General features: G+C 37.9%; 3 protein-coding genes across 4 annotated transcripts in view; 2 read left to right on the plus strand and 1 right to left on the minus strand.

Annotated features, from left to right (window-relative positions):
• Positions 1-4653: 4653 nt before the first annotated feature.
• Positions 4654-26575, minus strand: LOC149068868 (E3 ubiquitin-protein ligase AMFR-like). Of its 2 annotated transcripts, none has more exons than XM_089251375.1 (16): positions 26285-26575; positions 22897-23195; positions 22010-22102; positions 20349-20513; positions 19141-19293; positions 18185-18225; positions 17596-17728; positions 17136-17269; positions 16936-17046; positions 16577-16761; positions 14625-14734; positions 14336-14461; positions 12366-12422; positions 10868-11055; positions 10526-10642; positions 4654-9680 (listed from the first exon to the last, which is right to left on the minus strand). In XM_089251375.1, the coding sequence occupies exons 2-16, from the start codon at positions 23170-23172 to the stop codon at positions 9566-9568; spliced, it is 2004 nt and encodes a 667-aa protein (XP_089107501.1). In that variant the 5' UTR covers positions 23173-23195; positions 26285-26575; the 3' UTR covers positions 4654-9565. The 2 variants fall into 2 exon arrangements, with proteins under 2 accessions (XP_089107501.1, XP_089107502.1); XM_089251376.1 differs by having other exon boundaries at positions 10868-11037; positions 26285-26536.
• Positions 26576-27464: 889 nt separating this feature from the next.
• Psf3 (DNA replication complex GINS protein Psf3) lies at positions 27465-33572 on the plus strand. Its single transcript, XM_089251208.1, has 3 exons — positions 27465-27746; positions 30154-30422; positions 32548-33572. Exons 1-3 carry the CDS (start codon positions 27626-27628, stop codon positions 32815-32817), a joined length of 660 nt encoding a protein of 219 aa, XP_089107334.1. The 5' UTR covers positions 27465-27625; the 3' UTR covers positions 32818-33572.
• A 29568-nt stretch (positions 33573-63140) lies between these two features.
• Positions 63141-72089, plus strand: part of LOC149068870 (uncharacterized) — a 9927-nt gene continuing 978 nt past the window's right edge. The window contains exons 1-2 of the mRNA XM_089250903.1: positions 63141-63250; positions 72032-72089. The exon at positions 72032-72089 is cut by the window's right edge and continues 978 nt beyond it. Coding sequence (XP_089107029.1) covers positions 63236-63250; positions 72032-72089 — 73 coding nt within the window. The 5' untranslated portion in view covers positions 63141-63235. The remainder of the gene's footprint in view (positions 63251-72031) is intronic.

Genomic DNA, 72089 nt, shown 5'->3' on the forward strand with positions numbered 1-72089 from the left:
CATACAATACAGCGCCGTAGGTCACATATGTGATCTGAAAAACGTTCCGCGAGCCATTTGAGTGATGTGGAACTGCACCACTGGTCGCTTAAGTGCTCTGGTACTGTGCCGCAGATCAATTAAGTAATCTGTAAATGTGTGGCTTGCTGCTTGAGTGATCTGAGACAGTGCGGGGAGTCATTAAAGTGATCTGAGACAGTGCGGGGAGTCATTAAAGTGATCTGAGACAGTGCGGTGAGTCATTAAAGTGATCTGTAAGAGTGCCACTGATCACTTGAGGGTCCCACGGCGTAAATACGGATCACTTGAGTTACCTGCGATGCAGTTGCACATTATTCAATTGTTTTGTAAATAAGCCGCGGGTCACTTAAGTGATCTGGGATTATGCCGTGGATCACTCAAGTAGTCTGGTAAGTGCCACGGATCCCTTGAATGATCTGCGATTATGCCGTGGATTACTCAAGTGGTCTATGAATGTATCGCGAGTGCTTCAAGTGATCTGGAACTATGCCGCGGGTCAGTCATTCAAATTTACTGTAGATGTACCGCAGGTCACTTAAGTGACCTAGAAATGTGCCACGGACCCACTTACGTGAGGTGCAACTGCACCGCGGGTCCCTTAAGCGATCTGGGAATTAGCTGTTGGTCACTCATGTGATCTATAAATTTGCCGCTTAGTTCATTTTTACAAAATTAGGTTTGAGGTCACGGGCCACATCAGATGATTCCGAGGGCCACATTTGACCCGCGGGCCATTAGTTGAGCATGTGTGGGTGCACAACAATAAATATCGCATGAGATATAGCGTACTTACTTGGGACATGTACGATGTCCTTCGTACCCGACGCACGAGGACTGAGACTGCCATTGACGTTGTCGGGTACGTTCGGTAATTTGTCGGGGAATCGGACCTCACCCTCGTTGGCCCCGTCGGGAAATCTCGTGGCGACTTTGGGGGACTTCACGGCGTTGTCTTCTTCCAAGCACATTGTATTTTGAAGAGGGGATTCCCGAAATCTCATACGAAAAACGAGGTGCTCTGTCGGTGATGACGATGGCGGCGATGCGGGTGATGAATCGTTGTTTCCATCACGAAGCGTTCAAAAGGACGCGTTACGACAACCTGTTACGCCGCTGATTCTCTTCTTTTTACTGCGCGTATCCAATGGCTACGAAAGCAAGGTCAGTCGTTAAAGTTCGTCCGTAAATGCAATCGATAATTGCTTTTATCTATCCGGGGGGGGGGGAGGGAAGACCCATTAGATGACGTTATCTGAGTCTGGTGAGGGAAAAAAATACAAGGGTGGCCCTTACCAGACGCGGGGCCCGGTGTGCAAGTAATAAAATAATAGCGGGGCCAGAGGCATCTGAATACGTGATTTTGGACCCACCCTCGGCCTGATTCCATATATTCTGTGGGAGAAGGGAATCGGACATCAGAAAAATACTCTCTGGGCCCGTCACCCTTTCAGATTCAAAATCGAATTTCAAGTATTAGGCATTATTTTGTTCTGCATATGTCTCCTTAACGCTAGAACCCTCAAGCACCTGCACTATCCAGTACGCCCATGCATTCAGACGGCCCTGCTTTCTGGAGCCTCCTCGGAAAGACTTTTTATGGCGGATACGAATTCCAAGACTTTTATCGGGGCCCTTAAATTGGTATGGGCAGAACAAAAACTATATTGTATTGGAAAACTAAATTATATTGAGGCCAACTCCTTATTAGATCTCTCTCGTAATATTGGAGAGGTCGCTGTAAAACTTTTCTCGCACCAGGCTGTTAAATGGAAAAGCCCGGCCGTTGAATCCAAACAGAAACAAAGTCACGGATACTTCTTTTACCTTGTAACCACGACAATTCGCCGAACAATCACTTCATCGTCCCGTGTATATAAGTAAGGCCAGAGATCGATAGACAGAACAGTTCGTTCGAATCACGCAGTCGCGGTAGACGGTTCATTCTAAAAATTAAGAAACAGCCATCCGATGGAATCCCAACCGAGTCCGATGATGAACCACAAAAGCCTTCCTGGCGAGACACAACTGAACCAGCACAACAGCACCGAACTTCCGCCGATACCGATGAACCGCGACAAGATTTGCCAGCACAAATTCTGTGAGGCCTACAGGGAAAAAGCTGGACTCGGAGCATCCTGTTACATATACGGGACTTTTTACCTGGATCCAGCCGTACTATCGAAGATCGGGGTCTCAGAATTGACCGCCTACCTGGATGGCCACGAGCATCCATTCTGCGGCCGCAAGAAGAAGGAAAACATCGTCCAAACCATAATGCGGTGCGCAAACTTCGAACAATGGATTCGCCAGCGGGAGGGCTACCGTAACTTGGACACTCTGATGAAAGACTACAGAAAGACCCGCAGAGGAGTCTCGAAAATTGGAGTCATCATCCTGAAGGCCATCGCCGAGAAATACGACTTGAACATATCGGACTGCACAGAGAGGAAAGATTTAGTCCAGAAAGTGGAGACAGCCCTGCACAAGAACTCACCGAAGTTCTTTCGCGCCGACGCATCGGATTCCGACGACGACGACATCGACGACAGAGAGGTCTGCAAGATCTGCTTCGACAGGATCATCGACTGCGTCCTGCTGCAGTGTGGACACCTCGTCACGTGTCTGTCGTGCGTCGGCTTCTTGCAAAACTGTCCGATTTGCACCGGGAAAATATCCCGTTTTGTGCGCGTGTACCAGTCGTGAACTTGTCATCTTCGCGGCCATCATCGACTTCGTGCACCAATCTTACCCGCCCCCCCCCCTACAATTTGAATAGGTTCGCCCACCATTGAACATATTTTACAGATGTTTGTTTCTCACAGCAACAAAATTAAATTTTTTTTCAAATTTACGTCAATATGTCTTTATATTCCTCTAGCTATTGAATATATGGGTACGTTGTGCACTGGGTAGGGCTCAACTGGGGGGGGGGGACAGGCGGATCTTGTGCCTCGGGTGCCGGATCAGAGTGGGGGTGGTTGCATATTTCACCCTTTAACATTACAACGAACGCCAATTAGCCAATATGCGTGCTTGCTTCTGCTGATCAAGCATCAAGTTTCGGCCCTAGCACTGGGAAACGAGCGCCATGGCTAAGTTCCAATGCCGTCCATTCTGGAACCGGGCAACTAGGTGCAGTTGACCCATTGATGTGTTTTATGTGAGGGGGTGGGATAGAAACTTATGACCTTTGTCTATTAGTGTGTCCTGAGGGTGCCTCAAGTGCAAAGAGATCGTCGTGATGATATGATTCCCCGACAGTAAGCATGAATTGTTGGGAGCTTTCAATTCTAGATTTGGGCTTCAGAACATAATTTTGCCTAGGGGTCAGCCTCAATGGAGGGTTTTTGAGACGGATCTGATATATATCACGCTCTCTTTCTTTCATTGGCAGGGCCCCATCTAGGAAGAAACGGGGAGGGGGGAAGGTTGGTGTTCGGATGCTGGACTAGAAGGGTCACCGAATTCATCCTTTAATTGCTCCTTTTACATTACACCGACAGAGCAGACACGACCCAGGCTCCGTCCCTCCCGGGATATAAGCAATTTACCCGTGCGGGTTGGGTTTTACATTTCACCGGGGGCACAAAAATAGAGCTTTATCGGCAGAGAAAGTATTCAGTTACAGCCCTACTCAAAGGAGTCCCCCCCCCCCACCTCTTCTTCTGCTGCACAAGGTGCCCGTAAAATGGCAGTGACCGGGGTGCGAATCCACTATGTGTGTATAACTGACATGTATACGATGCTCGTTCCGAGTTTCGTACGTTTTCCCCACCGCCGCCACAGTGATGGTCGGCTGAAGTTGGTTTTCTGTGGTTCCCAACTTCGAGGCGCAAATGCGAGCCGATCTCGCCCAAATCGGGCTACGCCACTAGTTGTGACTCAGCAGTATATCCAAACGTATTTTGGAGGCTTTCTTACCTATAAGGGGTGTTGACCAGGCTCGCCTGTTCCAGGATAATATGGAAAAGACAGTCTCTGAAAAACAGCTCTGGAAGAAGGAAGCATCGACATACATTTTAAGAGTACTATTGTTTGCTCACCAACATCTAATGCTGTGTACTCAATGGGGACGGGAGGTTTACTTCTTCCAATCAGAAACAAAGAAAATAGGATGCGAACAAAATTTAAAATACTGATTCTTAAAGGTGCCTTTTCTCAGTTTTCGAATCTCATAACCCTATTTTAGGTGCCTCGACTATTTGCTCTGGTGCGTATATAGTATTGTGTGAAGTTAGAGAGTGCTGCCATCTGTATTTCAAATTGTGAGAAAAGTATAATGCTTAAAACTTGTATTGTTGTGAGGCAGGGGTTCTTATCATTTTCAGCAGTGACCTAAAATCAAGAAGATCACAACCCATGTGACTATGTTTTTCGAAATTGGTGAAACCATTGAAGCAATACGAGCATTTATGTGACTAGACAGTTTCTGTGAATCAAATTTGGGTCGCGATTCATAGTTCACAAATTTCTGGCTGTAAGTGGATTTGTACAACCCTTTCGGATGTTTTAAAGATGACACTGGCAGCACCTCTGTCATACATTTCGGGTCATGAGACACATCAATAACATGATTCAGGGAATGAATAATATTCAAAAATACACATAATAATATAAAACCATTAACGTGTATAAATTAAATGGCATTTCTAGATTTTTAGTTTTATTCATCGCAAAGTTCACATAAAATACATTATTTACACAAAACCCATATATTCATGTACGTATATATGGTATATATATCTCAATGTTTTACATTATTCAAAACATTAATTGAAATAATTCCGAAGCATAAATTTGACACCAATTTGATTTCTACTAATGACAAATCAAAAATACTCAAACTCAATTTACAAAACTCGGTTTGGCAATAAATGAGCATTTCACTGATTAAACTATACAAAATAAAACTATATGTAACACACAATAAGTAATTTGCCTTGAAACGTAATATTTTGTAATTTTTCAAAACAATCTTCAAGAAACGAAAAATTTTATACTCGTGGTAATGCATTGATCACAGGGCATGTAATCAATTGAAAACATTAAAATTGAAGGCGTTTTTTTTTATAAACATAAATTGGCAAGAGAAACAGTCAGACTGGATTATAGTACACTGAAATGCTTTCGAATATCTCAAATAGATCATGGAGCAAAATATTGATGTACGGAATGGAATTGAAAGTGTGTATTTCTGAAAAGAACATGTGCCGCATGTCATACACATGAGCACAGCCGCCCTCGGGGGGGGGTGTTAGACAGGTGTAGTTGCGCCAGGGCTCCACACTTAAGATAACAATCATTTCTTTCACAAATTCTGGAATTTTCCTCAATTCTGAAATTACTTCCTTCATTCATTTTGAATTTTCATGATTTTTAATTTCTGAATTTCCGATTCCCCTCTCCCACAGAATATATAAAATCGGTGCAAAGAATCACGAAAATTAAGACGCCTCTGGCCCCTGCTATTATTTTCGAACTGGGCCCCGCGTACATAAGGGCCATCTGATTTTTTTTTAAGAAGAAAATATATATATTTTTTAAAATTCTATTCTTTGCGAACTTAAAATGAAAAATCCTAATTCCAGTACTCATTATATGGGTTTCCTACAGATATGAGATGCGATAAGATGGTCTGGGTTCTTTGGGAAATTCCGCTTGATTATGGAAAATAGTCACATTTTTTCCCATCACATTTCACTTAAAAGCTTCATTTCTTTGTCAGAATTTTTTTTTTTTACCACAGCTCTCTGCAGGAGAACCTCATTAACCACATGTCACGTCCTCCCTTGTGCTCGATTTTTACCTGTTGCCCCCTTAAAATATCCCATGACCACAGGAGGAGAAAGGGAGTACACACACTTATGCACCATGAGAAACCCAACGTTACTTTCCTTATAGGACGCACATCAGTGTGACACTGTGAAGTAGATTTTCCTTTCCAAGTTCACATCGTCATAATATCCAGAAAAAGTCTCCTTCGTTGATACATTGGGCTGAAAGAGAAATCGTCTATCACACCATCTCATTCTTACAACTGTCACCATCTGCCGAAATGGAGAATTTCTGAAGTTAATGGGGTGATGTGATGCTACAGTGTTTTATATATAATAGCTGCCAGCTTTGGAAAGTGAGAATTAGGGAGGTTTTCGTGCGGATTCAAATTCTGTATAAAAATAAATATAGAAGATATTTTTGAAAAACAATGTAGGTAGGGGATTTTTTCCTTTGCAAAAATATAACATCTTGCAAGACATCGACGATTACAGCCAAGTCGCCACTTATTGCCAACCAGTAGGTAAAACTACCTGTCATTACTACTTTCAAAGCAAATCATGCTAACACAAAAAATCACCATCGACCCGAAATGAAACATACAGACCCTTCGCTTACAAGCTATCAGTAAGAAATTCCGATGATCTCTATTTGACAAATCAGCAATAAACATGGTAACCTTGTTCTAACCTAACTGCACGTTAGAAAAAAGGAAAAGAAAGAGAAGGAAAAAAAACAAATGAAAGAAAAACAGTATAATAAATAAGTATAGCTGAGAGAGAGGATAGAGATAAGAGAATAGGTATATACGAAGTAGATTTCTCTTTCCCTCGTCCCCCCCCCCACCTGTTCTCTTCCGCTCCCATATATATATATAAGGTGAATGTGACATGCATGCTCTAATTCTGGAAGTAATTTTAGTGAGTCGATCACTTCCCCAATCGTTCAGCACTTGAAGCTCACCATTAAATACAGATATCCAGTAGATAATCACCATAGGATTTTTTCCTGCAAAATCAAATTGTCACTAAAATCTGTAACAGCCAAATCCCAATTTTCGTCCAATGCCTACTTCGACAAATGCTGATTTCAGTGATGTATTGTGAAAAGGCTGAATTTCTCCCAAAACAGAACACCGATATGGTTTATTTTAGGCTCTTTCGAAAGCTGACACAATGGACAAGTTTTTGGTAAATTTGACCGATTATAGAGCCAAGGGTGTTTGCAAAATTGGAGATTAAAAATTTTGGTGACAACACTTGTAGCTTGATGTTAAATCCAGATATTTCGATGAAATTAGTGTCACATTATAGGATTTCTCTGTTCTTTGCAAATATGTGCTTAGTTTGCATGTAGGTCTTTCAGAAAGTACACAAATTTGAGTTTTTTCAGACTTCACATTTTTTTCCCCATAACACGAAAACGGTCTGAGATAAGACAATGTGTCAGTAGAGTGTTTCATGTTCCACTTGGGCTTGTCTATCACCCCCTTTGGTTTGGCAGAACATGTCACATTCACCCTGTATAGTAGAAGGGTACATCATATGTAGGAAAAAATCACTAATAGAAATAACCGGAAGGTGAAAAGAAAAACTTCATAGGGTTACACAACAAAGCCTCCCAATGATGAGGAAAGGGGAAAAACAGAAAGATTGAATTTATTCCACTGGCATTTGGATGCAATATTATGTCCTTGATCATAAAGTGGTTAACAGAACACCTCACCAATTTTGGATGTCGAAAGGCTGAACTAACTGTTAGGTGAATATTTTGTCTTTTTTCTTCGGAATGAAACTTTTTTTTTGCGATTTAATGCAATGGCAACAACTTGCATTATACTTGTGACATCAAGGGGATTAAAAAGGATGGCAACTGTCTTTTTTCCTCGTAAATCCTTAGGGAGTAATTTTTTCACCAAAAATAGGGATTTTTTACAATCACTGTTAAAATTCGGGAGATGAAGTAGAAATTTGGGAACCCCTTAACAGTTATGTTATAAGGAAAGCAAAGTGGTGTCTCTCCTGGTGTATATAAATAGTGTGCTTGCCCGGATTGCAAGAGGACCAGGAATTGGATTGCCGGCAGAGACCAATAGACCTACCTTTCCTGGTTCACTCCTGCATAATATCTAGAAAAAGTCTCTTTCCTTACTGATGTATGTTGAATAAAAGGACAAATAAATCACCAAAAATTAAATTTCTTTAAATTTAGTAAGGAAAGAAAGAAATCTATGATTGCAAATGTTATGACACAATATTAGTTGGAGGAAAGGAATAATATGTGTTGAAATCACCATGATCAAATCATATAAAATTCATAGACTAGAATAGATTTTATAATACACTTTTGCAGGTTTGTACAATAACTATGCTTTCAATAATGTCAAACTTTAGACACTGCATAAACGATTGAAAAAAGCAGTCTCTTACCAGCAAGACCATATAAGCTCTAGACTTCGGCTTTAAAACAAAACTTGCTAAATATTTCAATGAATTCCCACGAACTCACATTAAATTCACCCAAACCCATGCAAGAACAGCAAAAACATTCACAATAAAAAGTCATCAAATGGTAACATACTTATTTCATTAAATATAGTAAAAAGAAGCTCACTCATTAATTTAAAAAAATAACAATTCAAAATATAGAACAGTCCCCCATATCCATAGCTGCATCCTTAACGTATGCATTTTAGCAAATTCTTTATTGCAAGCATTCGGATTACATGAATCTTCCAGCAGTGCTCTTTAACTTTTGGTTCGCATACCAGAAATTCGAACAATTCATATAGTCTTTACATAATTTCAGCATATTATATCGTCTTTACATAATTTCAGCATATTATATCGTCTTTATATTGGTTTTTAGCTCTGTTTTGGCCATCTCAGCAGGTCTACAAATTAATTTCCCAATCCGTATGTAATTTTTCCAACTTATTTATTTTTTGCTGGTCAGTAAATTATTTCCCCCATTTATTTATGTTAAATTATTTCTCTTATTATTTTTTGCCAGTCTGTGAAAGATTTCTGGTATTTAATTACTTCTTGATCTTCCTTAAATTATTTCTCACAATTATTTATTACTTTATAGTCTGCAAATTATATCTCCCATTCATTTATTTTTTTGCCAGTCAACCAATTATTTTTCCTATTTATTTTTGCCAACCTATAAATTATTTCTCGTTGGTACTCTAATCATTTCTCACAATTATTTATTACTTGAAAGGTTCATAAGTTATTTCTCCCATTCATTTACTTTTTGCCAGATTATTTCTCCCATTCATTATTTGTCAGTCTGGAAATTATTTCTACCATCTCTTTATTTTTCACAGGTGCACAGTTATAAAAAAGGTTGAAGAACACTGTTCTGAAAGATATATGAAAAAAATCATAAATTACACTTTTCATCAGAAAATTAAACTGAAATCCATCAAAAAAAATCATCCTCCATCAAAATAAAACGTAAGAACACTCTGAAAAAAATCATTTTATGGGCAGCTCAAAAACTCACATCAATTGTGTGAGAGTTTAATGCGGCAAAGATTGAGAATTAAAAAACTAACGGTGTATCTATTAATAATACTCAGTTCTAACTGTCTCTAAACTAGATACACATTGAATTTACAAATAAACAGTCCGCAAGAACCTCATTCACATCACTCATGGAGTGAAAACTTGATTACAAGCTTATTTATATATTTATGATGCCTGAACGTCACAAGGGCTAAAACATAACTTCTTAAAATCCATTACAATAAAGGCTGGTGTATCTATTCTGAAGAGCTGGAAGATGGAGAACTCGAACGGAAAGACGACCTTACGCTGAAAGAATGCGTGCTACTTTGACCAGAATTTGACGGACCAAGAACTTTCGAAATGTACTTCCTGAAAATGAAAGTTAGATCCATAACTACTAAAACTTACTTTTGCCTTAACAGTACCCAGATTTTCGATACTCTACTGTAATAATGTGCCAAATACTTCTCGGAAAAAGCTCTGCAGTGAGCAAAAAAACATTAAAATGTATTTGTAAGCTCCATGCATCAGTGTATCCACCATATTTGGTCAGGATGAAAATTATTTTTCATTCAAACACTGTTTACTCACATTCTACAAACAAATCTCTCTTTAAAAAAATGGTTGCTAAATATGGGAACCAATTCTGGATACAATCTTTTTTTAAAACAAAAATTAACATAGATGCTACTACTAATTAACCATGCATGCACCTTGTAAATATTACTCTGGAAAATTTCAAATGAATTGAAACATGTAAGTTCATGTGTTTTGAGTGTATGTGTGACATTAACATATTTAGGTTATCAGAGTTGCACTTGCTTTGTTTTTTCTGGTGATTTCATCTGTCTCCCTTATCTTAAAGTGAAGATGGTAAATGCTTGAATTTCCCATGTTTTGCAAGTATCATTTTGAAGGTCTTGCTCTCCGCAGAGAGACTTTTAATGTAGATGCTGCAAGCCCCCAAAATTATGTTTGTAAAATGTAAGTACCACAATGGATAGGCCAAGAAATACAAAAAGAATGTTGGGCCCTATCCCATTCCTTAATTTAGGGTCCGACCAGTGACCATTATTTTGAACCAATCAATCTATCATTATTTTGAACCAATTTATCGCCTGTTGTACCTCCTAAAAATATTTGCTTCAGTAGCAAATTCTATCACACATTATGGTTCATTCATAAAAGGAAAAAAAAATTCATTTTATACTTACGTTCTGGCTTTTTTCAGTAACTCTTCCTTCCTATGAGTTAGCATTTGTTCTCGTTCAAGGGAACTCTTGGAAAAACGGCATCCTTCGCCACCACTCATTCTGGCAGAGCTCTCTGCTCTGCAAAGTTGAAAAAAATGTTTGAATGAATTAATTAGATAATTTGCATTTGATCATAACAATAACCTAATGAATTTCAAATTTAATGAGAAGAAAATCATTTTTTTTCAAACAAAATTATCTGAACTTCTAATTTCTATGAGTAAATTTTAATTTGACAATAAGAGCTCTTGGATCAGTGTTGTGTTCTAACGAGTAACAGTAATGAGCAAATCTCAAACCCACTGTTCACAGTCAAGCCTTTTCACAGGTGCTTCCACTGGATACCTGCTGTTGAGTAAAGAGCTCCTCAGTGCTGAACTAGAGGATGCCGTAGACCCAGATGAAGTACTTGGCTGATCGAGAACACTTCTACTACTCGAAGATGAATCACTAGCATGACTTTCTGGCCCACTCTGCGTAATTATAAAATACTGAAATGAATAGAATACCCCTATAAATTATTCTCTCTTTGGTTAAATACGAAATGCTGTGAAATCAAATACTGAGAAATAAACCCATAATCATTAATTTAGCACAGAGTAAATTATAGAATAAAGAAGACCTATAACAGAGGCAAATAGCAGGAAAGAACACAAAATCCTGCCATATTTTTCACATTCTAAATAAATAATAAAAATAGCGGTTTGAATATCAAACATTTTAGTCAAGCTGACTGGAAAAATCTCCCTCAGGTTATTAAGCAAATGTTAACCTCCAGTTGCTCAACAGAAAAATCAAATAAGGCACAAATTGAGCGATAGTCATCTAATGCATTTTTTTTCTTTTGAAAACAGCACCCATAGTGCGTCTGAAACACTTCATGATCTTGTTTTTCTCCACCCAAAAGTTTATAACAAATCCTATAGATAAAAATTGTTTTTTCGGGTTCGAAGACCATCGTCCGTTTGAGTTAGTTCTCAACGTTTCCCAACACTAGTGGTTGGCATCATCAGGAGAATTGATAAACTGGATCAAAGTCAAGTTTTCTGGAGTCTCAGGTTGTATTTATGCACATAAGTGGCTTGAACTACACTATTGTTTTGCGATTGGTCAGTTGATTCTATGGCTGGCAGCGTATTGTATGGCTGGCAGCATAGCAACTAAACAGTTGCTATGCTGGTAGAACCTGATTGGCCGAGAGATGTGGAGTTATCTGATTCGCTGTTGTCGTCATTCAAGATCCAGCAACAGAATGACGACAACAGCCAATCAGATAACTCCACATCTCTCGGCCAATCAGGTTCTACCAGCATAGCAACTGTTTACAATACGCTGCCAGCCATAGAATCAACTGACCAATCGCAAAACAATAGTGTAGTTCAAGCCACTTATGTGCATAAATACAACCTGAGACTCCAGAAAACTTGACTTTGATCCAGTTTATCAATTCTCCTGATGATGCCAACCACTAGTGTTGGGGAAACGTTGATAACTAACTCAAACGGACGATGGTCTTCGAACCCGAAAAAACAATTTTTATCAAATGATGGCCACGAAAACCTTATCAACTATTTAAATCCTATAGAATTCAAGAAATCATATGTTTAAATTAACATGATTTTCAAGGTGTTCTCAATTAAAAAACCACAGAAATTTATACCTGTTGTATTTTGATTTCATTTCAGTTTTTAGTTGCATAGGTATGAGATTGAACTGATAATTCTTTTAACTATTTCCTGTCAATCAAAGATACATTATGCCTGATGTTGAATTTTAATAAATTATTTCTCTGTCATCTTACCTGACTAGTAGATATAGAAGGTGAACGTTCTCTTCTTAATTGAGGAAACAATCCAGACTAGAACAAGAAATAAATGAGAATCAAAAGCTTATTATACAAATCTTTATTAAATTTTGATAACCATATTTCTTGGCTTACCCATCACACGGGCATAATGGCCACATCTTTTCAAGATAAAAATTTCCATGTAACTACTTTTTTCATATATATATATATACATATATCACTATATTCCATTACTACAGTAGAACCTCCCAACAACGGCCATTAATGGGAATGTGGAAATGTGGCCACTATTAGGAAATGGCATTTTATTTCTGAAAAAAAAAAACTCAAATTTGTGATCTATATAACATGTAAAATAATAATTAAAATTAAATAATAATTCATTCCATAGTTAATTAGGATAACTATATAATTCTTTATATTAGAAAATATGATTATATTGATACTGTAATATTATAATTGACTAATTGGAGGGTCACAACTAGAGGGGATCAGGCAGGTCAGATGACCAGAGGAGGCACAAATTTCACCCTTTAAACTTTCCTCCTAAATTACAAGGGGGTGCTGCCAAAATGTGTGCTTGCCCTAGTATCTAGATGCAGCCCTGTTAATCAGTCTACGGTGCTATTTTGGCATCCTAAAATTTATGCTTGCAGCGCTGAGATAGAACACATCAGAAACCACTTGGCGAAAAAAAACTGACATGAACCAAGATGGTGTACCAGCAACTCCCAAATAGTTCTTTATTCTCACTATCAACTAGACCAGTATTTTCTAGAGGGGGCAATAGAAGCTACTACGGGCATAACATAGGGGTTTGCATATCCTATGGGTTTGCTTGATTTGAGGACGATGAGAGAGAGAGAAGATTTTTTGAAGAAGGGAGCAATGGAACAGAAAGTTTCAGGAACTATGAACTAGACCATACATGCTCAACCATTGGTGCATGGGCCAAATATGACCCTCAGAGTCATCTGATGTGACCTGTGATCTCAAACCTAATTTTGTAAGAATGAACTAAAACAGCACATTCTCAAATTATTTCAATAACCTGCATTTACACATTACTCAAGTGACCAGAAGCACAGTTTCAGATCACTTAAGTGGCCCACGGCACATTTACAAATCATTTAAGTAACCTGCAGCACAACTATAGATCATCTAAGTGGCCCTTTTCCCCTCTCTACTGCCTTCATATACCCATCTAGCAGTTGTATGTAGGAAAAGAAAGAATAGATCATTTTTTTTACCTATAGAGTTCAGGGGGAAGAAACTCTCTTAAAAATCAGGTCAAAAATTATTTTTCTCATAGCAATATGCATATTTTTTCTGACTCCATGTCCAAAGTGGCAGTTATTCGAAGGTTAACTGTAATGTTAAGTCTATAAGACGCATTTGATTCCAACAAAATGTGGCCATTAAAGGTGGTTTTGCTGCAAACGTATATCCTTTAAAAACACATTCTTTTGAAAAATGCTTGCTAAATGCTCAAAACCATTTCTGGAAGAGTGAAATTCAATTTTATTAGTATATTTGCATGTTTTACAATAATGTTCATAATCAATTTCTCAAAGACTGTTTTTTTTTAAAAACAAAAATCAATGTAGACACATATCAAAGTAAACACTTTAAGCAGGCTGAAATTGATGCAGTGATTGCTCACTTTTAAATTTTTCTATAAATCACTTTCCTCAACCTTCACAGAGAAAGCATTTGAAATTGCTGGTATAAAGAATTTTAAGACCTTGAATTTAATTTTGATATGCAAAATTCATTGCTATATAAAAAACTTACAATTAAAATACATTTTTTCCTAAAATTGCAGGCTATTTAAAATTTCAAAAGAGAGGGAGTGTGCGAGAGAGATACAAATCATTTGAAAACTCAAATTAGACGTAGTTGAACATAAGACCGAAAGTTAACTTAACTTTCATGAGTATGCTAATTGAGTTGGTTCAACTTACAGGTGGAAGAACAAGCCTCTCATCAAGTATGTTTTCCACAGTATGTTCAACAGATCGAGTCATTCTCAGATCATCGAGTATCACTCCAACTGGTATGTGAGGGAACATCTGTAGCACCTGGTAGGCCTGCAAAAAAAATGTTAAATAAAAATAGAATTAAAAAAAAATTCAATAAATCTGTGAAATTTATTACATACTACTTTATTCGACATTTCTCATTACTAATTACATAATAAAAGTATTTAAAACTAAAATAATATGAACAACATGCTTCTAAAAATGATAATACCATGTTGTCAAGTTGAGATGTCTGTATAGGTGGAGGCTGACGAACACCCAAGAGATTTGTATGGCTCACTTCAACTGAAAAGCTGGGGAACCAGCTGACATAGCGTGAACCTAATAAGAAATCAACAAGTTAAATGCTCTTGACAATGATTTAAAAAAATTCATTCATTACAACAATTTAATAAACACAAAGTGTTTATAATTAGATAAAGTTTTTATTTTAGCTGCCTGCATCTTTAACTACTATCAGAGAATTATGAGACTTTAGGAATATCTTAGCAAAGAGATGGGGAGAATTAATAATCTTCTAAAATCAGGATAAATTTAAACCATTGTATAAAACCAAAATCCCTCTTTAAGTGCAGAATCGATGTGTTAGAAACAGTTTTACCAGCAAAATACCTCTTTTTTAACACCAGAAAGACAAAATCAGTCATTTAGACAATTTTTGATCTTCTCGCTTTATTTTCATAATGAACCAAATCGTTTAGAGTGTTGAAATTTCACTACTTTTCCAAAAAAATGCTGAAGCATTATGCTGCCTAACTATCATCAGTTTAAAAAATAAAAATTGACTACGATATTTGTAGTTTTACCTAAAAGGACCACGACCGGTAACATTATAGATAGTTTAGTTACATACACAGCAAATATTTTGTCGAAGGATGACACCAAATTTCTTATATCGATGTGCTTGCTTCAGTTAATTGAAAACATCCTTACTGACCGATAAATGATAAAATAAAAATACTAGTTCAGCCAAAAATGCAGTAATGCAAATCATTTAATTTTATCTGAAAGCTAGTAGAAATGTGTCAATTTGATTATTGTTTTACTTAATCAATACTTGCTGAAAACTGAACCATAATAATATTACCTTGGTGGATATAACAAAAATTGAAAAGAAATTTCACATGAAATTCAACAAGAACATCCTTCACGTGAAAAGTATTTGACAAAACATAAAGATGTTTCATTGAGTGTTTTGCAGTATAAGAAAAGGAAAAATCTTCTTCTACTAAGCTTAATGCATTGAAATGTTGAAATATATATTCTCAAAATGAGAAAAACTTCTGAAACTGTTTAGTTTTTCAACAAAACAATGTGTGGCATTGATCAGATGGTTTGAAAGCACTCAGTGGGAGTATATTCATTTGCCAGTAAATGTTTTTCACAACAACTGACTTAGCCTCAATGAATGCTTGGTTGATTTTTAGAAAAAAGTATAAAACTGGAAAGGTTATTTACAGAATCGTAGAATGCCTCCTTGGGGTCCCAAGGCAGACATTGTGTTGGGGGGGGGGGGGCCTTGAAAGGGTTATTATGTAAAATAAGTGTAAATTTTTTTTTGTCTGAGGCTCTCCCCCCCCCCCCCCCCCCATTTGACTTGGAGCAATGGGGCAGTGCCCAGTTGCCCCAGCCTAGTTATGGGCCTGTTTATTTGGTTCCTATTGAAATTGGCTTAAAAACTCTTGCGAGAACGACATTGGACATGAGTATCAAGCACTCTGGGTACTTCTGGAAGTACAGTGGTGCTTGAAAGCAACAGGTTCAAGATGCCTAGTTTAAACATACCCTGAGCATTTGACAAAGTGAAAATATGTTTCCCAGCGGTGAGAAAAATGAAAATGTGAAGCTTGTATGTAGGTACTGCAGTCTTCCCTATGCATGAAAAATATTTTCAAGAATAATTGATTCAATACTTTAATATTCAGGGATGTTATATATTTAGCAAAAGACCCGAGTGCTAAAACTTTTTATATTTGTTTACATGTTTAATTGTGACCTTGAAAATTCTGAAGTTTTTTTTAACATTTTAGTTTTTAACTAGGCTAAAACATCTACATATTTCATAATCCTCAAATGCAAAAAAATTCTACGTCATCATTACTTATTTCTTAAAATAAATATTCAATTTAAAATATAGATTGAACGAAGACTTCACATACACACCATCAAAATGAAAAAAGTGATTCATAGTCTGATTTAACGCTCGGGTTGGCAGTTCATCTCCTCCCATCAAATTATTTCTGTCCATTTCATCATCCGATGACCGGCTGTCTGAATCACGCGTGATGAGAGACATCCTGCAAGTAGGACATGTTGATACTTGTTCCAGCCAAGACCGTAAACATGAACTGTAAACATTAAAAAAAATCAATTAATCCTTAGCATTCACTTCAGATGCAGTTAAAAAAGAAGTTTAGAGATGTTTTCAAATTTAAAAATTAAAAAAAAACACCATATACAACGAGTTATATTTTAAAAAATCATTTCATGGAAAAAATTGTGCATTAAAAGAAAAAACTCACGTGTGAAAGAGATGTCCACAAGGAAGTTTTCTTGCCGATTCCATATGATCCCAACAGATAGCACAATCATCACTATTTGATTCCAGCTCCTCTGAAGTAGCAATAGGGTAACTGAAAACAGAGATGAATAAAATTAAAATAATTTTTTAATGTACAATTAATTCTTTTAAATTACAAAAATAAATGGATGATGGTCTTACTTTTGTTCCATATAGTTTGCCACTTGGAGATAGTTTTTGTGTCTTTTCACTCGTCGTTGAATTTCATTGAATAGATATCGGAGCTGCATGCATATCACCAGACTAGCCATAGATAATAGAATATTGCCCCAAAGCTGATGGTTTAAAAAACAAACAAGTTACAGATGTGCAAACCCAGCACAACTTGAAAAATACAAGATTCATGAGTCAGTTTATCAAGTTTGTAGGTGAATCTACATAATTAGTTGCTAATAATAATACAAAAATGGCAGTATCTAGAACTTTTTTAGGGGAAGTGGCAGATATAATTCTGTAACTCTACTGGTACTAGCTCATAAAAATGACCATATAAAGAAATACTTTCAATTGGAAGCACTTTACAGCAATTAAATAACAGATTATAAAAATATACACAATCACTACACAAATTTAAACAACTTTAGCAGTGAATGTGACATACCAACATATGCATATGATGCAAGAAATCAACACACAGGCCAGCTAAATCAAATACCAGGTCAGAGTAATAAGTGAAAGTCACCCTTTTCTCCCAGACACCTTCATGGCGAATATCCCACAAATGGATTGCATACCTATAAAAAAAAGTTAATATACATATAAAACCTAATGAATGTTTTAAAATTTGTACGGATTTTTCTTTTTGATATCAGGTGTATATGTATATTTTTTTTCTTTCAATTCAATATAAAAATTTAATATTGCATTAATGCAAATCCAAAAAGCTTTTTAATTTAAAGTATAAAAATTAACTTTTCATGTGGAAGCCCTGTCCTCAAAAACCCAATTAGAAAGTTCTCAAAAACTCAAAAAATAATAGACGAGGAATTGACTCATTCTTAGATAAAAAAGTGTTGTACTTGTAATAGCCGTATTTGACAACAAAAGATGTACTTTCTAGAATACAAAAGAAATTGGTATAATGGGTTTTTTTTCGGCAGTGTGTTTGTCATTTATATTCAAATATACACCGACGATAGAGGTTATGTAGTGAATGTTCTAATTGCAAGAAATACTAAAATTATTCTTACCTGCAAATAACATGCAATGTTCGCAGAACCACCAAAGTGCACTATAATATAAACATAACAAATAAATAAAATATTTTACTTTTCAATTTAACAAGTATTTTAAAAAAATAAAATAATATATAAATTACACTTAGAAAAAAAAATTATCTCCAATATTTGAATGATAACTCTTTGGTAATGTGTGTGACGTATAGCTTCATGTGCATTAAAATGCAAATGTGGCCTACTGTGTCAATGGTTGATGATGCCTGGAGTATATAGTAGGCAAAGTTATGTGATTAATTACACTCATCAGCATCAAATCTGTTGTTGCTTTACAAAACAACAAAATAGATAAAGAGAAATTTATTCACACAGAGATGGTACAACTTTGTCAAGCACGGGTAGAAAGACCAATGAATTCTTTTCTTCCTCCACGAAGCGCACGCTTTCTCGTGACGATCATAGCGCCACACATTTGAATTACAAAAAATTATATCACTCACGCAGATAGTTCTCCAAAAACTGTTGATCACATCTTGGAAGTGACACTTTTAAAATTTTGCATAAATTTAACAAAATTAGAACACAAATCTCTCATTTACAATTTTTTATTTTGTCGATATTCTTGCATGTAACTTATCAGCTCACACATTCATTTGAATTAATGCAAATGTGAATCTTATATTGATTGCTCCAGATCTGGGAGGTTTCACTATGCAGTGTTTTATGTATCACTCAATATCTTAGAAATTGCAAATTGATATTAGATTTTCAGACGGTTTTATTTTTAACTCTAAATTTTATAACTTATCTTGTTTAAAGTCAGTTCAAACTACTGTGTCACATTTGAACGCAGATAAAATTGACAGCCACTTTAGAGACATCGTAAAACTAGTCTGTGCTTGTCAAAATTTTCCTTCGCATTACGGCAATAGTGTTATAAAAAAATGGATTAGAAACAGTAAAATTCTCACCTCTGCAGCCATGAAACAGAAAGTGTTCATTCCTGTCTGTAATCCAACAAAAATGCATATGGCAAAGAGGAACCCAGCAGTCGAAAGAATCCCGAAGAGAAGAGCAAATAAGCGCACATGAGTCATCATTGATGTAGTAGGGGAGAAAGATAGCTGTGAAAGAATTCAAAATTAATAAGCAGTGATTCGATTAATACAAAACTGAGTTCTGGGTACATCAGAACAGTGACTCATAAACCTTTCTTTTTTTTTTTAAGAGTGCTCTTCTCCCCCACACTTTTTGATAAGAATTTTAATTAATGTTTAAGAATTACAGTGACACCTCGGTTAATGAACACCTAGGCTTATGAATTTTTTTGGCGATATTTCTACCTCAGCTAATGAACGTTTTAGGTGACATGGATGCACATGCTCACACAACATAACAGCATTGTGAGCTGAATTTTTGAACAATCATCATCAGAATTACTGCCATTTGAGCCCAATTAATTTATTTCACTCTTGGAATCACTTTCCAGATAAAATTCTATTTCTCTTTCAGAAAGCTTTTGAATTACTATATATGAAATGAAAAATTAAGCTAAGAGAAAAATTTGAAAAAGAACCTAAACTCAAATTTTTTCAGCACACATGGTAAACTCTTTGTACTAGACTGAACGATTCTATGGGTTTATTTTTTCAATCTAGATGTACGAGGCACAGAAATAAGCTGACCACATCACATAAGAGGACACCTATGACCCTGATTGTGTTGTGTACCAAATGTAAAATAAAAAGATATTCAGTATATCTCGTATCATTTAAAAATTCTCCTTCATTCAATTGTGAAGCTGTTCATCTCAGCCTTCGGTCGGTTTTTGTGTTTTTTTTACAGTGTATTGGTATTTTATGCAACTTAGCTTCAATTTTTGGGCTGTACATGGAACGAATATTAAACAACTTTCCACAGAAACCTATGAGAAGTCACATTTTAGGTAATGAATGTGATTCCATTATGAATTAGCTTTGTTAGCTGAGATATCACTGTATCTAGAATTTGTGACTCAAATTTCCCAGCATGCCAGAAAATAAGGGGTATTCACAGCATGATAGCCTCCCTTACTGTTACCTGCGATGCTGGTTAATCAGGGGAATGTAGTAACGAAAAGGACCTATTTTCTTTTCACGTAAAAAAAATTATGAAAAATTTAGTTTGGAAAATAACTTACATATTCATATCGATCTTTGCATAGCTGTATGAGGAGGTGCAAAAAACCCAGCACTGAAAACCAACTGCACCATAGTATAACCTCATCCATATACTGTACATTCATGACACCAAATATGAAGATGAATTTGTAGAAAACAAAATTCCAAAACTTGTCTTTGATGTGCTAATAAAATTAAAAACTGATTTTAGTAAACACACAAAAGAACTGTATGTTAAATTATGCAATTTTCCAAATAAATAAAAATCTCACTTGGTTTTTAAAAAATTATTCTAATTTCTGAAGCTTTAGTAAGCATATTTTCCAAATTTTTAATCTATTCATAGTTATTCAATATATCAAGTCAAGAACTATGTGCGGCTGACTGATAGTCTACAGACACAACAAAACAACACACTGAAACAGACAAATTGGAATCAAACACACAGTGGTGCCTTGAGTTATCGTCAGAAAAATTATCAAGCAGATTTTGCTGATAAGTTACTTGTGAGTAGTCCAATGAGTTTGGTTCAAAAAGAGTAGTACATAGCTGCCAACTTTGGCAAATAAGAATTAGGCGGGGCTTTCCCTGTGGATACAAATTCCGTACAAAAATTAATATGAAAGAAAGTTTTGGAAAACAATGGTGGAATCTTTCATAAATAGAAGTAAAATAGTGGGAATTTTCCCCTTTTTTTGCGAAAGCATGATCCATTGCTGATTATCACCAAGTTGCCATCATCACCAACCAGTAGGTTAAATTATTATACCTGTCATTACTACTCTCAAATCAAATCATCCACAAAAAATTACCATTGGGCCCAAAACAGGGCACATAGAATTAATGGGAGATGTCAAAGCAGATACAAGTCATTTCAACAATTACAGATGTCAAAAAGCCGAATCGATGCTGGCTGTTGTTTGTCTCTTATCCTGGAAATGATTTTTTTGTTTGTTATTTGAGACAATGACAACAATTTATGTTGAACTTTTGACGTCATTTCAGGTATTAAAAACGAAAGTAAGTCTTTCTTTCTGGTAAATTCTTTAGAAACAATTTTTTCTCCCAAAAAAATAGGAATTTTTTTATAATCAATCACAGTCAAAATTTATGTTTGTGGTTTTAGGGGAGAAAGACAAATATACAAAGATAGACTTGAAGGTGGGTAGCGTAATGATATCACCCGTGCACATCTCTAATACTGTGTGGAAGGGCAATAGTAGGGATGGTTATACAGATTTTTAGTGCTCTGGGGAAAGTTCCCACAGAAATTGATGCTGCCATTGGTCTTTTAAATTAGAATATTATATCGACAGAATAGTATAAATTTTCACAATTTGCAATAAAGGATTAAAAATCTCGCTGATGACAACTGCTGAGCCTAAACAATGATTTTCAACATTGAAAAATATATGCTAACTAGGGTCACTGCACTGTACAAATTATTTACATCAATTCTGCATTGATAGAGGATTACCATTTCTGTATGGCATAGAAATGTACAGATAAAAAAATAATTTGACTAACAAAAATAGTAGTTACCCATATCGTAATAAAACACAAAATCATTTTGGTACTTCCCCCTCCCCTCACACACATACACAATTTTCTGTGACAACTCTCCACTGAGGAGAGAGTAATTTCAAGGAGAAGGAAAAAAAAAAAGTGATGAAATACTTGCCTGTTGTTCAGCGACTCTGAGATCTCCAAATACAAGCTTCTGAATGAATTTACCGAGAAGTATTAGACAGCAGTAAGCCATGTTGATGAGTGTCTGTCAGATACAAAATGAATTTAAAAATATTAACTAGCTTCCTCACATTATTATGGGCATCAATGTAGGGCTTGACAAAACGAGAAAACAAATTAGATGCCAGCTTAATTTCTTAGGAGTCAAGCTTATTCATATTCGCTTAAAAACAACCACGATAATTTGTTTAAAAAATTTCCTGGACCATAGCAAACGTTTTCCATGTTGGTGGATACACTCACATAAATTCCGAAGATTATTGAAAATAATTTTGAGTTCCCTCCAACTTTAATTTGGTAATCATACATAGAAAATTTTAGTCACCAATGAAAATTTTTTAGTCAACCTGCTGCCTGGGATTTGTCAAGCCCTGTATTAATGTATTCAAACTGTATCCACAACAAATACATGTTCATTATGTATGGATTTAAACCATGTAATCTATATGGACGAATATAATTAGTATTTGAAATTTACAATAAATCAAAAGTTGTTGTAGCAAAAGCAAAGATGAAGCTCAAATTATCTTAACGCTGCTCATAATAACAATAGATTCCAAAAAGCAGAGAGTGAACAAAGTTGAAATCAGCTAATTTTATCGATTCTTAAGATCCAGATATTTGAGAATTATTGGGAATCTATGACTCAAAATTTTCTGGCATGCCAAAAGATACAGGTATTCTCAAAATGCTGGTTTTCCCTGGCAATGTGGCTAATGGAGGAAAGGGAGGAGTGGCTAACACAGTAATTTACACTTGCTTTATTTATCCAGGTTGTGGGGGGGGGGGGGTGAATAAGAAATATTGTAAAAATATTACCCATATGCAAAGAGGTTCCTGAATCATGTAATAGACAACTTCATATGCCCTTTTCAATGTCACATGATTCATGAAAAGTACATGGAGCTTCTGTACAAATGTGGCATTCGCTTGCGCGATTTGACTAGGATCAACTGAGTTTTTCACAATGTCCCATTCTGGCATCGATGTCATATGCAGCGAGTAATAGACTGAACAAGATAACAGCAGAATGCTGACACTAGTATAAGTTTGTAGGCTCGGTAGCGGAAGTCTGTCTAGAAATATGATAGGCATTTTCTTTCCTCTATGAATATAACCTGTAATGAAAGTTTGATTTGTATTAGCAAAAGATAATTTCGAGATAAATTCTTTATTTTATTGCTTTTCATTTAAAAGATGACAAGATTTATACCTTGAAGTTATAACAAAAACATGGAAGTAACACTAATTATTTGCATGCAGATGTGCATTCAGATTTTTTTACAAGGCTTGATAAATCAGAAAAAGATTTAGGTGCTAGCCAGATTCTTATAACCTTTATGATTAAATTCCCTATAAGCCTACAGTATATTACTGCTTGGCAAAAATTTTATTTATTGCCAGACCTAATTCGGCACAATTTGCTACAGTTACTGGTGGAACAATAACACCTAATAACATTTAAAAATGTGCTAGAGAGGATAGTGTTACACATATGGTGAATAGTGTTAGAGACATATCGCCGTTTTGGCACAGTTGAAAACTTGGCAACAAAAAACTATCTATACCATACATTCAGAATCAGCCCTGATTATTATGCCTAAGGCTGCGCACATAAAGGGATGACCAAAAGGCGCGGGAGTGTATAATAGAAAGTAGAGATGAAAACAATTGTATTGTTTTGTTCTACATTGCACATACAAGAAAAGTGACACAAAAAAAAGACCACTCAACGAGGTATGCGACTGGAACAAACATGTTTTTTCACCTCGATCTGATTTTAGCTATCTACTATTGGTATACTACTGATTGGTCAATTTTCTCCCTTTTTTCCCCTTTCCTTTTGAAAAAAAAAAATCTTCTGTAGGAGGATCATCATCACACCCTTACATTTAAGAACCATCAATTACTATATGTGGGCATCTCTTCCCTACACAACTTTTTCTTCCTAGTTGCAATTCTCGTAATTCGGACCTCTCCATCCCCACTATGAGCACAGCCTAAGATATCACATACCCCCAAAAAACATGAAGGAATACATATAATGAGAGTAATACTTGCCATATGCATACCTACAACTACTTTCAGTATCTGATAGAGTAAAAAGCAGACCCAATACAGAATATACTGAAAACTGTGAAATACATTGCAGATCAATCACCATCACAGCATGTGAGAGTTCTACATGTTTTGCGTTCTTACTGGTGGAGCCATCTGTCTTCCATATTTTGAAGGGTAGATGATAAATGTGTGAATTTTTATGTTATGTAAGTATCATGTTGTAGTTCTGCCTGCTCGCTGCGGAGACACTTTTTCAAATGAGAGACCGGCTCATATTCATGCCTCGAGTTAGGAAAGACTTTCTTTCTTTCAACCTGAGCACAACTCAGGTCTATCACCATCTATGGGCGATTTACTACCTAGTGAGTTGTGCCAGAAGTGTAACTGTGTGTGTACCTAACAGTCTGAGTGTGTACGTAGTCCGGTGTTTGATTTTTCAGTGCCGCCATCTATATTTCAGAAGTGAAGTGAGTGATGTGTTGTGATTGAATTACATTTGTACTGTTTGTAGGTCTGTTGCTCTCTGTCGCAAGACTTTTTAACAGGGAGATAGGCTCGCATTCGTGCCTTGAAGTTGGAAACCACAGAAAACCAACTGCAGCCGACCACCGCTATGGCGACGGTGGGGTTAGAACACGGGACCTCGTGACGTGAGTCCATCACTATGACCACTTGACCACCACAGCGGCTGTTAGTTAGGAAAGACTTTTTTTTTTTTTTTTAAAGCCGAGCACAACTCAGGTCTATCGCCATGGGCAATTTACTACCTAGTGAGTTGTGCCGGAAGTGTAAGTATGTGTACCTAACAGTCAGAGTGTGTATCTAGTGTTGTGTATGATTTTTTTTTTAGTGCTGCCATCTATATCTCAGAAGTGAAGTGAGTGAAGTGTAATTTGTGGTGGTCGAGTGGTTATAGTGCCGGACTCGTGATGCGAGGATCCGGGTTCGAACCCCACAGTGGTGGTCGGCTGAAGTTGGTTTTCTGTGGTTCCCAACTTCAAGGCGCAAATGCGAGCCGATCTCCCCGTTAAAAAGTCTCGCCACAGAGAGCAACAGTCCTACAACGGTAAATCATTCAATCATAACACTTCACTCATAGTTAGAAAAACTGGGGACAGATGACAGCACTACACATAACAAGCATTACACAGAAACAAAAAAAAAAACTTTACGTCAGGTTGCACTACACGTACACGCACATTCCCGCATGTACCGATTCGTTGGGGGTTTGTTGGGGGGTTCCGCGGGGGGAGGGGTGCATGTGTGGTGTAGCAGTAGTAGGTAGGGCCTCTAAAAAATGGCTCGGGGATCCATGATGTCAGCCACCTCGTTGGGCAATTTGCCTGTTGTGGCGTTGTATTTGTATTTGTAATGAATATCTGTACGGTTTGTAGGGCTGTTGCTCTCTGTAGCGAGACTTTTTAACGGGGAGATCAACTCACAGTTGCGCCTTGAAGTTGGGAACCACAGAAAACCAACTTCAGGAAACAACAGTTAGGAAAGACTGCCATACAAAGCAAGGTGTGCTCAGCATTGCCAAAATGAGATGGTTTTGAGGGAGATAAGATAGCGAATTAGTTAAAAGAAATGGTTCTGCATAAGATTAGCCACATGTGGCCATCCATTGCCATGCAGAAAAAAACCACTCCAAAGGATGGACGGTGTTGGAACACCCACCGTTCAGATCTATCCCCCCGTGACACACATTATCACTCCGATGAAAAAGATATTGAAGGGTCGCCGTTTTTACTCGGACAGCAAAAGTCATGGGCAATGTTTGAAACCGATTCCGATCTCAGCCAAAAAACGAGCTATTCACCATTGGGAGAAACAATGGGGCAAGTGCTTGAGTAGCTTTGACGATTACAACTGCAATTAGCTGTGTCATTTAATTCTGTGGCTCCTGTTCTGTTTTCGATTTGACCTACCCTTTTATACTAATTGTTTCCATAATAATCTCTCATATATACATTCAAGATGGTAATGTTAATGTTTGGATGATGATTTTACCATGATGACATGGATTTTACCAACAAAAAAAGGAACTTAAATAGCCATGTTAAGAAAATGAGAGGAAAAATAGAAATATAGCCCATTTACATTTTATTCGCATGATATTATAATTTGATTAGAAACCTTATTTTACCTTCAATTGACAAATTGTTGACACTTGATATAACAGCCTCTACACAATCAAGAATTTAAATAATTTTAGAACCTTTGATGGACAATTAACAGTTACACTCCATATGATTCATTCAAATTTAAATTTCACTTTTAATGTCTCAAAAAATAACGAAATTTTTCAAATCACAGTCCACCCTTGATCATAATTCACTACTTTTTTTTTTAGATAAACATCCCGGACCTTCACTCCCACGCCATCAGCGTCATGGCTATCGCGTGACCAATCACAACGCACGAAATCTCAGTCATCAGCCAATCGTAATACTCAACGTAAAATGTGAATGAGAAGGAATCACTACTCAGTGATGCAATCTTTTCTGTAGTAAATAACATTAATTTGGAATTTTTTGAATAAAAAAAATTAACAAATTTATTTGATAAAAAAATTTTCCAGTTTATAATTCATTTCTTCTTTGAGTTCGATACAAATAGCATTGGGACAATTTTTTAGGATTTGAGTCTTTAAACGGGACTTTTGCACTTTTGCTAAAATGACCATACGTCCCGTATTTTGCGGGACAGCCCAGGGTCGTCTCTATTCTACCATAGAATAGAGACGGCCCTGGACAGTCCCGGTTTTCTTTCTTTTTCTAGCCGTCTCGACTTTTTTGCAGAAGTGTCCCGGTTTTTCCCGTTTTTTTACATGACGCCTACTTGGATTTTTATTCTTTATTGAAGTGAAAAATTTAAATTATTTTTCAACTCATAAATTGTATTATGATAATTACAACTACAAATGACAACAATGATCTCCCACATTTGCCTTGGTGAAGGTTTTATTTCGTGGAATCCACTGCAATTTACAGTAATGCTTCGTTTCCCGCCATTGTGATTTTTTCGTAATTCCTGCAATACTTAGCAACATTGTTCACTTTTGGCGTCATTCTTGGCGATAATTGGCGATATCCAGTATTTCCCGTATTTGGAAACCTAATTTCCCGTATTTCTCTTGAGAAAATATGTTCAGGCTACCTTTGGCATAATTTTTGGTGAGTTTCTGTATTTTCCCGTATTTTGGATCCTAAATGGTCATTCTATGTTTGTCAGTGTAAGTGCACTTAGATTTGTTTCGATAAAATATGGTCACGATAATCATAAAGTATGTTTCTTTCTTATTACTTTGCATGCTAAGGCAGTATATGGTTCTCGGCGAATGGCAACAACTGTACATTGTTTACCTTACGTGCAATTGGCGGTAATATTGGTGAAATTTAAATTTTTAACGTTGCGCGAGTCTTGATTATTTAATGATTACTAACTGCTATGGTTTCATTCCGTTTCAAAAATTGAATGAGGAGAGATGAGTTACTACACGAGAAGAGAACTATGCGCTCCTGAGGAGGACTATTTCTCTATCGATGATATCTTGGCCACCAATGAAAGAGTGCCGTGTCGATTTGAGATGCTTGCCCATAAGCTAGGTAACATTAAAAAATTTCCATATCTTTTTATTGTAGAGACCCACACCGGTACAGATGCAGTATAATCCGGATCGCTAAGGAGGCCATGAGTTTCCAAGGCTGGCATAATGGTACTAGGTTTCGAGTCTGGACACCCAGATGGACTTATGCCCTGATTGGTTTATTATTTCAAAGAGAGTCCAGATTTTGTAGGTATTTATATACTGGAATTATTTATTTATAATGTTATTGTCGGTTTCCGCTTTTATGTTTACTGTGCTGGTAATTTTTTGTTCTGGCGTAGGGCTTTTTTTTTTTTTTTATTGATCTGTCCAGGGAATTTGTTAGGGTTATTAGACATCCATGCCCAAACTGGGATTCGAACCCGGACCTGCACAGTGAGAAGCTATCTCCCTAACCATTCGACTGTCAGGTGGCAGTTGAGTGGCGACTTTTCGTCGGGCTGTCTGGCCTGTGATGCCGGAAAAAAAAGTCGCCAAGGGGATCTGGCTTATGCTGCATCTGTTCCTCTTAAGCTGCAAATGGAGCGAAGGCGGGCATCTTCAGCTGCAAATGAAGCGAAGGCGGGCATCTTCAGCTGCAAATGAAGCGAAGGCGGGCATCTTCAGCTGCAAATGAAGCGAAGGCGGGCATCTTCAGCTGCAAATGAAGCGAAGGCGGGCATCTTCAGCTGCAAATGAAGCGAAGGCAGCCATATCCAGCTTTGAATGAAGCGAAGACAGCCATATCCAGCTTTGAATGAAGCAAGGCGGATATCTTCAACTGCAAAGGAAGCGAAGGCAGGCCGATCCAGAGCAATGTGTTGGAGAAGCAACTTATTGTGCAGGTGCATTGAATCATCTCATATTTTATGGGACAGAAACATTTATTTTACGACTGCTCCTCGGTTCTTGGGAGGAGTAATCGTTCTTTCCCCCTCCCCCGGATATGCTGCTCATAAGCAGAGATATACTTGGAAACGATGATGTCAATTCATATATACATTAGAAACAGATGCAGTATAAGCCAGATCCCCTTGGCGACTTTTTTTCGGCGTTAAACGGGTCAGACAGCCCAACGAAAAGTCGCCACTCAACTGCCACCTGGCAGTCGAGTGGTTAGGGAGATAGCTTTTCACTGTGCAGGTCTGGGTTCGAATCCCGGTTCGGGCATGGATGTCTAATAACTCTGACAAATTACTTGGACAGATCGTAAAGATCTCTTGGGAATATGTGATGATCACATGTATAAAAAAAAAAAAGGCCTATGCCAGAACAAAAAATTACCTGCATAGAAAACATAAAAGCAGAAACCGACAATAATATTATAAATAATGGTATAAATAAATAATTCCATTATATAAATACCTACAAAATCTGGACTCTTTGAAATAATGAACCAATCGGGGCATAAGTGTATCTGGGTATCCAGACTCGCAACCTGGCACCATTATGCCAGCCTTGGTAACTCATGGCCTCCTTAGCGATCTGGATTATACTGCATCTGTACCACTGAGGATATCTGCCTTGACTCCATTTGTAGCTGAAGATGCCCTGCCTCTGCTCCATTTACAGCTGAAGATGTCTGCCTTGTTTCACTCAGGTGCCGATCCAGTGGGGGGGAGGAGGGGGCAATTGCTCCTTTTAAGAGCTGATAATATGGGAAATTTGTCCAGTAAAATATGGAGCGATTCAAAGAACTTAGACAATTTGCCTCTCCTGACACATCGCCTTTGATCTGTGCCTAGGCATATTTTAACCGTAGGCATATAAGGGAACCCATACATTTTGTAGAACATTAATTACCAGAACTATTTGCTACTTGTTTTATTATTTCTTTCAAAACCCTTAGTATAGATGTCTCTGAGTGACTTAGTCGGAGCACCCATGAAATAGGCCTAGTGGGTACAATCTTGATTTGGCAATAATTTAACCCATATATCGCCATTATAGACAACATATAAAACTTATTACACCAACAATTTTCACTTGCAGTTCTTATTTGAATATTAAAATGTTATGTTTCGAACACCCTTTATCAGTGGTTCCCAAACTTCACTCATTTTAAAAGTCTCTTTGCAGAGAGTAGGTAGATCTTGAACCAGGGCCATCTTAAGAGCATCGCGGGAACCCCCAAGCCAGGGATTTTTCTGAGGCTCTGCCAGGAAAATTCACATGCTTACTCTCGAAAATTTCAACCAGATCTAATTTATGTGAGGGGCCTCCTCTTCTCTTGAGGCCCCGGGCCATGCCTGGGTGAGCCCATGTGTTAAGACAGCACTGCCTTCAACATAATGCTTTCATGACATAAAAAATCGAAGCATTTACTACATCTTTGTTTTAAAATGTGGGAGACTGATGGCAAGCACCAGGAAGAACCCTTTATTCGTGAATGTGTGGTTTACAAATTGCATATATCTTTGTTTTAGGTTTCTTGGATCCGTCATCAGAGAGCAGTGATATCAAAGCTGGTACGAAACTTGAGCTCCCGCTCTGGATCACTCAGAGCTTATACAGTCGTCGCATTGTAACTGCAGATTTGCCGAAAGTATATAGAGAAGGATACAGAGAAATACTGAGTGCTGATCCAGATGTTGTTGATCTCCATAAGATGGGTCCTTATTTTTATCACTTTGGACTGTATCTACTGAAATTCCAGCACCAAGATTCAGAAGATGTCGTCAAAATGTTGAACGAGGTATAACTTAGTTGTTTTTTTTCTTGACAACTTCCATTAAATGACATTTTTTACTTCCTTCTTTCTACTAATTTTTTGTACATCCAATATGATACTCACATAATGCAAAAATTCAGGCATCTGTTGCTTTCCACTTCAAAATATGAAAGTGACATCAGCACAACTAGAACAAACAGTTATACATTACGTTAGGGACACTAATAGATGAGAAAACCCCTCTTCACATCTCCAAGAGGAGATTTCAAAGCATTTCCCCAAAGGATGGATGCATCCGAAAGTCCAACGAACATTAAATTTGGAAGAGATACATGAACAGAAAAAGAGCAAGGTGACAAATTTTGCTTAGCATCAACAAAAACATAAATAAAATAATCGTCTATGTAATAAAAAAATAAGTAAAATAATCATACGTTAGAGACACGCACAAACTTCTAGCACACACATTCTGGCATGTATCAATTCATTAGAAATTCCCCCAGAGGAATGTTTATCAGGTGCCCCAAAGCAAAATATAGGGCCTACCTAAATTTGTGACATGCATCGTGGAACAATCAGTGCTGCTGCAGAACAATCTTCAGAATAATTTCAAGACAAGAAAGAAAAATAACTCTTCTGTGTAGAAAACATTATTTCACTGCAGAACATTTTTTGATCAGCTGAGAACTCGTTGTAGAACAATTAAAAATTTTCTGCTGTGGGGTTAGGTGCATATACAGTTAAGTAGTGATAGTCTAAATTCAAAACAGCCAACCCTTATTACAGTGAACCTTACTTATAATGAACAAGTTTTTTTGGTCCTGTCCCATAGGATATATCTTATTAGATTGGTATAGGTAAGTTAGCTAACCAAATTTTTTGCCTTGAAGTCTATTATACCAGAGTTTGACTGAATATTAGCAGGGCTCCACTTGTCCAATTTTTATCCCTTTTCCTACTTTTTTGGTAAAATGTCCTACTTTCAAGTTTTTGTCCTATTTTTTTTACCAAATCTTGTCAATAAAATTTGTATAACTTTTTTTTAAGTCAAAAGGGAATCTTAGAAATACGGTCAGTTCCAGTTTTAACGAAAACTTTTCTAATCCCCAGGTAAGTTTACATGGAAACAATGTAAAAATTTGGAATTCCTTTACAAAAAAAATTTTGTAATTACAAAGTAATTTCTCCGGTCTCTTGGAGTTGCATACAAATATAGTAGATTGCAATTTAAGATTGTGCCAAAGTGGAAACCGTATCATTTTTCAGGTTATTTAAGGAATGTATGTGGACCGTTTGGTTTATTAATTTTTCTTTTGCTTAGTTTGAGGGTTTAATAAGTAGAGTTAGTCATTAAAAACTTCTGTCTGGGTGGAAAAAATAATTTTGTATTTACTACTCTTCATGGTCTTCATCGAATATTCATGACACACTTACTAACATTCATAATTTAAAATTATGGTGCACATTTTGTGTATAGGTGAAACAACTGTTTGCATAACAAAGCAGTTGGATACATAGACGTATTTCAGGTTTTGTGACTCTGATGCTGCCCAATAGCATTCAATTGTCTTCTGTATTTTTAGGACATTCAGAGGCCTAAAAAATGTTTAAAAAGCTCTGCAAAGAGCTAGAAAATGAAATTTGTTTCATTTGTTAAAAATAATTTTTGCTGGCACTGAACAGTAAAATTTAAAAAAAAATTCCGTCAAAAAAGATGGACAGCACATTATTTACATTGGAATTTGTAATTTACGCATTTTGTACTGTGTTTTTGAAAGTCATCTCGAAGGAGTTTCATTCTTAAAAAACTTGCATGTCTTCATAATTTGCTGTGCATCCAGGAAAAGAGTTGACAGACTCTGGATGATTTAATAAAAAATTAAATCGCTTTTTAAAGCTGCATAAATAATTTTATTTCATTAAAACAAGATTTTTTCATATCTGAAATAAATTGATTTAAATCAGTGATATATTTTTTTAAATCTGTTGATTTATAAATCACTACAACCGTTTTTGTAAGACAGGTATATTTGGAAAAGAATCAAACTAAAGCACAGCTTGCAGCAAAAGCAATTCATAACTAAACTAGCGTGTATCTTTTTCTTTGGAAAAGTATTCATATGAAATTTTATATACTCTTTGTTTGTAGACTTTTCGCCAACGTTTTCGAAGACTGATGGACATTTCACAGAATTCTCTGGACGAAGATGTGTCATCACTAACGGCACGTTTAGATCAGACTGAACTGGTTCTATTCAATGTGGGACAAAGAAGTCTTCATGATTTGAAGATATGGCATGAAAGGAAGGTTCAAAAAATTGAAACTGCTAATTTAGTTGTGAACCATAAGAAACGTCGCCGGACTGTGTTGGCGGACAGTCAGAGTCAGCCAGATCCTTCCTCTCGATTTGGATACTGAAACATCTTTGTGTATAATAACCTTAAATATCAATTTTTATAGATATATTTTTTTTTTACGTATTCTCATTCCGTAAAGCTTGTTTTTATTGGAAGTGACTTTGCAATTATAAAATATATGTATGTATATAACAGAATTATATATAGGAAGGATAAATCCAACTTAAAATTTATACTGAGAACTTGACATTTCATAACCACTGATACAGTCTCATTGCATGTGCATCAACTGTAAATATTATGAGCTGAGAGTGTATGGAGCTGCTACAGTATGATCTGTAATGAAAAGACTTTTGAATCGATTTTTATTGCTCTTATGTAATATTCAGGAGACAAATATTTTTACGATCAAGTCTTATTTTAGTTGATTTGTGCTGCGTCAAAAATAAATGCGAATTAAATAATCCGAGCAAAAATTCCCCGGACAGGTCATACAGATCTGTTGGGAATACGTGAGGATCATGATAAATACTACTCCACAACAGGCAAAATGCCCAATGAGGTGGCTGAGGGAAAGCCATCCATAACAAATATGGAAGTCATATATTTCTAAAATACAGCAACCCCCAATTAAAAATGCAATTATTAAAACTAAAAATTATGTATACATGTTAAAATATGCAATGCCATAAAAAAATATTTATGGTGGTCTTATTCTAAGTATGGGTAGCTTCTCGATTTACCCCAATGTGTATCATATTTCTTTTTAAACATGTCAATTGTGTTAGAATTCATAAAAAAAAAACAATATTTGCTAGAAATGTTTCAATATTTGACTATGAACATGACACATGTGAGGAAAAAAATTAATTTGGCACATGAAAGCTCCAGATTTTTTGAACAATTCAAAGCTAATGGCTTTGTCTTCGAAATAATTTGGTTTTTTTATACAGGGTGCCTACCATCATCGAAAAGTAACAAAGCCCCAAAAAAATCACACAAAATGAGGAAAAAGGTCACGGAAGTTTAGAAATGAAAAAAAACATAAGAAAGGTGGTCACAGATTCTTTTACGAAATGATTTTTGGATTTTCCTGGCAAGTTGCTGAGCTCGATTTTATCCCCGAAAATCATGGCTTTTTATTGGGTTTTCCATCGCGAGAGCCTGGTAGGTTCATGTAGTCATGGGACAGATGGCAGCACCAGCAAGAACATGAAATAATCGTAACTCTGACAAAATAAAAGCCACTCAGCAGAGGAATGTGTATGAGGTGCAGATATGGTTAAGTAGTAGTGGTGTTCAGCTAAAATTAATTGCCAATGCCACTAAATAACGAGTTAGATCTTTAATGGCGCGCACCAGTGTAAGTTGACCAAGTGGCAGGGGCGGTGTAAATTTTATTTATTAAAAATACCAACTTCGTTCTTCAAAAACCCTTTTCATATTTGTCAAAACTAATAACTTACGCCATCCTGCTCCAATAGCGTATTTTCGTATTTTTCTGCGCCAAATAGCTAATTTTGTTTCAGTATGCCCGGAATTTCGGAAAGGACGAAAAAAAATTTTTGCTCCTGCTAGCTACGAAACGATTCTTTCCGAGAAGAGCGTGTTTTATTCCACTATACCTTAAATTATCGGGCTTTCCATCGTGAAACCCCGATATTGTCCGTGATCGTCGAACTGAAGATGGTTTGCAATGTCTTTCAGCGTCAAAGTGCAAATTCGAGTGTTTCCGTTTAAAAAAAAAAGTCGCAACTGGAAGCAGCAGAAATTACTGTAGTCGATCGTCATTGTGTTAAATCCCGATGTGTCGTGAAAAAAAATTTCATTCCGGGAGTGAAAAGCGCATGTCCGCCGAATTACGAATGTTAAATTAGAAACTTTGGCGAATAACGAGCGTTAAATCGTCAATATCGCCAAATAACGAGTGTCAGATCGCCAATTCCGCCAAATAACGAGTGTCGGATCGCCAATCTCGCCAGATAATGACTGCTGAATCATCAAACATAGTGTTGATTCTTCCGAAATTCTCTCACATTTTCCAACAAAATCTTTCCAAGTATAAAAAAATTGGAAACTTATAAAAATATTTTAGCTCATTTGAAGTGCTGCTGTTCCAGGCAGCAAATAGTGCCCTCAGTAAGCAAATAGACGGGTGCAAAAAATTTTATGACAGCCGCTCTCTCAAACAAGGTGTTAAAAGCCTAAAACACCAAAAACAAAAATCAAGCTGACAAAAAGATGTTTGATAACAAAAGACAGTGCAGTTTTATTTTGAAAAGGGTTGAGGGTTAACGAAAATATTCTTGTTAATTTCACTGTTCCAATTTATAAATATCTGCTCCGAATCCTGAATTTGCTGCTCCAAAACTGCTCCGAATCCTGAATTTTGCTGCTCCAAATCCTGAATCTTGCTGCTCCAAAGTGGACTTAGTCACTTCCCACCCCTGTGAATCTATAAATTAAAAATAATTCAGAAATAACTAATTTAAGGCAGAATTATGATATGTGGGGATTCTCTCCCATCGACTGTGTGTTAGGATTTCATAAAGCGGCTTCAAAAGCAACCACTGAATCTTAACATGTTCGATATTTACAGTACTCACGGGTACCTTATTTGTGGTGAACCACAGCCATTGAGTACCTAGAATCTAGGGGATCTAGATCAAAACCACAAAAACGTGGCTCTTGGCTGCGTAACCTACGCGGACGCACGGCGCGCAGAATCAGGGGTGAAAGAGGAAAATAATTGCAAGCACTGAAAAAAATTAAAACAGTTATGCGAAATTTCAAACTATGAGTGAGCTGGACTGAATGATTCGCAGAAAAAAAACATGATTTTTAATGTATTTCATCGGGCTGGGAACACAGCAGCGAGTTTTCGGGATTATTTCACTGGTGCGGCTTCTACGCCGAAACTGTCCCACTCGGGTAATAATTAACTGAAAGATAACGCTCCTGAATTCAGCACCGCCCATTCGTGCCGTATTCATTGCATTTTCCCTGAAACCATGCAGGTAATTCGCTAATGACCCAAAAGACTTGTGTATTTCTATCTTCACGTCGTTATTCTGTAGAACTTGGCTTACTGGTCTCACCCGGAAACAGCCCGAGGAATTCATGACAATTAGATCTCTACAATTTCCGAGAGTTTGCATGCAAATTGGTAGGCAAGGTATTTGTAGCTAGGTAAGGGGGTCTCAGAAAAATCAGTTTGCCCAAGGGCCTTATGTTAGAAGAGCCCAAGCTTACTTTATGGAAATTGCACGAAATCTCATTCCAAAACCTCAACATTAACGTGATCTCTATTTCGCAATATTATTAGCTTTTCTGCATTTGCACCAGTTTGATGAAGGTCTTCAACTATACAATTAATCGAAAATTTTAGTATTTTTAATAGTACATTTTAATCGAGTGTACATTTTACACACATAATAGTACATTTTACACCAAGCATACTACTATGCTGGGTGTGGTGGGAAAAAAACTGCATAAAAAAAAGCATTTTGATCATTTTTTGTGGTGCCCCTTTCTTCCTGATGCCCTGAACACGTGCTTATTTTGCTTAATGGTCAGACCCTGCTCCAGGGGCGTAGCCAGAAATTTCGTTCGGGGGGGGAACCAAAGTGACAGAACAATGGATTTGGCCATCTTTTTCCCTTTTTTCGGTCATTTTCTCACATTTCAGGGGGGGGGGACTTGGGGGTCTGGTCCCCCCCGTAGCCCTGGCAAGGGCTACGCCCTTGCCCTGCTCACATGCTTTCACACTCTCTAGGTCACTCTTCAATCGCAACCCGCTGTTGGTACGCGAAACATTTTGCCCGATTCAAAGCCGCTACATATATTATTATACCACTTATATTATACCATGTCTATTGTATTAGTTTTTGTTTCTGTTTCATTCGGTAGCAGGTCTGTGAATTATATTTATTAATTTGTGGCCCCGTCCGCAAATTATGTTTCACATTTCCTGCCGGTCCGCATCTGTAAAAAGGTTTGACACTGCTTTAGGTAACTCTTTTGGTAATTCCCACGCTTGCACACTCGGGTTCGGCTACTTACAACCGGTGCTCGGTGGAGGTCTTTGGGGCTCAGTGTGCACTTACCAGGGAATCCGCGGCCGCTTGAGCAAAATAAGATTAGTAAGTAATTTTATAAACAAAAAAAGAGAAGCCTGTGGGGGAAGGGGGTACTTCGCGTCGTAGAAACTGTATACTAAAAAGTGCTTCGTGAGTCCAAAAAGGTTGAGAACCCCTGTTCAAGGTCGCTCTTTTGGTGACCCGTGCTTTCACAATGTTTTTATCATTCGTTTCGCCCATTCCATGGCTACACACATGGCCCCCAAAAGGATGGGACGATTCTCATCCCTTTTTCTTTAAAACTGTAGAATCATTTTAGTGGGGTCTGTCCGAGGGGCCTGCTTACACAATGTCTGTCACTCTTTTAGTCATTCACTCATCTGTTACCTAACTCTTTTTTTGTCACTCGCATGCTTTCACACTCGTTATGCCACTCTTGTGGTCGCTGATCGGCCTGCCCTCTCACTCACTATCATCTAGGCAAGGCAAATTTATGGTTTTGCCACCCTTTTCAAATTCTACTTTTGAATTTTACTACCACTCATTCCTCAAATTTTCCGCCCTGTGCTACATGGGTGGAGATATGGGGGAGGGGGACACTGTCCCTTCCCTATATCGTCAAAGGTGGAGCCGACTGATCTGATGAATATGCGTATATTTGAATTGACATCATCATCGTGCCCCCTTCCCAGACTTTCAAGTCCATCTTCGCCTATGCTGCGCTATATAGTCCATATACCCCCTCCCGTAAATACGCCTCTGAGGACAGCCGTGATCACGAACGCGTTTTTTTTTAAGATGGAAATTACGGAACAGTCCATGAGCTCACTTGGAGTCGTGAGCACTTTTTTTAGAACTTGGTAATTCGCTCATTTTCATTTCAACCTAGAAATCTCCAGACATTATTTAAGCAATCCAAGGTGTCAGTCACCCTAATAGGCATGTAACGAGCCACCGAAAAAAAACTGACGTAACCAAAACTTTTGACAAACGCCAGCTCCGAGATTGTCTCTGACGTAAGATATGATTCAACAAATCACACAGTTTCTCAATGATCCCGTGCAAGTAAATTAGATGACCCCGTTTTTTTTTTTTTCCTTTAGAGCCCCGGATGAGTAACAACTTCGAAGCAGTCATTAGAAAATTACCATAGTCATTCTCCCGGATTAAAAAGGAATCGCGGTAAAAACACTGATTAGTCACTGGTAAATATTTAAAGAACAATGCGCCAGCTTGAAATATGTGTTCTTTTGTGAATTATCTTAAATTAAGTCCTCCATATCGCCATGGAAAATAAAATAAGTCATTATAACTGCGTACTCAGACCTCAATCTTTGGACGAAAGGGGTCAAAAGGGCGTAAACCGTTTCTTTTCGGTCTGTTTTCTTTCATTTCTTGTCGGCATTTGTTTCCTTTTCCAATCCACCGCCAATACTTTCGCCATTTTTGTTTTATTACATCATTATTATTATTCCCTCACCCCGAGAGTTTAATGTACGAGACAATTTGTACAATCAAACATGCGTACGTTGAAAGCCGGTTTCTTTTTTACGAAAAGCCGCTTCTGTCAGTTGCGATTTGGCAAGGGCTCTTGTGAAACTGTCACGCTGGCCGTTTTAATTTCTGGCTTATTTATGTACGTAGTAGCTCGAAGTTGGCTATTGATCCTGATAATGTCTGAATTTCGGTATTTCGTCGGGCTTTGGCCGGCCCCTATGTATCGATCTCTATGATTCGGGGTCATCTCCACGTTGGCGTACCTTTTGTGATAATTATGGTCATTTTTTTACAACTAACCAGAGCTAATCATTACTATTATGGTTAGATATGGCGACCCTAACGATCTTGATATCTTAGAGATGCATATATACGGATCGACATATAGGAGTGATGCTAAATTGACGGTAGCGCATCTGACTCCGTATCGATGAGACATGATATGAGATACGTGGTATATTTAATTATGAAATATTATATTGAAGATACTGTATTTACAGGTACATATTTACATGTGATTAAGAGCGATAAAGACGGACATGGATGTATCTCGTGTGAGAGCTGGAGCTGATCTGCCGTTCTTACACACATGGCCCTTCGGACCCTTGAAACCTTGCTGCGGACCCTCCGAAGGAGCATCCCGTCACGTGATCATCTCGTGCTTGAGTACAGAATGTACTGAGATTCTTTCACGTGACCAGAGAGTGCTTGGTAAGAGAGCCAATGTGCAAAGTACAGTATCATAATAATATTGAGGCTCTACAGGAGCTAGCCAGAGCCAGAAATTCGGACATTGGCCGGATCAACTGCACCGGCCAGTTCGCGAACTGGCCATCTTCGGGCTTTGGTAGTAATATATACATCAGTGGTGTCTTAATCTCCAATTTAAAAGCTTGTGTACTATATCATTCCCCCCCCCCCCCATTGATATTAGGTTCGTTCGTGTTCGTCAATAAGCATCTATAAATGCGTGATTCCAAGAGGATCCAGGCTTGAATCACGAAAAGATAAGGAGGGTTGGCTCCTTAATGCGGGTTTTACTTGTGTTACTTTACAGCAAAACAAACAACAGCTGTAGAAATTGCGCGGCAAAACTCGATAATTTAACACAAATAGTATAGCTCAAAAAAACATTTATTAAAAACATATAATACAGTCGAATCCCGTTTTAACGAATAACGTTATAGCGAAAATCTCGTTCTAAAACGAACACTTTTCTAATTCCCCCAAATAAGTTTACATAAGAACAATGCTAGGTGACCTGGAATTCCTTTATAACGAAATTTCGTTTTAACGAAATAGTTCCTCCGGTCTCTTGGCGTTCGTTATAACGGGATTCGACTGCATATATATTTTTTACATTAATCGAAAACCGGTCACTAATTTCAATCGAAAAATTATAGCCGTTGTGTTATTTATTTGATAGGTGACAGAGCAGGAGTTCCAGTTCGATGATGTTTCTTCTTGCACGTGATATATATAATACTATACTGTACAAAACATATTTTCTAGAAGGCATAATTTTGCTGATGAAATACCCGTATATTGGTAACCTGTAAATAAAAGTGACTAAGAAAGGCACCATTTTTCATGGTGAATAGGGGGAACGAATAGAATTAACGCTGGTTTCCGACAGGGCCGCAACTAGATACTTGGTCAGCAGGTAAACTAGATACTTGGTCCCCAAAATGCAAGCACGCATTTTGGAGCCCCCTCATAATTTTGGAGAGGTTAAAGAGTGAAATTTGCGCCCCCTCTAGTCCGGGGTACCAGACTCGCCCGCAGCCGCTGTGGTGGTTGAACCCCACCGTCACCACAGTCGTGGTCGGCCGAAGTTTGTTTTCTGTGGTTTCCAACTTCAAGGCGCGAATGCTAGCCGATCTCCCCCATTAAAAAGTCTCGCCACAGAGAGCAACAGGCCTACAAACAGTACAAATGTATAATTCAATCATAACACATCACTGACTTCACTTCTGAAATATATAGATGGCAGCACTGGAAAATCAAACACAACACTACATACGCACTCAGACTGTTAGGTACACACACACACAGTTACACTTCCGGCACAACTCACTAGGTAGTAAATCGCCCATAGATGGTGATAGACCTGAGTTGTGCTCGGTTTGAAAGAAAGAAAAAGACTCGACTGCACCCCTCTAGTTGCGGCCCTGGGTTTCCGATTCCGCGTCCTTACTGATTGGCTAAAAACCTGATTATATTAGGTTTTTTAGTTTTCAGAGGATTCACGGAAAAAAATTTCTCTGATTCTCTGAACATAGTGCACGCTGGTTTCCGATTCTGTGAGTCAGCCCCGTCACGGATTGGTTCATGCTTTTAACCAAACAGCAACGGCGCCGACATGGAAAATCTGAAACCTGCGTTCACTATGTTCGTACACTAAGTTTCCAAAACATCGCCATTCTCGAGTGAGACACGAGAGAGGAAGCACGCTCCGCATGAGCTCCTAAAAAATTACACGTTAACATTTAATATGCTGGAATAGTACAGCTTAGATACTTAGGCACGATCCGTACTCAGTCGGATTACACAGCCATATAATAAACAAATGGCTCCAAGAGAAAACTTAGCGCAACAGCCAGTTTGCTTTTTGCATGAAGTGATCCTTGATGAGGACGGCGGGATGCGTTCTGAGGGCAGCTAGTGTCCAAGAGGACAGGTACTGCCAGAAATTCCCATCGTATTCCAAAACATGGATGTTTAGAGTCTGAGAATGCATCCGTGTACATAGAGTATTTTTTTGCTGCTCGGAAAAAAATTTCCTAAATTGTATCAGGTAGCAAGGGATTTTGTTGTTCCACACTGATATCGAAATTCTATGCGCAGACAAACAGGTCTGTGCAGGTGAAATAAAAGACAATACGCCCCCACCTGAAAAAAAAAAAATCAGATAGCACATTTCAATGTTGGCATAAACGTCTTCCTCTCCCCGCAAGCATCTCGTTGCTCACCATCTATGTTTCAGAAGCGAAGTGTGATGATTGAATTACATTTGTAGGTCTATATTTCTCTCTGTGGCGAGACTTTTTAAAGAGGGGAGATCGGCTCGTTGGGAATTACAGAAAACCAACTTCAGCCGACCAACACTGTGGTGACGGTGGGGGTTCGTCAATATGGCCATTCGACCACCACAGCGGCTAGTTTTTCCATGTTATAAATTCACTGGCCGTGAAAAGTCTGGCTTTGGGGGGGGGCGACAAATATCCCAGCCTAGGGACCATCTCCCTAGCATGGTCCAACATACACGGGTAAAGGGCTTTTTTCCTGGAAGGGACAGAGGCCGTGTCTTGTCTGGTCTGTCAGAATAGGGGCCCTGCTGCACGATTTGGGGGGCCTATGCAGTTAGGGGGGGGGAGAAACACACACCATTTTTTGGATATATATTCAAAAATTTCACTGGACTTTCGTAGAACAGTCCCATTATCATCAAGGGTTCAACAGAAACAGCCTTACAAATAACGAGGGTTCCACGAGAAACTTTACATTGGAAACCTCCTGCGCTAAGCACCTCCACAAATTCGCCTACATCAATGGGGCTTTTTGAGCGATGCGCTCTCAAAATCGTACGGAACGCCCGAATTTTCGTAAGTCTAACGAAAATATTCGGAACAGAAAACGAAAATAATCGTAGAAATAAGATTATCCTCCCACAAAAGCGTGAAATTCTAATATTCATGAAAAATTATGATTAAACGCCATAAAAAATCATCTCATCCAATGACCGAAATGGTCTCTGACCTCAAATTAATAATAATAATAAAAGATACAAAATGGTGTCTCCGGTCATTTTAGGTCATGAAATTTACGAAACGCATTCTGGGATATTTCTAAGAACAAACACTACAATAAGAAAACGTCGGCCATTTTTTTTTTTTTTTTTTTTGATAATTCGCTTCGATAATATCAGGCACACTTTCACCACCATTTTCGACGTCCAAGGTCTCGGGCTAAATGCTTATTATGGCCCACTTGGAATCACCTTAATGACAGATACCCACTTATAACAACAGCAACGCTGCTGTAATGGCGCTTGGCCTTGACTCGTATTATAAGGGGGGAAAAAAAGAATCAGTTAATACTTAAGAGTTGGCCCCGTGTATAAATAAACATCGGGGTTACCAGAAGATTCTGGGGCGTGGGCAGGTCTTGTTGAAGAAAGTGATTTATGTTTTGAAAACTCTATCGGGTTTCGAAACCCCCGCCCATTCTAACTTAAAGTTAGCTGTTGTTCATGGATAACATTGGTCCATGTGACCAGAAGCGCATTTATAGGGGGCTTAGCGGGCTACAGTCCAAGGCGACGAGTTCCGAGCAGCGGCAAATTTGGGGAATGGGTGGTCAATAAGATTGGGAGAAGGCCGTCAAAATTTTTATTGGTCACAGGTGGCAAAACCATGAATCTCTGCCTCATAGGCGGAGATAGACTTGGAAGTCTGGGGGCGGGGGGTCCACGATGATGATGATGTGATGTCAATTCATATATACCTATATACATTACATCAGTCGACTCCACCTTTGACGCTGGGGGTGGGGGATTCCGCCCATGCTCTGCCTAGAGAGTGTGTGACCAAAAAAGTGAATAAGAAAATTCGCAAGCATGTGAGTGACTAGCACGGCATCCGGGAATAATTATTTTTCTGAAGCCCCTACCTGGCTAGGAATGCCTGCCTACCAATTTTAATACTTACTCTCAAAATTTCTAATCAGATCCCATTTTCATGAATCCTCCCTGCATGAATCCCCTCGTGCCCGGGTGTGGGCCCATGCGTTAAAACGACACTGGTGATTAGGAGAGCGTGTGTGTGCGTGCAAACATGTGAATGATCAAAGCATAGTGAAAGCATGTGAGTGACATGAAGACTCACCCACAGAACGGGGCCAGGTCGATGAACGACCGAAAGAATGACCTAGAGCATGTTGAAGCATGTTAGTGATCAAAACAATGTGTGATCATATGAGTGATTAAAAAAGTGACAGAAGCACATAAGAATAGGATTGACCAAAAGACAGTGTAAACATAGGAGTGCGCGGAATCAAGTCAGTGAACGACCAAAAGAGTCACGTAGAGAGCGAGGAATCAAGCCAATAAATGAGAGCAAATAACCAATTCGGTGAACCAGTCAAAAGAGTGACCATAAAGTGTGCAATAACGAAAAAGAATGACCATAAAGTGTTCAATAACGAAAAGAATCACCAGAAAGTGTGCAATAACGAAAAGAATCACCAGAAAGTATGCAATAATGAAAAGAATCACCAGAAAGTGTGCAATAATGAAACGAATCACCAGAAAGTGTGCAATAATGAAAAGAATCACCAGAAAGTGTGCAACCGCAAATGACCATAAAGTGTGCAACCGCGAATGACCAGAAAGTGTGCAATAATGAAAAGAACGACCAGAAAGTGCGCAACCGCGAATGACCATAAAGTGCAGAATCACAAATGACCAGAAAGTGTGCAATAATGAAAAGAACGACCATAAAGTGTGCAACCGCGAATGACCATAAAGTGTGCAACTGCGAATGACCATAAAGTGCCCAATCACAAATGACCATAAAGTGTGCAATAACGAAAATAATCACCAGAAAATGTGCAATTACGAAAATAATGACCATAAAGTGTGCAATCCCGAAAATAATGACCATAAAGTGCACAATCACAAATGTTCATAAAGTGTGCAATCCCGAAAAGAATTACTATAAAGTGCGCAATCACAAATGTCCATAAAAAGTGTGCAATCCCGAAAAGAATGGCCTAGTATGTTAGCAAAAAAAAAAACATGGTACACTCAAACCTGTTTTTGTGCGGTGGGTAGGGAACGCATAAAAAAAGTCTCACGTAGAAAATAACTCAAAACCTTACGACATATAACTAGGAATTGCTTTTTTTAAACGAAATCAAGACACGAGGCCTGGCAGCAGGGCCGCAACTAGATGCTCGGTCAGCCGGGGCAACAAAATGCATTTTAGTGCCCCCTCATAATATTGAAGGAGAGATTAAAGAGTGAAATTTGCGCCCCCTCTAGTACATCGCACGGGGCACCAGACCCACCTTCACACCCCCCCCCTCCAGTTGTGACCCTGCTTGCCAGATACTTGGAATCTCGCCAACCCTTTTGGAATCCGATGTAGAAAATACACATGCGAACATTTTTAAATATTTTATTTACGTATGTAATTATTTTACACATACAAAACGTTTTTGCAAGGCTCTTATAGTGGACTCACCTAATCCAAATTCTTTACCAAGAGCTGTGGATCCTTCACCTTCTGCTATTTGTTTTAAAATCGTAGTCTCAGTTTCTAAGGGAATTGCCTTTCTCTTCGCTTCGTTTTTGCCCTTATTATTCATTTTCAGGGGTTTTTTTTTGAAAAATAACATAAAAATCCTAAAAATTTATATCCAAATGGAAAAAATAATAAATTTACCTTCAATTTACGCTTTGAAATGAATCTTATCTTAATAGTCCAGAGGAATATGAAAGCACTTTGAAAGACGTCAATGTGTTTTATTGATAAACAAAAACAGGTTTGAGTGTATTTATTTAAAAAAATAATTTCAGAATTTTTTGAAATAGGTTTTTTTATCAGAATTTTCTGAAAAAAATTAATTTCATAATTTCCGACCATAATTAGAGTCGCTCTATCGAGAGAATCACCCTGCGTAAGAAAATTGTCTTCTCTCAGCCAATTGTCTGGACCCAGTTCCAATTAGAGGGCGAAGAATAATTTATTTCGCACGCATAATTGATAATTAGGAATGAAAACAGGAAGAGAATTATATCATGCGCGGGGCATTGTGGGGGTGAGAGAGATCATTACAACCGCGTGCCATATAATACCCAATTTTTTTTTTTTTGGCTTTCTCGATTTATTCTTCTGACCTCGTATAATTGAATCTTTCGTTACGTTTTTTTTTGAACACGATAACGAACCGGTTATCGGACATAACCATCGACATGCAAAACGAAAACAAAACAAACACTACTGAAAAGGAAACGGGAAGAGAGAGAGAAAGAGTAATGAGATTATTATAATAATTAGGAAATCACCTCACGATCGACTTTTTTCGATCGGTCTTTGATCACCCCGGAAACAAACGCCTTCGAGAAAAATCGGCCAAAAACGTGGAATATAATCCTCGAAGAAAGTTACGAACGGACAAGGGTCAGCTGCATCCTAGCCGCTCGAATGTGCGTCCCGTGTTTTTACGGGAGAGACAACTATTATGTTCCCACATTGTATTTCGACTTGATGAGAGGGGAAAATTTCCTGACTCCCCCCCCACCTTACTCAGTGTTTCCGTGGTCCTCTGTGAATTTTTTTTTTTTCTCGTGGCACCCTTGTCTTATCCAGGACCCTTCTTCGCCCCTCATCAAGCAGACAGACCCTTCCCACTTATTGAATAGAATTTTTTTTAGCGAAATTCATAGTGAACAAAAATTTCATGAGAGTAAAGTCGATCCCTGATTCAGTTAGTCTTCTAGATCTCAACGCCAAGGGCCCTTGGGCAAAATGACGTTCAGGGGCTTTCGTTCTTGGCTGGTAGTAACGGCTTAAATATTTACTTTTATCTCGCAAATCATGGTACCACATCACATCATGTAAGCACCCCGCCCCTCCATTTAACATCAGGCTCCGGGATATGCTCGGATGGGGCCCCGTGAGTTCAGATGGTGCTGATTGTATGCAGGGCCATTCTAGCAGTATAGGCAGCGGTCCACTTCGTATTCCAGTCAGGTCCACTACCTGACTGGAAGTACCTATACACACTAATTTACGTACTTATTCCCGAAAAACATAGTATCGGATCTCATTACCATTAGACCTCCTACGGACTTGAAATCCTCGTTCTGTGTACGGGTGGGTCCCCATTCGTTAGGGGGCTTATTCTGTAGACGGCTTTGCTTCATTCTGAACGTCATCGCACTTTTTCCCACCGCATTTGACTTAAAAACTTCTGAGGCTGAAATTTATTTTTTCATCGCTCTTTGTGGCTCGCAGCCCACTACGGATCCTCTTCAACTCGATTTTCTCCAATGGCTCCCTTGGAATGTCTCAGGACCGCAAGAAGGCCATATGGCCTCAGGTTGAGAAACACTGCTCCAACTTATTACATTTTATCATATGAGAAATATCGTTGACCTGAGACCCACGCCACCTATCAAATAAAAACCAAAACTATTTGTTACAATTCTTCAAGTAAAATTGATTGTTGGTTTTAAACCGGTTTACAGCATGAAAATGAATACTATATGGCAAGGGGGTCCTCAAACTGTGCACCGCGGTGCCTTGGTGCTGCTCCTCCAACCTTTGCGCGATGCTCCTGTGACAATGTGACAAAGGTTTTTCAAAAATATTCTTTGTTAAACAGCTCTGGGGAACCGGCTTAGCTTGCGGGCAAGCATTGAATAGGGAAAAGGGGCTCCGCGGGTGGAAAAGTTTTGAGAACCCCTGGCATATATGGTATGATATCATATGTTTTTTATTTTTAGGATATATTAGCATACCGATGTAAAATTTATGCCTCACAATACGGTTACACAGTTTTTATGTTTACCACAAAATTTGCAGCAAACATAAGAATATAGAAACCGGTATTATATGGTGCATGCGTATAAGATTTGCATTCGTATGCAGCGTGAAAATAAACGCTTACGTGGCATCATACCATGTACTAGTTACTGTATTTCCATGCTGTGCACTGGTTTAAAATCAACAACCAATTTTACTAGGAAATTTATAATGAATAGTTTTGTTCTTATTTAATATGTGGCAGCTGGGGTTACAGTGCAAAGTTATACTTCAAATATAAAGTTATATTTTAATCAATGTATGTCGCACTATTGAGGAAAAAGTCTGCTGAGTCACCCCCCCCCCCCCTCCCTTTAATACACCTGTACTGTATGTGCGGACAGAGCCGGACTTTGTCAATTTAGCCGCTTGGTGTGTGCGAGAACAGTTTCCAAGCCTTCTTCAATACAGTGAAACCCTCTCTTAACTGTCACGCTAAATAATGATATTATATAACGGCTAAATAATAATTTTCTTTGTATATAATGTGAAAGTAAACCTCTGATTAATGGCCACCCCACCCCCCCCCCCTCTTTTACGGACGATTTTTTTTCCTCCCACCGTTGAAATATTATACGTAATCAATGCAATAAAACCCAATTTTACGGCCTCCAATATTTTGCTGCCCGGTGCGATCGCACCCTTCGCACCTGCTCAAGTCCGGCCCTGTGTGCGGAGATGCTTTCTCTCTCTGGTGGCCCATACATACGTACCCTTGCAATAAAACGGCCCTCACTGCCCGCGGAAAATACTCCAATAGTATACATAAAAACAACCACAATTAGGGGGCTGTTCAAGTATTGCGTCAGCAATTTTTTTTGACACCCCTCCGTCAGCAAATATTTCGTCAGCTCTGCTCCTAACGCATATTGGGATCAGAGACGTATACGGGGAAGGGCATCGTGCCACCCTCTTTTGACATTACCTTTATATGTTACTAGCTACAATACCCGGCGTTGCCCGGGTTTTCTTCAATGAGGCTGTTAGAAACACATGATATCTCCCTCTTTCTTTGAGGGACATGCAAACCGTGTCTAAAGTTAACCAATATGGCGACTTCCTGCGCGACTCATGAACTAAACAAATTTAGATTTAAAGAAACATGGAAATGAATATAGCCCCCCCCCCCTTTTTTTTGATGGGGGCTAGGTATTTCGATTCCCTCCCCCTGAACTTCAAGTTATTTATTTCTGCCTGTTTCAGCTTCCAAAAATGCTTAATTAAAGCTGTGGAATTTCTTCGATGCACTTTATGGGCCCATAATTAATTTTAAAACATCCTGAACTATATGAATTTATTGCAGTTGAATATCAAAAGACATTACGGAGACATTAATTTTCATGCTTGAGAAGATGTAAATAAAAAGTTGGAATCAATGTTATTGCATGAATATCCAACTCAAAAGTAGGTCTGGCTAATTACTTCATGTTTAATCTCCTGGACTTCGTATACATCTCTAAGCGAACTCAATATTTCAAAAATCGGGAATTCAATACAACTTTTAAAATTATTGATTACAGAAAACCCCACCAAATTTCCACATTTCTACATTAAAATCGGCAATTTTAACACTGATTTCTATGAGGATCACCCTTTTCCTGACCATCAAAGCGATGCTAAGGATGATTACGACGTCATTCAAAAAACCTCATTACTGGGCGTATTGAAAATGTGGCAAACCATTATAAAGGCATAAATATTGAAGTTTATAAAGGCATAAAGTTTGAAGAAATGACAAACCATTGTAAAGGCATAAACACGTCTTAAACGCATTGCTAGGGAACCACGGTAACCAAAGTAAACGTTCGGAAAGTGATAGTTGAGGGCCCAAAAACCATTGGTGCCCTACGGTTTTTGCCCATTTGGGGCATTTGCCCTGCTCTGACGAAATTTTAAAGTAGCCTATCGTTTAAGTCGGGTCCCATTTGGTATATATGCAAAATTTGGCGACGATTGATCTAAAATTGTAGTAGAGTACCCACAGATAGGGGGAATGTTAGTACCGGTGCTCCCAGAAACTAGCGAAAGGTTTTTCCCCTTTTTGGCACACCCAGTAAAATGTCACTAAGAATATTTCAAATAATTTATAGAGGGTGGTTGATAACCCTAAACATCACTCAACCCCCCCCCCCCCACATTGTCATCAAAAGTCAGCAAACCTGAACCCATTGGCAGAGATTAGGGGTTAAAAGCGGACGAGACATATGCGGACATGTCGGAAATCGGGACATATGCGGACATTTTATGTTTACCAATAATCAAACGTTACTGGCGAGTAATTCTGGCGATTTTTAAGGTACGTTCTCTGGTCGCGATCGGGTCAAAATCGGACATTTTATGTTAACCGATAATTTAACACTTATTGGCGAATGATTCTGGCGATTTTTCGAGCTACATTTTCTATATGTGTTGAATGGGGGGGGGGGGGAGAATAAGTTCCTGGAAAGTTTGAAGAAGAATCAATATATGTCGGCTGCCGACCCCATGGGAGATTGTACTATGAAGAAGAATGAATTGACTGAGAGCTGGGAGGATGATTAGAGTCAATTGTCGCCTTGTTTTCTTCTGAGAAACGTCGTTTTCTAACATTGCCGTCCGTACCTCCAAATACGACTCTTATCCAGCCCATGGATAAAAAAGTAGTTTTAAAACTTTGAGAAGGTTTAAATCAAAGGACTTTTAAGAAGGTGTTTTGCAATAATCTCTGCCTCAGAATTAACAATCGCTGACTTCTGCAAACATAATTTAATACACTACATTCCCCTTAATTTTTATTCATGAAGCTTTGCAAAAAGTGACTTACACAGGGACGCCGTTATCAGACACGGGGCCATCTCAAAAATTTCGAGGCATCAAAAATGTTTAGGACACCATTAGCCCCGATTTTATATACTTTGTGGGGTGGGGGGAAGATCATCAGCTATTATTTCAGAATATGTAGGAATGCTGAGAAATATCCTAACAAAAAATTGTAAATACGCAATAAAATGTAAATAAAAAAAATTAATGATAATTCAGTACTTAAAGGTAGTTTCAAAGTAATGGGAGGAAACAATATTCTAGAAACTGATGAAAATTTCAGAATTGAGGAATTAAAAATAACTAAAAATGGATCCAACACCAATGAAAATTCAGAATTAATTAGAAAAATAATAGAATTGAATTTTTTTAGAATGAACGGAAGAAAAAATTCTAGAATTGATGAAAATTCGGAATTAATGCAAGAAATAATTTAAGAATTGATGGAAGCCTCCAATAAGTTACCGTGAGTGCGGGGCCCGGTGCGACCGCACCTTCCGCACACCTCTAAGGGTGGCTCTAGACTTACAGAACCATAAATTCCGTTTGGGACGCATTATAGCCAGATTGCTTTTCAGGCAGAAATTTCGAGTGCTTTGACACGTACACTGCTCAACACTAATTTTATTGCCAAATAATTTTTAGTGATTTCAGGGTAATTTTGAGTGCTGATTCTGTGTGTGAATCTGGCATTATTTTTTTTCAAACGCTCTAATTTTTAACATAAAGTGAAAACTAAATTTCAGTAGTACTACATAAGCAGCACAAAAATCGCATTTAAATCTGCGAGCAGTTTACATCACTAGAAAGCTTGAATCAATGGAATAAATCAATTTAATCATGAAAAGTAATCAATTTAATTATGAAAAGTAATCAATTTAATTATGAAAAGTAATCAATTTAATTATGAAAAGTAATCAATTTAATTATGAAAAGTAATCAATTTAATCATGAAAATCAATACATAAATCGGAAGATAAGACAATACTGATGATACTAAGGGCCGGACTTGGGCAAGTGTGAAGGTTGGCCGCAACCGGGGCGTTAAATGTTAGGGGCCGCAAAAACGTGATGAAAGAAAATACTTTGATTGCATTTTAATTTAAAAACTTCGTTTTCAACAAAGCGAATGCATTTAAACCTCGCTACAACGATACTCAATATAACGATAAATTACTCTATAACGATATTTTTTCAAGCCTTGTTTGAAAATGCCTATATCTAATGTTAAATTGCTACCTCTCGACATAACGATATATAATCCCTACATAATCTACAACGACATTTTTCTTGGTCTGCAGAGTCGTTGTATCGAGGTTTCGCTGTAGCTTAAAATTTTGTCTAAAACCTTTAAAATTCAGACATCGAACCCTATTCCTCTTGCCTAGGGTTTTCACAGAACCCCTTCCTCCAAGTCAAGTAAAGGATGGAGGTGGATCTAGTGCTCCGGACGATGGGTTGCTAAATTATTCTTTTAAAATTTAAAAAATTACACAAGGCATACATAATGCATACTTGCCCGGCCGAAAGAGAATGAAGTTGAGGTCCTGGGTAGGTAATCGGTTCAATGGCCCGACAGCTCTCCAACCTTTAAATATCTGGGAGCAGCGTGCAATATCCTTCAAATTTATTTTCGAATGATTTTTTTATACGACCATGAAATAGTAGTTTGATGTTCATTCTGCCTATGTATACCTGGCGTGCTTCAGGGTGTTCATGGTTACTCAGGGATTAGGAAACTCCGTTTTCGAGGGCCACAAAATGCTTAAGCCCGTCCTTGATAATAAAATAATGCGTATTTGTAAATCAATAAATGCACATCTTTAAAAACACTCCACTCAATTATCAGATTTCAATATGCAGGCAATGCACGTCACACGAAACTTGTGGTACATTTATGTTCAGAATAAAAGTAAAACAATATATGTATGTATAATATACATTATACATATCGTGTATACATTTATATATCGTATAATATATGGAATGAAAATAAGGGAATATACTTAGGATATACTTAGGATAAGTATACTTAGGATATCAGAATAGATCAATGCAGTAATGATATGCTCTATAATGTTGCATTTTGTCCACTAAAATGAACACAAAATGATATTAAATTAATTCTAGGAGAAGCACTTGCATGATTTTCTGTTATGGGTTTTAAATGTCTTTCATAGGAGGCTTCGGTAGAGTAATCAGCCATCATACGCGAGGCTCGAGCTTGCCTTGATACTTCTGTTCCATTACTTTCATATCTTCATGAAACCGCCTCTCGTCATTAAAATGACTCAGATTGTCTGTGAAATTGAACCAAGTAACAAAGAAGAAAATGCGCCTTTGTGCTCATATTAACAGTCTATTTTTCAAACTTTTGAAAATTTTTAAATTCAAATTACAAATTAATCGTATTTTACTGCAATTCTTCATCGTTCTCTGCTTTGTCAAAAAATTCTCAACAACCGATACGAAACATGATCAAACTGAAGATCGACCGGATTGGACGGATATATTTAATATCCGTCAAAAATGATGAAAATTTCGAATCTTTAAGAAATTTATGAATTTGAGAACCATCAAAAATCCCTGCTCACAGCTTTTCATTGTTCAGTCCAGGAAACGTTTTACAAATTAATTGGAAGCACTCGCCACTTTATTTATTGAGCAGCTTTATCGAATTGCTTCACTAAGCCGAGTTTTATATGAAGTGTTGTTGGGAGATGTATTTTGTCTATGAACCGCTGGCTCTCTAAAAATATTTTCTTTGTTGTCCCAGTAAGAGGTTCATCAGCTCAAGATCATGACAAATAACGAATATCTGATGATGTGATATACGTAAGTTTTGCGCATAAAATTTCGAAATTTCGCAAAAATAAAATTTTCTAAATCGGAGATTTTGCATTTATTCGCAAAAAAGAACAAAACTAACGATACATTTTTTCCTTCAGGTTTCATTTTGAAGCGAAGTAATAAAGTACTTAATTAAAAGCTAATATTTCAGTAGTCTCTCCATATCTCCTTCTTTAATAGTACTTCCCTCTGTGAGTAGTAACGGCGTTGTAGGTACGTAATACAGTCGACTCTCGGTTTACGAAGTTAATTCGTTCCTGAGGTAGGTTGGCAAACCGAAACACATTTGCCCATAGGAATTAATGTAAAAATAGATTCATTCGTTTCTAAGACCCAGAAGATTCCTACAGTGTCAATTTTTACACTTTTTCACGCTCAAAAAAGTGAATAACTCGAAAGCTATTGAAATAATCATACTGACACTAAAAACACTTTTTTCCAGAGAAAATCCAGACTTTACGAGAAAAAGGGCATATATGCTATACATGGGCAGAGCTGTACCCATGTCTAGTCTGATTAATTTCATCTATTAATCTCAGTGTCAAAGCTCTCGAAATTTTTGCCTGCAAAGCAATCTGGCTACCTTGCGTTCCAAACCGAATTCATTTTATAAGTCACTTGCTGCCAAACTTCATCAATAAGTTCTTTGAGCAATGTGGGACATTAAAATGATGTTTCTAGAAATCAGATAGTAGTAATTATATATGTGTCAGAGGTTATTGCAAAACGTGTTTCAAAAATTTCTTTGATGAAAACCGTCCCAAAATTTGAAATGACATGCTGATCTATGAGCTGAATAAAAGGAGTCGAATTCGGAGGAATGCATTTGAAAAAATCGAAATGCGGCCGTAGACACTTCAATTTCTCCATTATCATTTCGAATTTAGTCAAATATTTTCCTGCTTGCGTGTTCGTAAACCGAATCAATTTTTGTTGTTGTTAAACCGAATTTAACGCAAACCGAGACGTTCGTAAACCGAAGGTTGACTGTATCAGCATTCTTGCTATTAGCGGGACTACGAAGACTTTGAATAACAGCCTTTGCAAAGTAGGTAGTAGAATTTCATGTGCATGGCCATCAACAGAAGTATTTTAGATGACTACTGAAAGTAGTATGATTCTATTTATCAATGACTTCATACCATGCTTCTTTCCAAAATACAAAATTTGGGTGCAAAGTTGATGTAAGTGTTGTCACGGCGTCAGATAGGCCCAGCATAAAACCACTGTATATGCTGCAGAGGTTAATTTGTTGCGTCGAATATCGTGTAAAAAATAAATGTATTTAAACTCTTCTGCTGCTGTCAAACTTTTTTCTGTCTTTTCGAAAAAAATGGCTCTGACTTTTGCGTTCATGAGAAAATTAACTTGATGCGCAAAACGTGCGCAAATGGATATATAGTTTGGTCCTTCTATAAATAGTCAATAACGTCCATAATTTTCGGACAGAACTCAGAAACGGAAGGCAACTGAACTCTTAATTCACGAGTTAGAATTCAAAAGCATTTTGCTCAGCAAAATCACGACCTATTTTCGCTTAAAATTGTAAATCTTCGAAATTTTGAGGAAAAGTTATAAAAATCAAAATTTTCGTATTTATTCATCTACATCGGCTAATTTCACTTTTATCGCATTTATTCCGTAAATATGAAAATTACGCTTCCTTAATGATATGAATGCAATAATATTGAGAATAAGTTAGGAAAATAAAAAAAAAAAAACAAAAGTAAAAATTTGCAGCAAAAAATAGTGATTACAGACTGCATTGGAATGTTGAGAATATATACTATCTCAAAACTAGTCATTTCGTCAAAACCAACACCAGTTTTGGAATCAGCAGCCCACTAAAACCTTTACCCTAAAACCGTTGAAGTTTCTTTGGTAAACCGATTTTTGTTTTGAGCAGTGTTATAGAGGATATTTCAACACTTCTAACGAAATTAGACATTCCCTGTCTCTGCCCCAGTCTGACTTTCTCTCTCTCTCTGGGGGAATTCGCGCGTTTTTAGTTTATTCAAAGTTCTTTATGACTTTTTTTCAAAAACGCTATAGGCGGGATCCGAATTGGACAAAAACCGAGACTGTCATGTAAAACCAACAGATCTATCCACCCTATTTTGTAGGTTAACTATCATTCTCCTTCGACGAAGAAAAAGTTAACCCCCCCCCCCCCCCGCACTCATGAGAAAATCTTCCGTACACTTCTGAATGGAATTCACTGCACACAAAATGTACTTACAGTTCCCGTTTGAACTAGACTGGGACAGAAGGAGTCTTCTCCTGAACTGGGGTCTTCGGTGTACCTATACTGATTAGCTAAAATTTTTCACAAGCATCTTTATAGTTAATTTACTGTGCAATCAAACAAAAACTATAGCATTCATATATCTGCAAACCATGTCAGTCTCCCTTATAAAGATTTCATGGGTCTTCGCAGTCCTAATCTGTAACGAATTAAGTTATTGAATTAATAACAAAGCAGGGGAGATTGTCTCTGACTAGGCAGGTCCAAAGAAGAGAAATTAGAAAAATTATTGTTTTAATGTAATTATTATACAGTATGTCATCAAATGGAAGTAAGTTCCTTATGGCCGTTAACTGTTCATGTTTCAAATGCCGCTACACGAGTAGAACGTGGATGGGGCTCCAGCTTTGTGACCCAGGATAAACGTAGTATTTTCTTAACATTTTTTATTATATTTACCTTTAAATCAATGTAGCCCCCCCCCCCCTCTCGAGAGTCGTTTTCTATCGTTTTTCGGTAATCCGAGTCAGTGCTGTGGGTTCTGAGCACCCATGGTAATTTTTGGCATGCATCCGACACCTGCAGAATCGATCAGAAAGCAAATTTATTTGTTTAAAACAAAGATGAGTACCTATTGGTTCGAAACACTTCCGAAACTCCTGATCTTAGTCCTTGGTAATTTGAGGTAGTTTCGGTGCCATTCACCCCAGATTTTCGACCAGTGACCCCAGTAATTTTTCTCGAACGGTTGAATATAAGCAAAGGGTGTCCGGCCTCCTCCTCCGGTCCATACTCCTCTGGAGCATTTGAAATAAATTTCTTAGTAAATGTAGTTATTCGTGCTCTTTACCCATTTTCGGACAAGTGTAACTAATGATGGTTCATCAATAAGAGCTGCAATGTGGATCAAGTTATCAAGCATAATCAAGAACAATAAAAAAATCCTGGACCACAAAACGGGTAAGTTTATTTAAACGTGGGACGTATAGTATAACTAAAATTCAATGTCAATCATTTGAATTTACAAATAATTTTATTTTCAATTAAAAACACCAATTTTATTTATGATTGTGTTGAATTTTAAGAAAATACATATTCGGCCGCCGAGTATTCGGTTATTCGCTCAAATCACTATTCGTCCCATCCTTAATAAGACAGTAATAGAATTTCAATTCTGAATCAATTAAGCATGAAGATCGCATGTATCTACTTGATATCTATCATTTCGATTCATTATGCTCAACTCAAAGATTTTTTAATAGACCACCTATTATATGCAAATGCGTAAATATTAAATAATACAGTGGATCCCGCTTATAACGTTTTCCGAAAAACTGTCATGGAAAACGTTGTAAGCGAGAACCGCTTTAACTAGGAAATCCCTATGAGAATTACAGTCGATCCTGCTTATATAGTTTTCCCGCTTAGTACGACTTATTCTGGAGTTTCCAACTCACTAATTCGCTCTAAGATTTTCCAGCATTTCCCCGCTTACAATGTTTTTGTTACAGGTTTTTTGAAAAAATGTTATAAGCGGGATCCACTGTACTTAAAGTTGAAACCACAGAAATAAGTCGTACTAAGCGGGAAGGTTAAAAACGGGATTGACTGTAATCGGAATAAGTGTGTGTGTGCATAGTTTTAGATCACTTCATTAGAATAAAATATTTTTTTAATGTTTCTGTCGAACTAGTTCGCATGTTTTCTATATTATCATATTTCTATCCACGTGAGGCATCTGTGAGTTGCCGTGATTTTTACTGATTAAATTTAGTTCAGTTGATGTAGTTATTTTTCTTTTCCCACGATATATCTTGCATGTACGATCAATCAATATCGTTTATGTATATGATCGTATAAGTGCTCATTAATTTATGTATGATTTTACTAATTTTCCCTCTTATGAAACAATCAACTCCGTTTCGTTTGACAATGCCGTAGTCCACGTACTGTGCTGATAATACTCAGGCGACATTAGTTGTAGAGACCCTTCCTAGAATAGAAATCCCTCGGGATAAGGACTTATCATCACCTCCGCGCTGAGCCCGATAATAATAATAATAGTTCTACTGAAGCTATATATTTATTATTATAGTGTTAGTTATGTCGGCGTTTTTTTTTACGTTTAGCAATCCATCACTTGTCAGTGGTTCAAAGAGGACGGGTTTTTTTTTACTTGTTCTGGCGACTGGTAGACGACTCACGTCTTTCATTGTTCAAATTTCATCAAAAGTTTCTCTGCATGTCTTTATAATGTCCATCAAAGAGAAAATCGCCACTTAGCAGCTTGGTGGAAAAATTAGGGATAAACCGCCAACATCGCCGGCTCGGCAAAATTTGTCCGATTTTGACCCGGCTTCTTGTTGTATCCATTTTGTCGCCATTTAACAGGTTGGAGAGACAAATGGGAGATACAGCGCCAACATCGAGGGCGCGGCAAAATTTGTCCGATTTTGACCCTATTTCCATGTTGTCCGCATATGTCCCGTCCGATTTTGACTCGCTACCTTGGCAGAGATAGACTTGGAAGTCTGGGGGGGGGGGCACGGTCATTATTTCTGGGGGGCAAGATGATGATGTCAATTCATATATGCAAATATACATTAGATCACCCCAGTAAACTTGCTACCCCCCCACCCCTCAGTATCTCCGCCCGAACCCCCCTCGATGCTGACGTCATACTTGCATGACCCCCTCACGAAAAAAAATTCTTTTATAAGTCGGCCCATTTAACTGACCTTCGATGCCCATAAGGCCACTGTATTTCTCTATCTCTTAAATTAGAGCCGCCGCCCGCCGCCCCCCACACGAAACTCCCCCAATAAACCCATTTATCATTAGTTTCAAATGACCAATGCAATCCTCCCCCCCCCCCCTTTCGTATACGTATATAATGGTCAGGGTAAATCAAATCAGACAGACACAGACATTTGGTGGGAGGGGTCCCAACGAGAAATACGCATTATATTGCAACAAAAAATAATAATAAACTGATTATTAAAAGTGTAATAATAACAATAACGCCCTTATTTATGAACTAGGTCAAAACTAATGAAGAAATATTAAATGAAGAACGTGTTTTTTCCCAGAAAGATGGCGTCGATATGTACTGTGTATGTATTGCGTATTCAGGAATATTTCTTTCGATTTTAAAAACCGATAAGAATCGGATAATTTAGAGCAGCGGCTGGGCCCGATTCCCGCAAAGTGACCAATGGCTATCATAAATTTGTGGCCCCAAAATTCAAGCGATAAATATTCGCCAACCAACCAACCAAATGTTTTTAACCCTAGTTCTAGGAGGAGGCGGGGCCCCAAGTTCACATTTTTCCGAGGGCCTCGCTCAAGTCAAATTTGTCCGTACGAATACAATCTCCGTATATTTGTGGTTTCCCCCCCCCCCCGTTTTTGGGGAAAAACATTGTTCTTCCGTGTGTGTGGTTTTTTTTAAATAAAAATAATGTGATCAGCACGTATTCCCAACAGAGCCGTCTTAAGAGCATCATGGGCCCCCGGGCCCATGTGGTTTTTCTGCGGCCCTGCCTGGTAAATGCTAGAAAATTTCAATCGAATCTCATTTTTGTGAGGCCCCTCTTCTCTTGTCGTGCCCGGGTGGGCCCCATGCGTTAAGACGGCACTGATTCCCAAGAGATCTTTACGATCTGTCCAGGGAATTCGTTAGTGTTAGTAGACATCCGTGCCCGAACCCAGACCTGCGCAGTCAGGAACTAGCTCCCTAAAAACTAGACTACCAGGTGGAAAATGGTATCAGAACAAAATATGAATAAGGCCGCGATTACACTATAAAAGTTTGACAAAAGTTCTTTTATAGAACTTGAAAAATGCAACCAATAATCGCGCCTGTTACATTCTCCGCTAATGCAACCGGTAGTCTTATATTGGCTGTATTTTTAAGTTTTAAAAAAGAACTTTTATCAAACTTTTATAGTGTGTCATCACGGCAGTGACAATTGGGCGTGACCATAGATAAGGACCCATGACTTCTAAAGACCTGATAAGTGGAAGCTGGAAAATTTAACAGCATGGATGACTGCAATTAGCAAATTTTGAAGTGATTCGAAATTTCATATCCCAAGATAATCGACAATCATTCGATAAATTACTAGATTCTTATGGGATGGACGCCATCACTTTGCAATCGTGCAATAATTTTGATTGTCCATCATTGGCGTTGATTGTTTAGATTTTATTTATCTGTTACTTGTATGTGATTTCAGATTGACGATTTATATATATATGTATATTTTTTATGTAATTTATTTTTTGTTGCCTTCGGCGACTATAGTTGCGTTATTTTTAATAAAACTTTCCGGATACCCCCCATCCTTCGGGAACGCTTCAATATCTCTCCGAGATGGGAAGCGTGGTGTGTCCGGTCTTCAAAGGGCGAAGCCATCGAAAGAATATTAAACGTCTCCAGTTATAAATTAATTATGCCCTCACTAATGTCATTCGTGCCACTGCTGTAAAGATGGAAACAATTAATTGGTGTTGGGGAAAAAAAACTTCAACTCTAAAATTTGTGCGTGAGGACACTTCCATTTCCAAGGGAACAATCGAGAAGATTATATAAGAAATTGTCACGTGTTATGTTGATGGAGAATGATATGAACACAGAAGAAATCCGAAAGTTAATTGAAAAGTAATCTAGACACATTGACAGAGACGGGATTAATTGAGATGACCTTTTGCTATACCACCCCCATGAAGAAGATCAAGATGAAGTGGGAAACACAAGTTCAGTATGAGCAACATGGCGGAAGAGCTTCGCGAGTTTCATTCGTGAATGGATTTTCACATTGAGAAAGAAATAACACACACACACGGTACAGTAATACCGATTGTCCACATGTAGAAAACTTGGTAGATGAAGCCCTACAAGATTCATCGAAAGACTGGTTATTTTTGTGGAGATGAAGAGTACAACGAAGAAAATTTATCGCCGCCCCCTCGGGGACTCGAACCCAGCCTCTCGCCTGCCGGACGAGTGCTCTACCACAGTGGTTCTCAACCTTTTCGAGCCCGCGGCCCGGTTTCATTCATTATTGTAAGTCGAAGGCCCAGTTAAATACATGACCAACGGAAAATTAATAAGGAAAAATGCAACGCTAATCACTCGCGGCCCGGTTTGAATGAGGTCTGGGCCGCGGCCCGGCGGTTGAGAAACACTGCTCCACCATGTAAGCTATGGAAGCAGATAGAACATTTCGACCTTGGAGCGTATATATATATGTTGTATTTCTACGTAGAAAGAAACGTTCCCTGATGTACGAGATGCTGGATGTACCCCCCTATGTTTTCGGATTCTTGGAATGTGCTTGAGATCGGTAGTGTAAATATGGGTCATGTGCTGTCTGGGGGGGTTACGCTGTCTGCGCGGGAGTGTATAGAGTACTCGCATCAGTTGAGGCTTGTCTTTTGCAAAGGGTGGCAGCAGCTCTCATCTGCTCTCACCAATTTAAATAAATTCTCATTTATTCTTGATGTTATGGAATTGCTGCTGATTCTACGTGTCATTATCTTAATTTAAATACTACATATTTTTTTTAAATACCACATATACTTTATAGTATATGTTGAAAGGCTCCGTACATGAACAGCGGCAGCAATCAACTAATAGATCGTGAATGACAGGCCACCAGATGGCCACATGCGTATAGAAATGTCCTCTCCACTTGTTAATGCAAGATTCATCGAAAGACTGGTTATTTTTGTGGAGATGAAGATTACAAGGAAGAAAATTCATCTCTCTCTGCCCTCCTAGATGAAGCCTTGTCAATATACTCCTCCAACAAAGAAGACATTACAATATAATTTCAGAAATCATCTAAGAGAGAATCCCTCCGATGCTTCTTTGTACCTCAGGCGCACTCTGCTCTCCTTCAAATTTTATGGTTTGGGTTATTTATTCATTTATTTATACAATAATGTTGGCCGAGGCCTAAACATGTGAACAGTGCCGTCTTAATGCATGGGCCCACCCGGGTAGGGCCCGGGGGCCTCGAGAGAAAAAGGGCCTCACAAAAGTTAGATCTGGTTGAAATTTTCTAGTGTTTACCAGTAGGGCCTCGAAAAAACCGCTTGACCCGGGGGCCCATCCCCAGTAGCACAACGATATAGTACAATATTTGGACCATATCGTTATATATCGAAATGTCAGAGGAATATCAGATGTCATAACTATGATATAGAACGATCTCGTCTTATATGGTACAAATTATTTATGATGTTAATTGATCAAGTCTTTAATTTTTCAGCCGAATATGTATTTGATTCCATGTGAATAATCTCTACTTTGAAGGACAACAACTTGGGACAATAAATTATTTTAATATAGTTTGAAAAACATAGATCTATATCGTGCACCTGACAAAGATCTATATCAGATTCTCGATATAGACCTGATATAGATCTATCAAAGAAGACATAGCTCTATATCCTGATCATGACATACATCTATATCGTGAACCTGACAAAGATATATATCAGATACACAATATGCTGATATATCAACATATTGTGTGCCTTTAAATAAAAATATCGCCTTCAAATAAAAATTTGGAGAAAATTTAAAGTCGAGTGTACAATTTTTTGTTTGAATTGAAATTAAAAACGTTTGAATGAATAATTTTTCATATGAAATTTTGATTTTAATAGGATTAATTATGTTGATATATCAAAATCATTTCATCAGTTATAATTGAATCCTTACTGTGTATGTTTTACATCGTAGATGTTGGTATTTTAGGAGGAGCGAGAACTTATCCACCGTAACTTTAATTGCCACTTTATAATTGCACATATTTTTTAATTTAAAAAAAATTGCTCTTGTTTTTGTTGTATGTGTGTTTTTCTTAAAATTATTTTTTTTTTTCCTTTGATGTTTTCATTTTTACCATACTTTGAGAATTTTAACTTTTTCGTGTTGCACATTTTTTATTCTGTATTTTTTGTTTTATTAGCATATAAATTAATAATTTTAAATAAATAATATACTACACAATACATTAATTTGTTTCTTGTGTTTTTTGTATTATATATAATTTCCTTAATTATAATATAATTTTTCAATTATCTGCCTCAAAATGATAAATATGTCTCACAATTTCTATTTTGTAATTTTTGTGCATACATGAAAATGAATAAATTTGATTGAAAATACAATAAAAAAAAAAAGATTAATTAAAGATAATTTAATGTTATTATAAGAACTAATAACCAGTGCTGTAGTGGTGGGTTGGTAAGATACGGAACTAGAGATAGGAAGAGTTCAGGGTACGTGGGCTCAAACCCACCCACCTCTATATAATTACACTGGTTTTTTTTATTTCTTCCTAAAGGGCGCCATCTATCGTCCAAAATTTGAAGTATTTGAATATATCACATTCACGATATAGATCTATTTATCTCCGACTATGCCTTTTTTAGCCAGAACGATATCGTGGCCCGATATAGATCTATATTGGAAACTGAAATTTCACGATATAGATCTATATCTTTGTGCTACTTGGGATGATGCTCTTAAGACGGCCCTGCATGTGAATGCGGTTGGTGATGACAGAAAAAAAGTTTTACATTTTTCGGAAATATAATAAATGGCGTGGGTGAATCGACGACAGTGGAGGGGGGTTATCCTTGGGTTATCCGCGGACTCTCGGAAACGTAACCCCCCCCCCCTACGAATACCGAGGGCCGACTGTATAAGTAAGCTCTCATTACTGCGCGCCTAAAATTGAAAGGATGGAATAAAAAAGGCATTCATTTCGTTCACGTGGAATCAATCCTCCCTTATTGTGGGAACCCCTTTCTTACCTTTTTCTAACAACGCTCGTAAAGGTTCATTTACCCGTAACTGGCAGTAATGGAGGGGGAAAAAGTAGAACAAAGAAGCTGGACAGACGTGTACCAAACAACTCGAAAGTGGCCAGTCTGGTTATTGAACACACGGGAAAGTAAAGATAGAAATTTAAAAAAAAAAAAAAATGAAATAACACACGAGAAAGAAAGAAATAGAATAAAAAAAACACTACGTACAAACTAAAAATGGGAGACCATTTACAGAAGAAAAAGTGATGCCCGTAACAAAGGCAATATAGATGTATTACATGTACGGCGGACAGTGGAATAAGGGTCAGTCAAGACGATAGGTCGAGCAACGGCAGCAACACCCCTTAAGGGAAAGGTGTTGACGACGAGGGCTGGTTTCGAAACCGACCACTGGCTAGGCCCTAGCCTAGCTGGATAAAAGAGAAATAAAAATGGCCGGTGGTGTATATATATAAACTGCAGGGTATGTTTCCTCTCTTAACCCAATTTTTACGGGACTTCGTTCGAAAATAAATAAAAAGCGTTTCTGTGTGTGTTTTATTTTTATGTGTTGTGTGTAGAATTATCAGGATGGATATACGCTCGGTGAGTTGTATATTATAATTTATGATAGTTATTTTTTCCTTGTAAGTAAGTATTGATTAATTAATTTTGGGACTTCCTATTTGCGTAATTATCTCAGGGCCGTCTTAACCCTTTCAGACCCACAAATGTGTGGGTTGCTTTTTTTGCACACGGTAGAATTTTGTTTCTTGTTTTGACCTCAGGGAGTTAAGCCCTGACTAAAGGGATTGAGTTGGAAATATGGTAAATATGTACTTATAGGGGGGTTTTCACATCGGAGAAGCACTTGAATTTGAACTTTCGGAGGGTTTTTAACCCTAGATAACGACATATTCGTCTAAATAGACTGCCTAATAGATTAGTTACTGAGTAACACTGATTTGAAGTTTAGTTATCTAGGGTTAAGATGGCTTCTAGCCTGAGAAGTCATTTCTCCTAGAAGTTCTAGGAGAAAGTGCCTCCAGGAAAAGTGTGATTTGTTACATAAAATTCAGCAATAAAATTCTGGAAAAAATTGGACGTGAAGATGAATATACCCTGTGTCATCTTGGCTGAAAAAATTTGAACGAAATAAATTATTATGCGTTAAATTTATGCTTTTAATGCATTTTTGAGTATCAAGAATGCAAAAATATCTTTAAAATTCCAAAAAATGAATTCTCGGGTCTGAAAGGGTTAAGAGCGTTATAGTCCCTCCCTTGGTTAAAGTCACATTCCCTTAAAAAAATGCCTTATTTATTATTTGTCAAGACTTCCATGACTTCCATGGTGTTGTATGACTGTGGTAGCTAATAATGTATGTGGTATGACTGTGGTATCGCGACATGTTACGAGATTCACTTGAGCACCAGCCATGCGCAACCCTCCCTCACATCCATGGCCGCTGGGCTGGGATCTTCGGCGATCCCGTCTGTAATGAATTTTCAGTTCGAGAAATTAAATTAATAGCTGATTTGGAATTTTCTTGTTACTACTTTACCGCACATCAACTCTGGTTATATATCGCCATACGGCAATTTCCAACCAGTGGAGCTGGGTGGGAAATAAAGTCGCCATCTATTGGTAGCCCCTCCCCCCCCCCCCAGGCTCGGTAGGTAAAAAATTTGTTTCTGATGTCCTTGAATGGATTCAAACCCGTGGACCTTGAAGATAACCTTCGTGATGGAAGACGAGCATCATACCACTGCGCCAGTCGGGGCGCAATTATCCTATTACTGGTACTTAAATAAGGTTTTCATTGTGATGTTGGCAGTAGTGGATAAACACCATTGGTGAAGTTGTTTCACCTCAGCCACGAATCGGCGGCTGAAGCTTGACGAAGGTTCCGGGCACAGAAGATATTGAGGAAAGGTTCGTTTCCCATCACCATTTATTTGATTTTTTGCGCAGTGCCCCCTATCGACAAAAATTTGGACGAAATTATCTTTTCTATACCAAAAAAGTCCCCCTTTGTGAGAATAACATTTTCGCAAACCGCATTCAGATATAACAATTCCTTCAATTTTTATGAATTTTTTAAACTATTTACGAATTTATGGGACTTCCTGTATTTAGGGTATCTGATAATTATTTATACACTGCTCTGACCCTATGCTCAGCCAAATTTTGTTCAAAACTGTGCTGCAATGTACACCATGCTTTTCCCAGTTATTTAAATTACATTTATAACAGACTTAGAGGAGTATTCGGAAACCCAATAGGACTTGCATCCATTTCGATTGGAACATGGATTTTTCTTCCACACCCCTCTCCTCCCACTAGGAATTGTGGAAAACTCCTTATTATCCAGCTACTTCCAGCGAATAACTGAAATTACTGCTCAATGTATCTGAATGTATCTTTCTGAATTTTCATGATATTCGATGAGTTTTTATATAAAACTGGCTATAATACCCGGCGCTTCTCAGGTTTTCTTCAATGAGGCTTTTTGGATCACGTGATATCTCCCTCTTTCTTTGAGGGACATACAAACCGTGTCTAAGTTAACCAATATGGCGACTTCATGAAATAAACAAATTTAGATTTAAAGAAACGTAGAAATGAAAATTTTTCTCCACTTTTTTTAAGGGGCGCTGGATATTTTGATCCCCCCCCCTTCCCCTGAACTTCAAGCGATCCATCTGCCTGCTTCAGCTCCCAAAACTGCTTAATTAATGCTGTGGAATTTCTTCGATGTATTTTATGGGCCCATAGTTAATTTTAAGACATTAATTTTCATACAATGATGACGTCACTCTCCGCTACCATACGAAGGTTTTAACAACTGTCTGTTGCGAAGATATATTTTGGAAAGAGAGAAAATTCAACTGCCCACGAATCGAACCCACGTCCCTTCACTTTCCGGGTGAACGCCCTAGACCACTAGACTACAGAGGCACCGAATCTCTCCGTCTTTCCTTGGAGCTCGTGTACACTGAAAGGGACCGTACATGGACGGCCGGACAGACTCAGCCCAAGCTCACAACTGCTGACGCTGCTACCAGATAGAGACAAGTCGCTCCAAGTGTACACGAGCTCCAAGGAAAGATTGAGAGATTCGGTGCCTCTGTAGTCTAGTGCGTTCACCCGGAAAATGAAAGGACGTGGGTTCGATTCCCCGCAGGGGCAGTTGAATGTTTTCTCTCTTTCCAAAATATATCTTCGCAACAGCCAGTTGTTAGAAACTTCGTATTAATTTTCATGCTTGATAGGATATAAATATAAAGTTGAAATCAATGTGTTATTGCATGGATATCCAACTCAAAAGTAGGTCCGGCTAGGTTACTGCATATTCAGTTTTTTCGGCTTCGTATATTTCTAAGCGAACTCATATTTCAAAAATCGAGAATTCAATACAATTTTTAAAATCATTGATGTGGCGGAAAACCCCACTAAATTTCCGCATTTCTACAATAAAATCGGCAATTTTAACACTGATTTCTATGGGGGATCATCCTTTGCCTGACCCTCAAAGTGATGATAATTCTGATGTCTATTCAAAAAGCTCTCATTACTGGGAGGATTGAAAAAGTGGCAAACCATTGTAAAGGCATATACACGTCTGAAACGCATTGCTAGGGAACCACGGTAACCGAAGTAAACGTTCCGAAAGTGATCGTTGAGGCCCAAAAACCATTGTTGCCCGACAGTTTTTTTTTTTTGCCCATTTGGGGCATTTGCCCTGCTCTGACGAAATTTTGAAGTAGCCTATCGTTTAAGTCGGGTCCCATTTGGTATATATACAAAATTTGGCGACGATCGATCTAAAATTGTAGATTTGTATAGAGAACATACACACACACACACACACACAGACACTCAGAAAATCAATTTTATATAATGGCATACAAATTATGAAAACACAAAATTTATATTGCCTGCGCATGCGTAACTAAGACTCATTTACTTGAAATGCTCATATCTCATCGAATACTCAATTTGTTACATTTTTCATTCCTTATTCTGCAATGATTACTATCACCAATTCTGAAGTTATTTTTTGATTAATTATTTCGTTCATTAATTCTAAAACTACATTTTTCATTAACTCGGAAGTTATTTGTTTTCATGCTGCAATTTTCTATTTCTTTTTCTTACAGTAATTCAGAAATGATCACGTTCACTAATTCCGAAATTATTTTTCTATTAATTACGAATTTTCATCAATTCTGAAATTATTTCGTTGACTAATTCTTTTTTTTTTTCTTCTCTCTTCAGAGAGCAATTCTGTATTTTTCTTTCGTCGAACTGTATTCAGAATTGATTATGAGCATTTAACAAGTTTTTTTTTCTTATCGTTTATCTTTACGGAGTACAAGTAAACAGCACTCAGCATAGGTGGTATAAATATACAGGGTGTCCCATAAATTGATAAGTAGTTTAAAAGTTCATAAAAATTGAAGTTATTTTTATATATGAATGCGATTTGCGAAAAAGTTATTCAAACGAAGATGTTTTTGTGCAGGAAAAAAAATTAGTCGAGGTTTTCGTCAATAGATGGCCAGCTAAACCAGTTCTGCAAGAGTGGTTATACCCGAACCAACAGTGATTTGTCGATCAATGGTTATCCATCATAATGGAAACCTTATTTAAGCGCCAGTAAGAGGAGATTTCAGAAATTGGCTGTGTTAACCGTACACTCTGCATTTTGTAGGACTCTGATTTCCACATTTGCAGTGATTTGCTTTCATGCAATGCCCTCTATTGACAGTTTTACCTCAGCAGACAGTTTTACCTCTTCAAGAACTCGGTCGGACACAGAAGAGATTGAAGAAAAGTTCGGGTCTAATCACTCTTGCAGAACTGGTTTCCCTAGTCCTCTATCGACAAAAACTTCAACTAATTTTTTTTTCCCGTACAAAAAAAATGATCCCCCCTGTATGAGAATAACTTTTTCGCAAACCGCGCGTATTCAAAAATACACCAATTTCTTCAATTTTAATGAATTTTTATACTATTTACGGATTTGTGTGACACCCTGTACATTTGATTACTGATCAAAGAGAAAAGAAGGTTAATATGAGATATCTGAAAATAATCATAAATAATTGGGCCTAGATGGCATCTTCGAAAATAGACATAATGACCGACTTGCAAACTGTTTCCGGGTTATTAGGCCATGGTCTAGGAGATTTTCTTCCTGACGTTTCGCCCACATCTGTGGCAGGCATCATCTGAGGTTAATTCGACGTAAGTCTCCGCGGCAAGCGAGAATGGTCTTGCCATGTCATTAGGCCATGGTCTCCTAGACCATGGCCTAATAACCCGGAAACAGTTTGCAAGTCGTTTAACGCCGGCCATGAAAGCCTCAGACAAGACATAATGACCATTATCATGATGACCGTTAATCATATATACGTGCATGGACCATTACCCATCATGCACATGGTCAGGATAATGCATCAGGACCATTGTGTCACGACTTACAAAAAAAAAATTCAATTTTTCGCAGGGGTGTCCAAAAGTGTTTTAGACCCGGGAGATGCTTGGCTTATGTTTTACGTAGGAGACTGGTTTCCGAATTAATTCTGGGGGTGCGCACACAACCGCATGGTAAAAAAATTCTATGGGTGCTCGAGCACCCGCAGCACCCCTACTGTCTCTAAACCGAGCAAAATCCCTGTCTACTGCTATCGTGGTTAATTTACTTCTGTTTCAGCCTCTTTTTTCAGAGGGAAGTGAGTGTAACGGGAGCGCGCGCACACATCTAGATCAACACCACCTATAGAACAAGGCCTCCGCACGAAGCTCGTGACGTCAGTGAAGAAGACCATTTCTCCTATTGCCATTGGATATACTGCAAAAAAAAGGTAAAAATATCACATGCGTCGGCCTACTATATCCAATGGCAATAGGTGAAATGGCCTTCTTCAGTGACGTCACGAGCTTCGTGCGGAGGCCTTGTTCTATAGGTGGTGTTGATCTAGTGCGTTGCTTGTGAATTGCTTTTGCCATCTATATTTCAAATTGTGAGTGAAGTGAGGTAGTTGAATACTTGTACAGTTGTAGGGGGGTGTCTTATGACTTTTTTAACGCGCCTCCAAGGGATTGGTTAAATGGACTGGTACGAGTGCCGATATCTGGGTGAATTGGAAATTCCTCATTCCAGCTCCAGCATATAGGATTATACAAAAGGTAAAAATTTGGAGCCAGATTGACCCCGAAGTGAGCTTTACTCCATATTCACTGTTTTTACGATACAGGCAGGACCGTCATTTCAACTTTTTCCGGGGTGGGGGGGGGGGGCGGCAAAGCACATGTACTCAATGTATGTATATATATATATATATACCATTTTTGGTGTATTTTCGAAAGCCCCCCCTGCCCCCCCTAAATGACGGGCCTGGATACAGGGTTGTCATAAAATAACTTAGTCGTTATACGAGACCCCCCCCCCCCCAGTAGCTGCAAAAATCAAAGAATGCGAATGAAATTCGAGGTATAAGTGTTTCAGAGCATGCACTCGAGGATGTGAAAAAAAAACAACAACGAAACCCTTGCTCTTGCGGTTACAGGGAAGCATTCTCAGACTCTAAACGTCCATACTTTGCAAACTTATTCACCATGGAAAAATTATGCCTTTCTTTGCTACTTTTGTCCATAACTAATAAACGAGTAAAAATAAATTTTATCAGTAAAAACGTGCCTTCCAGAAAACACAGTCGAATCCCGTTATAACGAACTCCAAGAGACCGGAGAAAATCCCTTCGTTATAAAAAAATTTCGTTAAAAAGGAATTCTAGGTTTTGCATTGTTTTTATGTAAACTTATCTGGGGGATTAGAAAAGTGTTAATTAAAACGGGATTTCCGCTATACCGGTATTCGTTAAAACGGGATTCGACTGTATTGAAAATAAGTGCACAGTTCATTATAATATTATATTACACATATATAAACATCATTGAACTGGAATTACTGCTGCCACCTATCAAATAAAAAATTCACTTTGTTGTGATTCCTTTATCGAAATTGATGACCGAATTTTGAATAATGTGCCGCATAGAAAAAATCAATATGTATTCTATTGATAAGTATTTTATAAGCAATAATATTAGCTAAATTGTGGAGTTTACTTCAAAGTTTTAACAGTTGTTGTTTTAGTACGGTAAACTAACATTACTAGAATGTGCCAGAAGATGTATAATGCTAGTTTAACGTACAAAAACAACAACTGTTAAAGTTTTGAAGCCAACTTGACAATTTAATTAATATTATTGCTCATAAAATATTTATCAGTAACATACAATATTGACTTTTTCTATGCGGAGCATTATTCGAAATTCGATCATTAGTGTCAATCGAAGAATCACAACAGTTGTATTTTTTATTTGATAGGTGGCAGCAGTAGTTATTGCATGTAATACAATATACAGGGTGCATAAGGGGACAGGGCGTATGGGATTTTACTGGTGAACCGTTGATCCTAGAGGCGTACTTCCAATTAGAAAAAAATATCCAAATAACGTGTAGTACTCAGATGTGTCATTTATGTTGCAAGGGGTTGTATAGTTATTGAAATAAAAGTTGTAATTTTTTTTTATACTGACACCCTGTCCTCAAAAACCCAATTTGAAAGTCATTGCCCTGTCTCTCCTGAGGGCCACAAAAAAAATCCTCGTTTCTAAGTGGAATATTCACGAATATGTTTGAATTCGAAAAAAACGGAGTTTGAGAAAAACAGAATTAAATACGGGTAAACCATTTTACCCGGCATCAGGAGAGACAGCAACAACTTCTTAATTGGATTTTTGAGCACAGGGTGTTCAATTCAATTTTATTCATCACATCATAAAACTTACATCGGCAAAACGAAGAAAATCCATATAGAAAATGTTCATATAGAAAATTAACATTTTCATTTTAATAATTATACAACCCCTTGCAACATGAATGGTATATTATCTGAGTACTACATGCTATTTAGATACTTCTTCTAATTGGAAATATGCCTCTAGGAACAACGGTCCACCAGTAAAATATTATACGCCCTGTTATCTATGCACCCTGTGTACATACTGTACCGTATATTTGTTTTCAACATTTTATAGAAGGCACATTTTACTGATAAAATTTTATTTTCACCCGTTTATCGGTTGTGGGCAAAAATAACAAAGAAAGAAGGCATCGTTTCTACATGCCGAATAAGCTAACAAAATACGGACGTTTAGAGTCTAAGAATGACTGAGAATGCTTCCCTGTACACACAGCTTTTTTGCTGAGCAGTGGGCTTGCCCTTGGGAGGTGGATTCGTGGTGCATGGTAGAGCATGATATTCACCGCAACTCGGATTAACACCCCTATGATTCTATGATTAGCATCATGATTATTTCGGTTTCTGTCAGATTTCTTGTGCCGGGGTGCTTTTCTTCTGGTGATTGGCAATCAAAGCTCTTAATTCGTAAATATGCCTACCAATAGGATGACAGGGCTCCAACCTCGTGACTACGCATTAACTTTAGGACCATCTTAACAGCACCATGGGCAACCCGGGCAAGTGATATTCAGGTGCCCCTATCTGTTTGAAATTCACAGCCTACCAGAGTTTACATATTTTCTGCTGAAAATCATATTGCCCGATCTGAAATAATCATTTGAGATCTGGCACGTTCCCCCACTATCATGAATTTATAGTGCGAGAAACAAAAAAAAATGATGCAAATCATCTCGGGGGCTTCCCGGGTGGAGCTCTGTCACCCCCCCCCCCCCCCGGGGGAAGGTGAAATGCATGGGATTACAGTTGCATAGGAGCTTCTACAATGAAATCTGGCCAGGGCCGTAACTAGGCTGGGGAAACCGGGGGGTGGGGTCCCAAAAAATTATACTTATTTTCCATAATAGCAACCCTTTCAAAAACGGCCCCAAGGAAAATCACACTACGGCCATGAATCTGGCATAATGATTTATTACAATGAATATGAATATTCCTTTTCCTGAGACTATGATGCTTTTGAGAAGGCATTAGGGATCCCTTTTTTAGGATAAATGTTCAAAAATTTGTTAGAGTTGCGTAGAACAACCTCATTATCAAGGGTTTGCTTTATAACTATCAAAAGTTCCGTTGGAAACGACTGGTCTTACGCACCAATCTAATGGTGAAATCTTTCTTTGACTGTGTCCCGCATTCATGGTGCTACACAGGTACCGTTCCAACGCCATTTATATTTTTTTTGGTACGCTGATCATTTTGCAATGCATTAAAGTGGGTGTTGCTCATTCGCTAGGGGCTCGTACATCGGCAAAGTTATTTTATGACCACCCTGTACATTATTTATCGTGATGAGCTTTCTAGTTGTATTCTTAAACGTTTCATTATCTCTTTGCAGTTCATCTTCCTCGCCGTCTTGGCATTAGCGACAGCCATCCCCATAGAAACCGATTCCC

Source organism: Pholcus phalangioides, unplaced genomic scaffold, assembly GCF_987345545.1.
Source record: "Pholcus phalangioides strain wild (caught in Gottingen) unplaced genomic scaffold, Ppha-v1.0 ptg000024l_1, whole genome shotgun sequence".
NCBI classification, from domain to species: domain Eukaryota; kingdom Metazoa; phylum Arthropoda; class Arachnida; order Araneae; family Pholcidae; genus Pholcus; species Pholcus phalangioides.

Coding starts and splice junctions, on each gene's coding strand:
- LOC149068868 (XM_089251375.1), bottom strand. CDS start 23,172: ATGCCTATCATATTTCTAGACAGACTTCCGCTACCGAGCCTACAAACT. Junction 17,047..17,135: donor GCAAACTATATGGAACAAAA/GTAAGACCATCA, acceptor CTCTGTTTTCAG/TTACCCTATTGCTACTTCAG. Junction 14,462..14,624: donor CATCTCAACTTGACAACATG/GTATTATCATTT, acceptor TTTTTTTTGCAG/GCCTACCAGGTGCTACAGAT.
- Psf3 (XM_089251208.1), top strand. CDS start 27,626: ATGAGTTACTACACGAGAAGAGAACTATGCGCTCCTGAGGAGGACTAT. Junction 27,747..30,153: donor GATGCTTGCCCATAAGCTAG/GTAACATTAAAA, acceptor TCTTTGTTTTAG/GTTTCTTGGATCCGTCATCA. Junction 30,423..32,547: donor TCGTCAAAATGTTGAACGAG/GTATAACTTAGT, acceptor CTTTGTTTGTAG/ACTTTTCGCCAACGTTTTCG.